This window comes from Anastrepha obliqua, chromosome 1 (genome assembly GCF_027943255.1).
Source record: "Anastrepha obliqua isolate idAnaObli1 chromosome 1, idAnaObli1_1.0, whole genome shotgun sequence".
Taxonomy (NCBI): Eukaryota; Metazoa; Arthropoda; class Insecta; order Diptera; family Tephritidae; genus Anastrepha; species Anastrepha obliqua.
In genome coordinates this window covers 137,571,567-137,643,655 of record NC_072892.1, presented here as the reverse complement: position 1 = coordinate 137,643,655, position 72,089 = coordinate 137,571,567, and the positions used below count along the sequence as shown (strand labels likewise).

The 72,089-nt window shown below is 37.5% G+C and overlaps 1 protein-coding gene across 1 annotated transcript; it reads right to left on the bottom strand.

Annotated features, from left to right (window-relative positions):
• Positions 1 to 33,653: 33,653 nt before the first annotated feature.
• LOC129237407 (uncharacterized) lies at positions 33,654 to 53,341 on the bottom strand. Its single transcript, XM_054872138.1, has 7 exons — positions 52,746 to 53,341; positions 49,627 to 49,787; positions 46,124 to 46,325; positions 43,780 to 44,031; positions 40,174 to 41,105; positions 36,272 to 36,586; positions 33,654 to 33,907 (listed from the first exon to the last, which is right to left on the bottom strand). The coding sequence occupies exons 1-7, from the start codon at positions 53,339 to 53,341 to the stop codon at positions 33,654 to 33,656; spliced, it is 2,712 nt and encodes a 903-aa protein (XP_054728113.1).
• Between the last annotated feature and the right edge of the window lie 18,748 nt (positions 53,342 to 72,089).

The following is a 72,089-nucleotide window of genomic DNA, read 5'->3' as shown; positions in this document are numbered from 1 at the left end:
CGAATCCTACGCTCCAATAAATCGCATGCATGCCCTATAGGATTGAAATCATGTGACTGTGGGGGTGTTTTAAGTTGTTCAGGGACGTTGCATAACAACCAAAGCTTCGTTCGAAGAGCAGTGTGCTTGAGGTCATTGTCTTGTTGGAATAAAAAATTGGCCCCCAATCCTTATTTATTCACACCTGACTTCAAATTATCTTTCAAGATGCCCAGATAAACTTTGTGATACATTTTTTTTTCTTTTTTTGACGGGACCATTAGCATGTGTAGCACTCAGACATTAATGAAGTCCATTGTACTACACTTGATTTCCCTTTTAATTTTGTTTAAATCTACCCGATATCCGAAGAAATCTGAGTAGATCTTGTGGTGCCAAGGAGCCAAGATGGTTGTTTCTTAACACATCAGTGCCAAAGACCTCAAGTCTGATTCGAGCAAAGACTGGACAGACGGACAGGAAATGGTCCGCCGTCTCATCCTCCCCTTCACAAGCTGGGCCGAGTACTCTGTCTGAGATGGCCACCCTTTCTATATGCTTCGCTCACAGAAAGTGGCCCGTCATCAGTCCAACCAGCTGTCTGCACTCCCTTCTTCACAGGAGGTTTTGCGACAGTCGATCGGACATGACAGGTAACATCAGTTTAGTCCATCTGCAGCCTCTTTCAGCCTGCCAAGCTCGCTTGTGGGTAGTAGTAACCCATTTGCTAATCGTGGCTTTGATGGCCGCAGAAGGGAGTGGCAAAACGAAGAAGTTGGCATCAGAGCCCATCTCAGCTAAGGAGTCAGAGGTCTCGTTTCCCACGATACCCACGTGTCCCGGGACCCATGTTAGCATCAAGCTGTTATGTCTACCGACATAGTTCACCCTAATTTACAGGACTCGACTACCCCTGATGTGGTTGGGGGGCTGTCTAAGGCCATGAGCGCAGCTTGGCTGTCGCTGCAAACACATAGAGATCTGCCTCTCCATAGATGCATGCATTCCAAGAGCAAAGTGCAGTTTTGTCCTGCTGGATTCCACGTAGACCCCAGAGCCGGACTGATACATAGTTCTCGGTATAAAGTCCAAGTTTCTCACTCATTTGGCCACATGCAACCGCAAACCATTACTTTGCCTGCGCCATTTATTTCACAATCGCTTTAAAATGTTGAAGATCAAGGGCGGCTCCTGGTATTCTCCGCATAAGTTATCCACCTTTAATGCCAAAAATACAGAACTTACTCTCATCCGTGAAAAACACCTTATTCCAGAACTCTTTGGGCTTATTGATATGTTCTTTGGTAAAGGCGAGTCGCTTCTGTCGATTTACTAGGGATACCACTGGCTTTATTCGTGCAATGCGGCTTTAAAATCCACAATTTTTCATAAATCTTCGCACAGTATCTTTGCTAAAGGATTTAGAAAACTGTAAATTGATGTTTTCTGCAATTGTTCTTGCCGTAACCCTAGGGTTATTTTGTATTTACTGCACGACATATCGTTCCTCCCGATTTGAAAGTTCGTGGACGGAAGACGTATTCTGTACTTTCTTTAAAGTTTTTAATGACTTTCTGAACTGAGGAATTCGTTCATCCTATTCGCAAAAAATTCTTCCCTCCTTCCCCAACCTTATAATAATTTTTCTTTCATCAACTTCAATTTCTTTTCTTTTGGCCTCCATAATCTTTTACGCTCTTGAACACTCTATAGATGCAATTAAAATTGATTACTTATGAATCATTTGGGAAAACGCATACGAATTACCAATGACGCACCCACGCTACTTCGGAAAAGTACCAAATTTGTTTGTACGCACACTTTTGTTGCGCAACAAATGGTAAGCGTTTCGATATTTGTCGATAGCTTAGAAGAAAAAGCAGTAAGTAAGTAAAGTAAAGATTGAGTTAATTTCGAAAAGGTATTTTGAAAAATTGTGTTCATTTTTCTGACATATATGAGCTAAGAAAAATAGTTTGTACGCAAAGTTTTGTTGCTAAGTGTATCTAGTAAATAAATAAAGTAATCATCAAATTTTGTTTTTAAATAACTTTTTGCTGAATAAATAAAAAAAATATTTTGAATGATGAAGCGCTCACTACTGTTTGTTTGTGTACCGCTGTTTTCTACTTCAAAAGTGTCAAATATCATTGACGTACGACGCCTTTTGCAAAATTTATAATTTATAATTTGGAGTCACTTTGTATCAGGTCAGTCCATAAGTTCATGCATTTTTTAAAGGTGGTTTTAAATTAATAAAAAAGATGTTAAGATTTATTAATCAATAATATATTTTTCTTCTTTATTTACAATGTCTTCCCAAAAAAAAATTTGTTGTCTTTGGAGCCAAAATACGCTTCGATATCCTTTTTTATAGCTTCTTTTGAGGGGTAGTTCTTGTTACTCATATGGGATTGAAGTCCACGAAAAAGGTGATAACCACAAGGTGCAATATCCGGAGAGTGTGGTGTATGCGGCATTAGCTCCCATCCGAGCTCGTTCAGCTTACCTAATGTTTGCCTTGCGGTATGAGGTCTTGCGTTGTCGTGGTGAAACAAAACATTGCGTCTATTCACTAAAGACGGTCGATTTTTGTTAGGTGCCTCATTCAGGTTTGATAGCTGATGGGAATATTAATCAGCAGTTATCGTCTGGTTTGGTTCCAGAAGTTCATAATAAACAATACCGGCCATATCCCACCATATAGACAGGAGAATCTTCTTGTGGTGAAGGCCATTTCTAGGGGTCGGTTTTGGTGTTTCATCTTTATCAATATTATTCAATAAACTTTCATTTTCAAGCCGTTGCAGGAGCTGAGAACACACATTCACTCTCTGCTGAAGGTTGGCGACGGAAAGTCTATGCGGAACCCATTTTCCCAGCTTTGAAACCTTTCCCAGCTGAACCAGGTGCCTATGAACTGTTCCATGCGATGAATTTAACCTCTGAGCTATCATATCGACTGCCAAATTTGGCTCAGTTTCCCCGAGTTCGAGCAATGCGTCGGAGTTAAACACTTCAGGACGACCAGGGCGCGGGGCATCCTTCACGTCGCAGTTACCACTTCGGAATTTTGTTACATTTTTACCACTTTTATGTAAAAAATACAAAATATGCCACTTATACGTGTTTGGTTGCTTATATCCGCTATTAAAATCACTTGTTGAATGCCCAATATATCAAAGCAAATATAAATAGTTCCGTTATATTCCGCGAATAATTTTTTGTATGCAAAAATCGTACAAAAGTGAAATTATGGGTAAAATACGCACGAACTTATGGACTGACCTGATATTAGCTCATTTTGATATGAAGTTGATGTGAAAACAGCATAGCAGTGGAAGAAATCTTTTAGTTTGGCTTAATTCGACTATAGGTCAAAGGTGTATGAATATTTTTCACTGAAACATTTTCGTTGCTTGAGAAGAGTAAGCTGTGGGTAGTCCACTTTTTGGTACATTTTCGCAAGTTTCAGCACCTTTCGCACTATTGGCAAATTAAACTTCATATTCTAACACTTGAATCCTTTCTATATACTTGGATATCAGCTTCTATGCGGTGAATAGACGGCTGATTAGATTACACTGGTTTATCTACAATTAATTAATAATTTTTTGTTACCCAAGAACCAGACCATCCAGTTCTTATAGTATGTAAAATTGGTGGTTGCGTCCAGGGTTGGGCATAGTGCACTAAATAATTAGCGTAATGAGGGGATTTAGCAATTTGAAGATTTAGTGATACTGAAACCTTTATTTAACTACATCTAAAAAATTAGTGGTCGTGCAAAATGCCCAACTTTGGTTGAGTTCAGATACCTGCATTCTTGCCATTCCTGAGGAAATGTTACTGATATGTAGCCCCAGAGCTATTTTGTGGCCTATTTTGTGTTCTCTTATTCAGAAAGTAGAGGAAAAGCCAAGAAAATTATAGAGGAACAGCCTACCGGGTTTATCGCAATCAAAATCAATGATAGGCAGCTTTAGCCCAATCCGATTTAAGAACTGGAATTAAACAAGAATAATTTTAGGATCACCACAAGAATTCTAAAAAGTCATTGTGGATTGAATTATCATTTTACTAAACGGGATTAGTCTTCTAAATATCGCCTATAAGGTTCTAGCGAGCGTATTGTGTGAAACGCTGAAGCCCACCATCAACCAACTGATTGGACCTTATCAGTGTAGCTTTAGACCTGGAAAGTCAACGAATATCGCAGGCGATGGAACGATGAGCTGTATGAGCTTTACGCCGACATGGACATAGCGAATAAAGATCCAGCGGCTACGTTGGCTGGGTCATGACGTCCGAATGGACACAAACGCTCCGGTTATGAAAGTATTCGATACGGTACCAGCGGTAGCAGGAAGAGGAGGGCCTCCTCTGCGTTGGAAAGATCAGGTGGAGAAGGACTTGGCTTGACTTGGTGTGTCCAACTGGCGCTGGTTAGCACGAAAAAGAACGACTGGCGCGCTTTGTTAAACTCGGCCAAAATCTCGTAAGCGGCTATCGCGCCAATTAAGAAGACGAAGAACCGGGAAATATACTCCAATAGAACTAGTAGGTTCTGTAGGGATGATAATGAAGCCGCCAAGTAGTTTTTGGAGCTTTTTCAAGTCAGAAATACACTCGGGGGCGTGCCTTTGCCTACCGAGAGGCAAACGCTGCCCCAGGTTTCGAACTTACGCACTTTCGAATCGTAGTCACGCATCATTACTACTACAGCGGTCTTTATAGCTAATGTAATACTAAGTGACGATTAAGCGTTAAAGTTTTCACTATTAAAAATAGCGATTGCTTAGAAGGCGCCCTTATTCTAATCAGAAGAGCTGCCGGAATGTGGAAGATATTACGGAGAAAAGTGCATAAAAATCAGTTGAGTAATATTAATGGTAGCAATCACTTAACCGCATAAATACTTGTGTACATATTTATGTGGTTAATGTGAAATCAATACGAATGCAATGAGAAGTGCTCAATCTTTACCGCAGACGTAGCCGGATTTCGCACATCTGAATGCTAAGCAGCTATTAATCATTGTATTTATCGCCGCGCCATATGAGTTGCATAATTATTTACTTTCGTTCATATCTGCCTTCAAAATCCTATTTTAAGGCAGTTATCGAAATAGATAACAGATGCATTAAAATGTGATATTACGAGAGCAGTTTGTGGTTGCTTTGTGCTTATAGACTCGCCTTAAAGCGATATATAAAGCCTCTTCTTTTCGCCAAAAGTTAGCAATAGGCGAATAGATGAAGCAACTGGAATAAATGAACAACGAACATAGGGAATAGAGATGCCAGTCTAATGAGCTATAGACATTCTCACTAGCGGCGAATTTTGCTCGATAACTTTGTTGTTGCTTTCGCATGGAAATTTTTCGTTAAGTTAATCGAGCTTAAAGATAGCGACCGGGGAAATGGTGAATAGAAGAGGCCTATAGTAAATATAAGGCAAAATAATATCATAACTGCTTAAATTGAAATCGATGTTGCCAAAATCACAGTTTTTTGGACAAGCGAGCAGTGCTGTTACGGGTTTAGGGGTAGTCAGAATTTTCAAAAAATTAGATTTTTTTGCGTTATAATATTACAGCATAATATCTTCGAAATATTCTCTGAAAATTTTAAGTGAATCCAACAAATACTTTTCGAATTATTCACGAATTAACAAACGGCGCTCGGGCGCTCCGGAGCGTTCGCGCTCACACTCGAGAAGGTAGAATGCTACATAGGCAACAGCAAATCAATATCTTGGAAACTGCTATGACGGCTGAAAAACAATTTTTTGGCCTAGGAATAGAAGACACAGTGGAAGTAATTAAATAATTCGTATAACTTTACATAAACCGATAGCAAAACTTTAAATGCGTTTTTCTCAAAACTATGTTTTTTGAACTGGTGATCGCTGTAACTTAAAAACCGCTTAGTAGATTTCAATAAAACTTACACTGCTTCTGAAAAATATAAAAAACTCGTGTCTGATGATTGTTTTCAAAAATTTCGATTTTTTTTAATTAATCGGTTTTTTTTCGAATATCTGAAAAATATTTCCTGAGGCCGCCATGTTGTTAGTTTTGAAAAAAAGGAAAAGCTTCGATCAGGCACAAGATTATCTATTAATAAAACTAATTTCTCTTGTCCGATTGATTCTAAATGAGTCTCCAAGGACTTGTGATGATCACCGCAAGGGACTTCTGGTGGAGCCCCCACACAAACACCGATAACTTTTACAATTATTATTATTATTATTTTTTTTTTTCTAAAGTAAAGTCGAGACATGATGTATTAATGTTATGTTTTTTTTTTTGTAAAATAAAACAATTGACTAGAAAAAAAAATTATTGAAAATCATATTTTTTTCGGGCCTCTGACTACCCCTAACACCTTATGTCACATAAAGATTTTACGCACAGCATCAATGTTTTCGCGCGCACCATCCGATTTTGGGTGACCTTCTCGAAATTTGTTTGGTAGCGCAAAGAGATCGCGAATGAACCCGATATGCTGCTGCTTAACACTAAAAGTCGGAGTTTTAGTTGATCTAAAAACGCATCGAAGGTCATAAGAAATCATCGCATGAAAATGTTCATGATTTAATTCCATTTTTTTACCAAGATGAATATTGCAAGTGTCTGTAATAAACATAAATCGTACTCGTATAGCAAAACGTTCTGAGTACGACTACCTCCGAAAACATCAAACTATAGAATAACAAAGTCAGATCTTTGCATTATTCCATTTTTTTTCATCGCTATAACTCAGAACTTGAATAGCAGCCTTTGTAATAATCTTTCTAATTTTATAGTAAACAGTTATTGACAATTCACTGAAAACATAACAGAATTTCTCCAAAATATGTGACATTGCAAAAAAAAAAGAGAATTAAGATGTGCACACTTGTTTCAATGTGCATGCAACTCGTTGTAGCTCATATTATTGTTGTTGATTTTGTGCAGCCATAGGGCACTCCTCTTCTAATAAAGTTCTCTGTTCTTTAGACCCGACTGACATGATTACTTAGCTGTTACTGTTAGGCAGCCCACACCAGAGAAGCTTAGTATGTATGGACATTTGTGTGTCTGCAGTTTTACACAACTTATTTATTATTATTTGTGTGTGTATTTATGTATGTCAGTTCCTTTACAGGTGTGCACAGTCTATGTAATTTATGTGGAGGCCAACTCTATAAAGGCATTTCCTTTAAATTCTAGTTTACGAGCCGTTCAACTAACTTTTATGGGTTTATCGTTGACATACCTAATTTTTACTTAATAGCAAAATAAGTACTTTCAAACTATACATTAGGGTCGCCATAATTTGTGCGAGGAACAAAAACTATATTAATTTTTCGACTAAATGAAATTTTATGTCGATGGGGAAAATTTAGAGGTTCCGACTGGAGTCTTTCAAACTTGTTTTTTTGGGGAATAAAATAAGCTTTTGGTAATTTTTGGAAAACACCCATCATACATATGTTTCTTAATTTTTTTTTTAATAATAGCTCAGAAAATATGACCAACCCTAGTATTGGCAAAGGTCTTCTTATAAAAATGTATGTATGTGATGACTGAGTATGGTCGACGTAATAGCCGCATAATGATTGAATACGCATTGCGCCTCACCCTTCTGCAGAGATATAAAATAAATTTAAATTACAGTTATTAGAAGTCAAAAGTGACCTATTAGCATGAAACAGCAACAATAGGTGATAGTAGTATTCGCCTTACAAATACACTAACAGACTAATACATCTACATACATTCTATTGTCTTAAATTTCCTTATGCTTCTTTTGTTGTATGACCAAATGCTTTTTCTGGTTAATAAATTTAGTGTGCACCGATTTTGATTGATATTTGACCGATTTTGACTACTTAGGCAATAAAAACTATTTTGTACAATAAAAACTAGACCATTGAATCATCAATTAAAAATTTAATATGAGTCTTTCAAAAAATATTTGAAATTAAGCTCCAAACTCTATATATTACATTATTTATTTATTTTTTATATAAATTACTTTTATAAAAATATAAAGTTCATTCTATAATAAGGACCGATTTCAAGCTTTGTACAAGATTTGTAAAAATTCGACAAGTTCTAAATTTTTAAAAAGAATTTAAAAAAGAAAATTGGGTATGCAGCCAATACAGCTCATTAACTTTTTGTATAAAAACTGGACGCGAAAAAAAGTCGAATGTGTTTACTCATCACTTGCGTAAAACTAACTGTAACTAAAAAATACTAAGTATATCTAATCATGGTGTTTGTTGTCATTATTACAATAATTTGGCGCATTCTCTTTTCGTAACTTCTACGTCAAAATGTGTTCGGTTAAGTGTGAGCTTGCGGAGAAAATTGTATGCAACAAGCAAGAAAATGATCAGCTGTCGCACAATGGCATAGCAAAAATTTTCAATTGTGTTGAAAAAGGCGACTCAAACCTTGTCGTTGGGTGGAAGGCCTGGAAGTGGGAGAAATAAAGGCAGTCAAAAGCCAAAGAAGTGGGGTCATTATTTCCAAAAAAGCCTTGCCTTTCACTTCGAGATTCTGCAATACGGGACTTTAGGTCGAAAGTTTACGTCCAAAAAGTGCGCAAAAGTGAAGGTTATCGGTCATATAAAAAGTTTGTAGCACCCAATCGAAATAATAAACCAAGTAAGAGTGCTAAAACATGAACGTCAGAATTATACAGTCAAGGCATCTACAAATATGGCTGGGTGGTTATGCACGGCGAAACATGCGCCAAAGCAGAATTTTAATACATAGATTCAGGACGTTGAGTTTTATACTGCAACGAAGAGAGGAGGATGTGCCTTTAAGCTAGAAATGTCGGTCAAGTTTCCTAAAACATATTTTGTTGTCAAGCCACCTGTCGGTGTGGTATGAATATGAATAGCAAAATGGACACTGTAAATCAACACATTTATCTAAAGGAGTGTTTGCAAAAACGTTTGCTGCCATTCATAAAACCGAATAAAGGCTCAGTTCTGTTCTGACCCGATCTAGCATTGTATCATTATAGCCAATTTGCTAAACTCAAGGTGTAAATATTCTTCAAAACTCACCAAACTGCCTACAATTGCGACCCATTGGAAAATATTGGGCAATTTCTAAAATTGAAAAACAATAAATTAAAAATAATCAGTTTAAAATGAATTGGCAGAAAGTGCCCAGTAAGAGGAGTAAAATCTAAATTGCGCCATTTTGTTCATAACATAGAGAATTCCTATGAGCCTTTTGTATAACTTAAGGGGTCTCGGTGGTCCAAAGCTCAAAAATTTAGGGTATTTTCAGAAATTTTTTTTACAAAAAAAAAAAAAATGAAAAGCGATATTTAAAATTTTAGGGCTTTTTATTTAACTTCTTTTACATACAAAAATGAAAAAAGAAATTTTTTTTCATTTTAAAATTGACGCTGAAGTTGAACCTCCCGAAAAATTGGGTCTGGACGGTGTTTTCCATTTTGGCTCTTCTATTTATCTAAAACACAAAAACTAAAAAATTATTAATCGTCGTGAGGTACAGGAGCACGCGGACCGCTCTCTACCTAGTTAATGGGCTGTAGAAGCTATAATACGGGTGGCTGATGAGTTTTGCTACATTAAGAAACTCAAATAACTTTTTTTTTAGTGTATGGAATTCATTTATTTTTTTTTCAAGTTGAAGGTCATTAAATTTTATTAAATGTAGCTTAACTAGTTTTAAAAATAATTGAATTTAAATGCCCCCCATGCTCGTTGACACAAGTGCGGCATCTTAGTAAAAAGTTGTTCATTGCTGCTTTGAGAGTTGCGACAGGAATAGCCGCAATTGTTGCCGGAATGGATTGTTTTAGTTCATCCAAATTTGTTGGCTTTGTTTTATAAACTTCTTGTTTACATAAACCCTACAAGAAAAAGTCAGGTGCAGTAAGGTCAGGCGACCTGGGGGGCCAACGAAATTCGGAGTTTCTTGAAATCAGTTTATTGGGAAATTTTCGTCGCAACTCTGTCATAACAGTCTGGGCTATGTGAGACGTTGCCCCATCTTGTTGAAACCACACAGAGTTGAAAGGAATTCTCTTTCGGCGTAGTTCTGGATAGAAAAATTCTTTCAGCATTTTCAAATAACGGTCTCCAGTAACTGTAACGGTGTGACCATTTTCTTCAAAGAAATAAGGCCCGAGAATACAGCGTGAAGAAACCGCACACCACACTGTCACGCGAAGAGGATGCAATTCCGTCTCGTGGAGGATCTGTGGGTTAGAAGTACTCCATATTCGACAATTTTGTTTGTTCACATTGCCGTTTAAATCGAAATGGGCCTCATCAGGCATGAAAAGGCAGTTTAACATGTTTTGGTCTTCTTCCACCATTTGCAGGATCTTCTGGCAAAATTCCAAGCGAATCGGCCAGTCTGCTGCATTCAGTTTGTTAACCATTTGAATTTTGTAGGGAAATAAGTCTAAATCTTTGTGCATTATTGTTTGCAAAGACTGTCGGCTGACACCAAGTTGAGCAGATAAGCTTCTTGTTGAAACCCTTGGATTGCTTTGTATAGCTGCAGCTACAGCAGCGATCGTTTCCTCCGTCCGAACTGGTGGGTTTCGATGATAAGGCCTTCTTGCGACTGTTCCTTGCTCAGCAAAATTATTCACCAGTCTCATTATGGTCCATCTGCTCGGGGGATCGCCGCCAAACATCCGCCTGTACTCTCTCTGTACCAAAACTACGGACTCCAGTGCGTGATAGCGGCGGACTATCCAAATTCTTGTTTGCGTGTCCCAGTTATCCATTTTAATAAATTTTAAAGATCAATCTGCAAATTAAAACAAAAATGGAACAGATAACTTAAAAAGAAAAAAAGTTATTCAATTTTTTTTTGGTAGCGGCTTTCATCAGCCACCCTGTATTGGGAATATCCGTATAAAAATTTCGCAATCATTTCAAAATCGATGTACAAAAGTAAGACCCATGAAATTTTTTTATAGTTTCATCTATTGTATTATTCAGAACTTCAAACAAAAACAATGGCGTGTTCAAAATATTGTCTATGGATCGGCCACTGTGAGCGGCTCTTTGCAACGTTGCAAATGGCACACAAAATGTTTTTGAAGTGAAGAGTATACCCATCTTTTCTCCTCTCACAGCTAAAATGGCCACTTTCGAATATCGCCTTTCTTGGGCATGACCTAACAACATATATGAAAGTATATAATTTTTTTTGGTGCCAATGGGTTGTACGTTTAATGTAATATGGTATATCACATTAGCCGAATTTAACTTTTTCAAATTGAATTTGTTTTTAAAAATTCCACTTCATTTTTATTGAAAACTTACCTGATCTATAGCTAAATAGACTCGTGTTAATGGAAAAGTAAACATTCTTTTAAAAAAAATTGAATTAAATTCTAAGCAATCGAATTCGATAACTTAGATTTAGTACAATCCGAACTATTTTTTTAAGACATATTTTGTTCTTAAATACCAGAAAATGCTGGATTTCGCAATTCATTATGTTTTTATTTTAATCAAAATGATTTAAATTTTTTCATTCTAATTAAAAAAAACTATGTTTTAAGTTATTCGTTCCATTCTATTAGATATTTGTAGTATGACATTATTTATGGGGTTAGGGATAGTCAGATATATTTTACAAAAACAAAAACCTAGCATTAATACATCATATTTCGACTTGACTTTGGCAAATTTTCAAAAAAAAAAAAATTTGTAATTGTAAAATTTATCCGTGTTTGTGTGGGGGCTCCACCAGAAGTCTCTTGCGGTGATCACCACAAGTCCTTGGAGACTCATCTCAATCGGACAAGAGAAATTAGTTTTATTAATAGATAATCTTGTGCCTGATCGATTTTTTTCTTTTTTTTCAAAATTAACAAATGGCGGCCTCAGGAAATATTATTCAGATTTTCGAAAGAAAAAAACCGATGAATTAATTGTTTAAAAACAATTGAAATTTTTGAAAACAAAAATCCGATGCGATCGGGAACGTTTGTTATGTTTTTTAAAAGCAAATAAATTTTATTCTTAATTGTTAAATAACTCGAAAAGTATTTGTTGGAAGCATTTAAAATTTCACACAATATTTTTAAGATATTATACCTTAAGAAAGTGCAAAAAAACAAAAAAAAAAAAGAATCAAATTTTTTGAAAATTCTGGCTATCCCTAACCCCATAGCCTAAGTTTCAGACAGCTCTGGCTTTAATTTCATTTGGACTTCAAAAATATCTATTTGCGCTAGATACCTCATAGTTATGTAGATTATGTGGAGGGCTTTAGAAATTGGTTCAAACACATGCAGAGGTGATAAATATTCATGGGCAACATATAAAAACAACCGTTAAACCTAATTGTTTATTCAGAGAAGAAGTGATTGAGAGTACATTCGCATATATGTAAATATAGGACGATTGTCTCGATTACTCGCTATTAGTAGGCGAGTAAACTTTCCAGTGAAGCTAGGTAGGTAGGTAGTTAGAAGTGGCAGTCGATCCATTGTGATACCATAGTAGCAGTTTATTTGCCACTCCTCGTCATCAGTATCATTCCAGAACGTATCTAAACCTACTGCCATGCCACGCGGGACAGTAGCAGATAATATGTTTCTGGCTTCCTCCTTCTCATTCTTGCAGCTTTTCCAGTAGCCGAAATGTGGTACGTTCAATCTTTGTGAATGCCGTCTTAGGAGACAGTGTCCTGTGACCAAAGCAACTAACATAGAGACATTTTTCCTTGCCCGATTAAGTAGTAACTTTCTGGCTAATCTGTCCGCCTTGCAATTTCTCTGGGATGGCCCATATCAAATGCATCTCCTTAAGGGATGCGCGGCATTTGCGAGCAAGGATAGAATTAGTGACAACCCCATCAAGATACTTAATCAATGATCGGCTATCAGAATAAATAAAGGTTTCTCTAAAGGTAGTCATATTTTTGCCTAACCAGTTAGCTACCTCGCAGGCGATGGAACAATGAGCAGTATGAGCTTTACGACGACGTAGACCAACCGCGGCGAATAAAGACGCAGCAGCAACAATGGCGGGGTCATGGATACGAAATCTGCGGCTTTGAAAGTGTACGACGCAGTACCAGCTGGGGGTAGTAGAGGAAGAGGAAGACCTCCTCTTCGTTGGAAAGATCAGGTGGAGGATGAGTTGGCTTCACTTGATGTGTCCAACTAGTGCCGGTGAGTAAGAGAGAGAAACGACTGGCGCACTTTGTTAATCATCGGTCGAAATCTCGTAAGCGGTTATCGCGCCAATCAAGAAGAATAAGAAGAATTAGGAAGACGAGCCATCAGTAAAGAGCTGGAAGCAATTTTTCCGACCAGGTATATTATCAACTCCCTCGAGTTCTAATACTAAAGAACCTACAGGTATTAAGATATGGTTGATTCAATCAAAAGTGAACGGGAGAGTTAGACCCAGACCGAGTGCAATAGCCGAGTGTTCAACACTTTTCAAGGAAATAGAAAATGCTATTTTGTAGGGAAATATATTAAAATAAAATATAAAATTATAATCCTTGATGTGATATTTGGCTCGAGGTTCTCTTTTCAAAGACATTTGCATCTCATCATTGCAAAGTCATATTCTATACTCGTACTTGTTTTTATTCGACGCTACAGTTCGGACTTTGTGTACTCGTGTGCTCTTAAACTAGTGTATACCGCTCTTGTGCATTCTAAGCTGGAATATGTTTTTCTTTTTTGTAGATTATATTATGTCACAGAGGCTTTGTGCGCTATGTTCTGCGTTCTTTGCATTTCACTGACCCAATTCCATTCTACAAAGGTCCATAAAAACTCATTAATCAAAAATCGCTATATAGTAGAAAGACTATTCTCTCCCTTCGTTTTTGATTGAGAGGTTGATATATTTTCAGAAGCAATAACTAGACTACATTTTCCCGAAAATTCTTGGCGTGCTGGACCTTCAGAATACTATCAGTACCTTAGGTTAGGTTAAATGGCTGCCCGTGCAAAAGGCCACTTGAACGAAAAATCAAATTCTCCCTGAACTGAAGGCGAAAAATGAAAGGCGACTCGCAGGTGTAGCAAACGGAAGAGAGCTACGATGTTTAAATCTGAGTCCGGCAAGAATGGGATAACTGAGGAGAAGGTGCTGAGATGATTCCACCTCATCCCCCAGGCAGCTGCTGGAGAAAGGGCGCGGAGAAATACAAAGTCCCACCGCAGAGACACCTGATGGGCAATGAACGGCAAGGATAGCAACACCAGAATGTCAGAGTTTCAAGATATTCCAGCTTAAAACTGCAAAAATCATGTTTTATGGCGATATTTGAGGTTATGTTAGATTGATTTAAGGTTATGTTACATGATGACATTTTTTAAGGGCAAAAAAGTATGTCAGGGCGCAGTATATTCCATTTTAAATGCAATTTGAAATGTAAAAAATCTGTATTTGTCTATGAGATATTTTTTTTATTTTTATTTTTTTTCTCGGGACAGGCTAGCAAGTACAGCACTCAGACACAATTAAATCCAGTGTACTGCACTCGGATTCCTTTGTTAATTTTCGATAAATCTACTCGACTTCCGAAGAAATCTGAGTAGATCTTGTGGTGCCAAGGAGCCAAGGTGGTCGCTTCTTAACACATCAGTGCCAAAGACCTCAAGCCCGATTCGAGCGAAGACCGGGCAGATGCACAGAAAGTGGTCCGCCGTCTCATTCTCCTCTCCACAAGCTGAGCAGATTAAACTGTCTGACATGCCCACCTTTTCCATGTGCTTTGCCCATAGAATGTGGCCCGTCTCAGTACAACTAGCTGCCTACAGTTCCTTCTGCTTAATGACAGGAGGATCTGCGACTGTCGGTCAGACATGACAAATCACCTCAGGCCTCTCTCAGCCTGCCAACCTCGCTTGTGGGTTGTATGTACTAACCCATTTGCTAATCGTGGCTTTGATGGCTGCAGAAGGGAGTGGCAGAACGGGCTCCGGGCCAAGAAGGTTGGCCTCAGAGCGCTATGAGATATAGTCTGTTGAATTTGCAGTCCAGATTCAGAATTTAGATGCGGACTCAGTACTTAGAAAAGTCTTGAGAAAAGGGTGGTCTGTTCCTTGATTAAAATTTTACGCCTGACTGTGTTATTTAAAAAACTTCAATTCAGTCATATAAAAACATGTTTTCAAACCAAAACGATGATGGCCGAGAAGGACAGAGAGACAAACAACGAAAGCACCTTTACGACTATCAGACAACAGAAAATTTTTGTTTATTTAGATATGGCTTCTCTTACCGTTGACCTAGCAAAAGAATTTTACAACAACGCATCAACTGAATTATGTGCGAAAAGTGTCTGTATTTGTTTGGACAAATGTTTTATGCTGTGCGATGTCGCATTGAACAAGCAACATGTGTCTTCATACATATGTATGCATTTTCACACACACATACATACACACAAGCATATGTACACACATTTCAGTTGGATCTATTATCCCGGAAGTTCATAACTAAAGATCCAACATGTAAAATTCAAATTGACATTTTGCGTTGGCATCCGAATTGAAAGCCTACAATCGGTGGCATCCGTCGCAGTATTGTTGTTAGTTCAGGCAAGCAACAAGCCGAATGCCAGCCTGTCAATTGGCCAATTGACGTTGAGCGTACTTGCAACCAGCGGCTTGTATTTATTCAGTGTGGCATTGGAATGTTGATGACGATGCGGCAACGCAGTGATTCACATGTTTGTACTTACACATAAACACATACACAAATACATATGCATACAAATGTGTGGCTGTTATTCTTATCACATGCGAATAGTTGCTTAATGGCGAATGAACACACACACTCACACACATGCGAACAAAATTTCTATTATAATGGAAGTATGTAAATTTTTTCATATCTTGAACATCCATTACTTTGCTGTTATGCCTCGTAAGCATTTGCAATTAATTAAAAATAGAATTCTAAATTAGCGGCCCATTTCTCAGATAAATTTCTTGGATGGTTTTTTATGTTTATCTCAAGTATTTTTTGGACATTTATAGGTTACAGATTTCGATTATGAATCAATCTTTTTTATGTTCTAATTTTCCTTAGTGCTGATTATAAAGTTAAGTCACAAAATTATTTTTTTGTTTATTTTTAAATAAAGTCTTTGAGTGAATAGATTCTTACTTTTATATAGGATTTTCCAAACAGAGGTGTTATTTTGATATTCAAAGAAGAATGCAATTTTTTAATATAAATCATCGGATGTTTATTTCATTTCCTCCCCGTTAATAGTGGGAAATAACATCAGGTAAATGAGCACCACGACCACGCTTACAGGACAATATCCTTTTCATGAAATTTTCCATAACCGAATTAAAAAGTGGCTGCACCATGTCCTCGATAGCCTCACGGATTCCAGCTTTGAGGTCTTGAATCGACCCTGGCTTGTTGGCGTAGACCATCTCTTCCACGTGGCCCCGAAGAAAAAAGTCACAAGGTTATAAATCACAACATCTCGGTGGCCAATTGTGATCACCTCTTCGAGAGGTAACATGGTCCGAAAACTTTTCCCGTAAAAGATCAATGGTTTCGTTGCTTGTGTGGCACGTAGCGCCGTCTTGTTGAAAATAAACGTTTGCCAGATCAATACCATCCAATTCCGGCCATAAAAAATTGTTAATCATCTCTCGATAGTGCAACCCATTCACCAATAACCCTTTACTACACTCGTGCATTCTGTCAAAAAAATACCGGGAATTGTATATTTAAAAAGCCTGCGTTACACAAATGTCTAAAGTTTGTTGCTGGAATAGTCTCGCAGAGTTTGAGCGTGATTTGTCAATTAGCTAGTTTTTGGCATTTAATTATATCAATCAAACGCAGCTGTTGAGGCAGGCTTCGCATCCATACACCAGACAAGCATTCACATTTGATACCGGTTTAGATGTCATATCTATTTAGCTATAGCAAAATTTTGGGTTGAAGTACATATAAGTTTATTAAACAATAAATAAAAAACAATAACTACATTATTAAGCTAATCAATTATATATTCGCCGTTGCAGCTTGCAACATATTCCCTTTACATGGTTCCACAGTGAGCGGAAAAGATAGTAATCAATCTGTGCAAAGACCGGAAAATACGACAGATGCTGAAGAACTTTCGATTCAAGCTCTTGAAGTGCGGCTTTGAGACTTGTGCAACATGGGGCCTGGCGTTGTCGTGAAGGAATAGGATTTGATCATGTCGATCAGGTATTTTCAGTCCAATAGCCTTCTTCACGCGGTGGAGCTGGGCAATGTAGAGCTGTTTGTTGACGGTGGTATTCTTTTCGAGCATTTCTCAGTGCACCATGCCCTCCCAGTCCCACAAAACACATAACATGATGTTCTTTGGATGAAGATCCGGCTTGACTCTCAGCTTTGGCGTACCTCCTGGAGCCATCCACTCCTTTATTTGCTTCATATTGATGAATAGGCACCATTTCTCATCTCCCGAGACAATTCAGTATAAAAAGCACTGTTTATGAGCGCGTGTTGCTCGATCGCGAGCGGGATGACGAGAAGCAATATGAAGGCGACGACCAGGCTGGCAATTTTTCGATAAATCCCATTGAATGAAGGTGAGTGAGAAGCGCTTTATTATCGCAGTTCATTTCTTCCGTCAATTCACGACTGGTTTGACGACCGTCCCCTTTCAGAAGTGATTTGAGACGGTCTTCATCGAATTCAGAAGGCCTTCCGCTGCGGAACGTGTCAACGACGTCAAAGTCGCCATTTTTTTAATTTTAAAAATCATTTCCATGTTGTAGACTCGCCTATGAGACCTTCTCCACACACGTTGCAAATGTCCTGAACAGTTTCGGCAAGAAGAGCAAGTGCCGAAAATGCTGATTTTTGCCTCCTGTGTATTCCATTTCCAAGCCTCAAAACTAATAAGATATTAAATAACTCAAAACTACAATTAACATAGTTTTGTAGAGCAGAAAGTTGCTATAAAATGAATACTTACGATTCGCTAAATATCAAACAAATCCTTGTAAAATAAAAGAAAACATAAAAACACTGTGAGCTTATTCTCCAACCCAATAATATTATTTCTTACGCGTTATGACCGTGTTACGAAATTTATTAAAGAATATTTTATAATACTTGGAACAAAGAAAGAAAATTCGTAGCGATTTTAAGAAAATCATAACAAAAGTTGACCTCCTTCTTTATGTGGCCATGAAATACTTGAAGCCCAACTAAGCAAATAATGAAATTATATACATTTGCAGGTATTTGAGCTCCTCCCACTCACTAAAGTGTCGATGAACTGCCGCAGTGACGCGACGACGACGCATTGGCCGGGGGCAATGAAATGAAACAGAGGTGGCGTTGATTACTTTTAATTTCGCAATCACTGTAACTACCCTGCAGGGAAAAATATTCGTTGTGAATGTGGTTTTATTGGGTTGTAGAATGCCTCCAGTTCACTTTTCAGCTCAACTATTAACCCCGATTTTTCGCGCAATTTTTTATGTTAAATTTTTCGTCTTCTATTAACACTTTATTAAATTAGGAGTGTTAATAAAAAAATTCCACAAAAAGAATTATAATTATGGCGAAAAAAATATTCATACATATAATATATACAGGGTGCACCAGCTTTTATGTCGGTATGAAAACATTGAATAACTTTGAAAAAAAAAACTGATTTGAATAAGTGAGGTATTTTTATTTGGTTTGGTTATGTGCAATTTATTAAAACTATTTTTTGAATAAAATATCAATCAAGTGGCCACCTTTATTAACAATCACAAACTGCCATCTTTTTTCTGCGTTTGCCATTACCTTGTCAAGCATTTCGGGTTTTTTAGCGCCGATTTCGGCAAGAATGTTTGCCTTCAGCTGGTCAATAGTCTGCGGCTTGTTGACTTAAACCTTACTTTTTAGATAACCCTACAAAAAGAGGTCCGGGAATGTTAAGCTAGGTGATCTGGGCGCCAGTCGATGTCGCGTCTTTTTGACACTAGACGTCCCGGGAATTTTCGTTGTAGAAATTCAATTTTTGCATTCGCAGTGTGGCATGGCGCACCGTCTTGTTAAAACCGGTAAACGCCTAAACCTTTCTCACGCATTTGCGGGCAGACATAATGAGCCAACATCCATCGTTATCGGTTTCTATCGACCGTTTCGTTTTCTCGGTAAAAATATAACCCAATGATGGTTTTGGCGCAAATGCCGACCCAAACGTTTCATGGATCTCGTGTGGATTCCCATTTCCCCAAAATGCGACAACTTTGTTTATTCACGCTGCCAGAGAGGTTAAAATGTGCCTCGTCAGTCATTAAAATTTGCTTCCAAAAATTGGGTTCAGTGTTAAGCATTTAAGTGAATATTTGGCCGTATTCCCAGCGAAGTGAATGGTCTGTCATGAATATGATTTGTGTCAGTTGCACTTTATACGGAAACAAATTTAAATCATCCTTTAAAATGCGCCGCATTGTGGTTTCACTGAAGCCAAAATGCTGAGCGCGACGACGATACGACACTGTTGGCTCCTGGGCAATGCTGTTCCTCACTGCTTCAACGGCATGCTGACGATCTCCTACTGTCCCGTGCTCAAAAAAATTCGACACCAAACGACGAATAGTTTGGTCAGACGGTGCCTGTTTGCCGTGATACTTTTTGCGATATGCGCGTTGAGTTAGAACAGTAGAACGACTATTTTCGATCTATAGCGCCATTTCATCGCGTTGTTTCGGTGTAAGGCGATCCATGGTTGAAATTGTACTGCATTGACGTATCGAAAACATGTATGTTGAAGGTCGTCGGCTGGTAAATGACGAAGTTATTCAGAGTTTACATACCGACATAAATTACCCTATATAATTGGCGCGCACACCCGTTTTGGGTGTATGACCGAGCTCCTCCTCCTATTTGTGGTGTGCGTCTTGATGTTATTCCACAAATGGAGGGACCTACAGTTTCAAACCGACTCCGAACGGCAGATATTTTATGGCAGAAATACATTCGGAGGCTTGGCTTAGCCTGCCGAGGGGCGACCGCTTTTTAAAAAAACTTTTTCTTAATTTTGGTGCAAAAAGCGAAAAAACAAGTAAAAAGAGGTAACAAGTAACTTTTGATTCTTAATTTAATTTAATTATGTATCTTTGTACACATAATTTATGACTTCTATTTACTTCGTTGAAAAAACTTCTTTACTACCTTGCACCATGATAATACATCCATCGAATTCATCTCCTTATGGCTCCCTGATGGAGTCAATAAATTTCTACGTGGAAGGTGTTTTAACAGCTGTAAGAAAGTAATGGATAAATGGAAAGCGGGCCTGATGGTTTTACCGGAAATAGAGCTCCAGAAATGTTTCAAGAGCTGGATAAAACGCTGTCATATCTGCGTTGCAGTTGATGGGGACTACTTTAAAGGAGATAATATCACTTTTTAAAACTTTGACATGTCCGGTGCTTACTTAAGGTGTTGAAATCTGGAGACTGAAAGTTAATGATATAAACCAGCTATTGCGATTTGAAAGAACCATAAAGAGAAAAATCTACGGTCCTATTCGGCTTGAAAGCGGCACGTATCGCATCCGTTACAACAACGAAAATGAAAACCTTATTGATGGTGAAAATGTAATACGTTTTATTAAAGCGAAGCGGATTAGATGGATTGGCCACATCACAGGAACGCCCAATGAAAGAATCTAAAAACAGGTGTTTACTTTGCGTCCAATTGAAGGAAGAAGTCGAACAAGAAAGAGATGGCTTGATGGCGTCGAAGCAGACTTAAAAGCGAAGAACATTCGTCATTGGAGAAATGAGGCGAGAGAGAGACTGAATTAAGGGAGGATTTTTGATGATGCAATGGTCCACCACAGACTGTAAGGGTAAGAGAGAGAGAGAGAATATCACTTTTTAAACTTGTATTTAGAATTTTCTGTTTATATCATGGGAAATTTTCGACCAAGGTGTCTTGTGCGCCAGAAACGCAGACACTTCAGCCACAATTATCAGTGCATTCTTCAAGGCGTAAATCCTCATTGTCAACCTCTATCATCCTGCCTGAAAGTGGAAAACGAATAATTAAAACCATCAACCGTGAACAATAAAGTTAAATTACTTTTATTGGATTTTCCTTTTCCAAATTAGTTCTTGTCAATCTAGGCTACCTTCCCGGGACTACCAACTTTTCAGCTGACTCTTTGTGGTTCAAGTGGTATATTATCACGGCTTCCTTGCAATAGCTATACCAGTAAGTGATAGTAGAAGATGAGCGGGATTTGCCAGCTTTTGCGTATAATTTATTCGATAGCGGAGTTTATCTAACTGGTTATTTTAAGTATATTTATATAAGAAAAATTATAGACGACAAATTGTCATGCCTTATATAACACCATTGCCTGCCGAGGGGCGACCGATATTAGAAAAATGTTTTTTCTTAATTTTGGTTTATCACCGAGATTCCAACCTACGTTCTCTCTGTGAATTCCGAATAGTAGTCACGCATCAACCCATTCGGCGACGGCGGCCGCCGAATATACTTAGTCTTGCCATAAATTCTGTGACAAATTTTACAATACATACGGCGAGAAGAAATTCGCAGAAATTCCCTTAGAAAGCAGAAAATCAAGTCCAGGGAAATGAATGTATGGACGCAATCCATGTCAAGACCAATTAGAGATGATCTTCATATGAAAGCCTTCCGTCGCTTAACTGGCGGGCTCTAAAAATGTCGTTCCAAGGGTTCAGCGTGGACATCATACGGCCTTCGTAATAGTTTGGTCGGGAGTGTCCTGTAAATTCGTTACATTTCCTCATTTGTGCGAAAAAGAGGTTAAGCCTAGGCCAAAAGTGTACCAGGAGGATGTCTTAGAAGGCGTTGTAAAGCAGTTGAGCAGTACTCTCTTCAAAGAGGAGCGTCGGATCTTCCAGCAAGATTCCATTTCAGCCCATAATACAAAAACCACCCAACAGTGGCTTCTAAAAATCAATATTCCTGGGTTTATAGCCACAGAAGATTGATCGTCTGGAACTACAGGTCTGAATCAATGGGACTGCAGTTTGTTATCAGAATTGGAGAACATGGCCTGTCGAATGCCTCTCAGAAATTCGGAGAGCCTTAAGCAATCTTTGGTTCGAGCTACGATGCCAATATCCATGGAAACTGTGAGCGCTGCAAGAGCTAAATGGCCTAATCGTTTCAAGGCTTGTGGAAAAGCAAATGGTGACAATTTCGAATGAAAATTAAAATGTTCTTTTAATATTTACATAATTAAATAAAACTTATTTCATTAAAAAAAGTATTATAATTTCTTATCTATAAAGGACTTAACTTGTAACAGGACTTATGGCAGAACGAAAATTTTTAACCCGAAAATATCCACACACGACAGAAAAAATGGAAAATTCTGGAATATATTAAAATATATTGTTTTATAAAAACCAAGAAGAGAAGAAAAACAAAAAAAAAATGGTTTTAAATAATCTTTGGTCTTTTGACTACTTTAACATTTTGACTCTTGTGTATTAAAATTTCGTGGATCGAGTCACCATTTGAACCGAATCACCCGAAATGAATTAACTAAACCGTACCAGAAAGTCAACTAATTTTATCATTTTGCCACTGGCATTATTCTAGTCCATCACGACCTTTCATTAAATACCGGCATCTGAACAGGAATGCTCCCACACTATCCTGGCCTTTCCCTGCAGGGTAGCAACTGTATGAAGGCGTTCAAATGTAAGTGTGATTAAAGTTCATTTTCTTCAGATGCATATATACATGTTTGTGCATGTGTGTGTGTATTGGAAAAATTCCATCAATTCATTGTCATTTGCAGTTTGCAGTTGATGGAAATTCTATACTTGCACTGAATGCTGATCACTTTTATAAGTTTTCCATACTCTCACTGCAAGTGTCATGCGTTTCCAACGCGCAACTTGCAACTGCAACTTCCTACTTTCTCTCTTTCGTTTCTCGGCATTATCCGTTAACTATTCGCTGAAGCGAATGGACCTGTTTGCTTTGTAGATTTCCCTTTTTTGTACGTAGAATGATGCAGCTGTTTCATTTTTTTTTTTCAGTTTTCAGTTTTTAGTTTTATTTCACATATTTCACTTTTTTCTTAGCTGCTTGCTGTCTTAGAATCTTTTGCAATTACCTATTATGCTGCATGAGGTGGCAACAGCTGCCTCATCGCACTTGACGCGGTTACTTGGAGGAAGCCAAGGCCAATTGCTCAACGGTGAGTGTCGTTTTTCACAGCAAATTCTTATTGCAGTCGCTGAGTTGTTGTTGTTGTTGGCATAGGTGTAGTCAAGCGCATTCGATGGTAGTGGCCAAGTCACGCCAACTTACAATAATAGTTATTCTACCAACACACACACACACACATGTACATAGTATAATTCTTTCAAATGGCAGTCCAGGTGTCATTCCTATGGTCGGTTTCCTGCTGCCGCAACGCGTATTGCTGTGTCATCGGTATGCCCGAATGCCGTTGGCATCATCGTTGTCATCATCTGCGCAAAGTGCTGAAGCGTGGTCATTGCCATTAAATCTTGCCATAGTTCCACACGTGTTGCACGTTTTACATTTGCGTCACCTTGCAACATATTTGGACTGTGCAACGACAATTGCTGCAACTCAATTAAAATCTGTTACGGTAAATATTGCAACACAGCACGGCCTTAGATACCACGCCTCCTGCTCTAGACTATAGACAAATGCCCACTAAAGATGCACTGATTTGCATACACACGAACACATACATACATACACACGAGTAGTAGCGCTGATTGTTATAATGAAAAACCCAGCTTGTGGTATGAAAATATTTTAGGCCGGATTTTAATTGTTGTGATGTTAGTGTTGCATGCAACATGCAATTTTTATTTCATTTATCTGTTTTTGGCATTCAAAGTGCAGCTTATTAAAGAAGGTGGCGCACAATTATTGATCCTATCGGAAGACTTTTAATTTTTGCAATCGTATTTGGCACTTCTGAACTATACAGCTACAGTATGCAAACAGACAAGGAGTGGTCCGAATAAAGACTTCCTTTACTAAGAATTATGTTTTTATTATTTTATTAAAAAAAAAAGTTATTAAAAAAACGTGGATGAAAAAATTTACATCACCTTGCAAACGGGAAAATTTAAATTTTCATCACACAAAGTAATTTTTTTTATTTAGTCAAAAATTTATTTAAAAAAAAAATGGATGATTAATTTTGCGCCACTTTGCAAGTGAAAAACTAAAGATTTCCTTTACTCAGATTTATTTTTTATTTAGTAAAAAAATTATTAAAAAAAAAACGTGGATGATTAATTTTGCGCCACCCTGCAAACGTGAAAATAAAGATTTCCATCACTCAAAGTAATTTTTTTTATTTAGTCAAAAATTTATTTCAAAAAAACTGGGATGATTAATTTTGCGCCACCTTGCAAAGATTTCTATTATTCAGGATTATTTTTTTATTGTTGATTTAAAAAAAAATTTATTAAAAAAAAAACTTGGATGAATAATTTTGCGCCACCTTGCAAAGGGTGGAAAATAAAGATTTCCATTATTCAGAATTATTTTTTTATTGTTTATTAAAAAAAAAAACAAAAATGTGGATGAATAATTTTGCGCCACCTTGCAAACGGAAAAATAAATATTTCCTTCACTCAATGTAATATTTTTTATTTAGTGAAAAATTTATTTAAAAAAACTTGGATGAACAATTTTGCGCCACCTTGCAAATGGCGGAAAATAAAGATTTCTATTATACAGAACTATTTTTTTATAGTTTATTTAAAAAAATAATTAATAAAAAATTGGATGAATAATTTTGCGCCACTTTAGGTAATATTTTTATTTATTAAAAAAAAAAAACTTGGACGATTGAGTTTGCATTACCTTGCAAATGGATAAAATAAAGATTTCCATTACTCAAATACATTTTTTTATTTAGTAGAAAAGTTATTCAAAAACAAAATTGGATGATTAATTTTACGTACCTATCTACATATGCATTTGGTTAAATATTTAGAAAATGTATTTGTACTTCTCTTTGTAGTCACAAAGCGCATTTCACCTTAAATGTTTTTGTATGCATTTATCCGCTCGAGTCCACAAGGCAATATGCCACATCATCACCCAGTTTTCGCCAATTTTCACCAACTTTTTCGCTCTTGCCACAATCGCCAATTTTATGTAGGTGCACACATGCACACTACTAACGAGCACTTATTCAACATATAAGAATGCAGTTATTTTTAGCATTTAGTGGTACAGAAATATTCCAATTAAGTTTGGCTTTTGGCTTTTGTGGAATCACCGCTTTATAAAAAAGTGGAATGAAGCAGTTTCTCCTTGCTGAGGTGAAGTGAAAAGGAAGTGGTAGTAGAGTCGTCAAATGTCGTCGTTAAAACTTTTATAACCTCAGAGAAAAATATGTTTTGCCCCTGCCATTTATTCCTTCTCCCCTTTTACTTCCGCCTCTTCTTCTTTCTTTCTTCTAAAGAGGCTTTGTAAATTTAAGCCATTTGCGAATTTCATACCAGCAGTTATTTCCTTGCTTGCAAATTGACGTTTCTAATGGACACTAAATGAGTCTAAGTTTTGCCACACATGGCCCTCTCGAGTAAGGGGTGGACTCGGTTTTTCTATGGTACCATCAGATGTTACTGTGCAGAATACAAATTGGCTTACAGCATCAGTAATTTATTGGGAAAGTTGGGTTCAGAGAAATACACTGAAGGGGGCACAATAGATTTTTCAGGTCATGGAATGGCTGGATCTTACTTACTTCACTGATCTGTGGATTTGCCTTTGTGAAGTCCACAACCCTTTATCTTTATAATTCCACTGTCTGGAGTATTTGTCGTTGCCAATGTTGAAAGTTTCAAATGCCTTCTTTCTCCCGAGTACCCTTGAACTCGAAGCGGTAGAAATTGGTAGTCCCGCTATTCTCGCTATTCCAGAAGCAGATCTTTGACAGATGGACTAACACGGGTACAATTTCAACAAATAAAGAACTGAGGAGTTGTTACGAAACCCACGAGACATATTCAGACTACTTCATCAATAAGCGGGCACTGGCCTTTGGGAGACCATGCCAGGAAGATGGGGTGGCCGTACACCCATAAATGTAGAAGCTGCAATCAAGAAGAATCTAAAGAAACAGTCTTTCACTATCTACGTAGGTAAGTGCCCAAGTGGGGGCGTTCTACTACATAGAATGCTGCAGGAATTTTCGATGGCTAACTTGAGAGAAATTGCAGAAAAAAAAATAGGCGACGTAGGCGGATTCATAGTCAAATCAGGTTGATTCTACTAATCAAAAGTAGTGGTTATAAAAGTGGTTTATCAAAATGGCATCTTTTGTTCTAATTGGTCTGGGTTGATTCACTCAGACAACCCCTCCACCATCACCATCGCCATTGCTGGTTCATCTGGCGTTGTGTGCAATAGAATAGGAGTTAAATGATAGACGTTTACTGAAATGATACTCTCAATGGGGAATCCTTTAGTTTTACCAACTTAGAATTACATAGAATTTTTGAGAAAAGATTTTTCACGGAACAAACGCTCTTGGACATTTGCGACTGTCTGCCGCTTTTAGAAAAACCTGTTCCCTGCTTTTATACGCAGGGGGAATAGGAGGCAAACCAAGTAGTAATCTCGCATAAGACTACTCGATTAAGACGACGATTGTGGTTTTAGTTTATCCAAGAGGACTCTACTACTCACCTGCTTAGTAAACCCAAAGCCACATCTTTTTCGAACATCACCGGGTGTTCCAAGTGTTTTTCTACATTTAAAGAGCAACCGCCAACAGTAATATTTGAACCTAATTACTTTCAAGCAGATACTTCGCCCCACCTTCGTTTAGCATCACTACTAACTACTACCAACTACTTTGCTGATTTATTCAATTTGAAATACCTAGAACAAATAGTGAGATTGTTGAGACCGCATATGTCGATGCCATCAGCATAAGCCAGCAATTTTATTGTATGTTCTTGTAGCCTAAGATGGTATCTGATCTATTTAGCTCGCAGCCAGACTATCTTTTCCAATAATAAATCGCTCGGAGCGGTTCTTAAATCTGACCGACCTGATAGTTTCCATGTGGTTCTTGCTCGAATAGACAGTTTTTTTGCTTACTATTCCTATGTATATATTTCTAGTTAAATCCAGTAGTAATTCAGATCCCTATCAGAATAGGGATACTCTTTAACCGCGATTCGGCCAATTGGACTTGTCAGATAATGGAATTGTATATGCTTGTATTTTCTGTCGTATTTCAATTAATTCCCAATTAGATTTTATGGATATCAGCCCACATGTACATGGCAAAGAAGTGCTTGTTTGATAGCCCCGGTAAATATTTAGCATACCCTTGAAGTATCATAGTTTCTTCACACAAAGAGAATGGTATCTTCTCATGCGAAAAAATCAATAAGTCGGTTTAGCAAACGCAGGTAGAGAACAGTAACTTTTAAAACTGTAAGTACTGTAAAGAACTTTCGAAAGCTGCTGATTCGGAGCCATTCAGGGAAGCTTCTAAAGTTAACACAACCTCAATTCCCGTTTTTTGGAAGAGGGGGTTTTAACGGGATACTATATAATTTGCTGCTTTTGCATGGCTGAAATTCAGAAATCTTGGTTCTAGTCATTTAACCAAAATAAAACCTATAGAACTTTCTTATGAACACTTAAACAACACACGAAATCAAATTCACTGAAAGCGGAATAATGTTTCCAGATGGACGTCACCTCTCTATTCTGTATATCGTGATATATGTGTATATATATTCCATTTCTTCCATACCTTCTTTTCTACTCTTCCAAGTGGTTCGCTTCCTTATAGTCTAACCTGCTACCTATGAAAGCAATGACAAAGTTATCGAACAAGATAGGATTGAGTTGGTAACAACAACAAGGTAATCGCAGACTTTTTTTTAGAAAATCAAAGACAATTTTTTCATGGAACTAAATAACTTTATTCTGTAATGCATTGCCCATTTTCATTAATGATTTTTTGCCGTCTTTCAGGCAGCATCATTATCCCAACATCATAAAACTTCTGGTTTTTATTAGCAAAAAACTGAATCAGTTACGATTTGACATCATCATCATTATTGACATTTTTACCATTCAAGGAGTTTTGCAAAGATCGAAGCAAAAAGTAATCAGATGGTGCAAGGTCAGGACTATATGGTGGATGTGGCAAAACATCCCAACCAAGCTTCAATAATTTTTGCCGAGTGGTCAAAGATGTGTGTGGCCTTGCATTGTCCTGACCTTACAATTCCTTTTCGATTTGTGAATTCGGACCGCTTTTCTTCAACTGCATTGTATAATTTCGTTAATTGTTTAATGTAGACATCAGATTTGATCGTTCGGTTGGGTGGTAAGAGTTCAAAGTACACAATTCCTTTGTAATCCCACCAAACTGATAACAAAACCTTCTTTTGATGAACATCAGCTTTTGATGTTGTTTGAGTTGGTTCACCTGGGCTGCTCCACGATCTTTTCCGCTTGATGTTGTTGTAAACAACCCATTTTTCATCGCCAGTTATCAGTCGTTTTAAAAACGGATCATTTCCAATACGTTTCTTTAGCAAATCGCAGCTGTTAATGCGTTGCGTTAAATGTGTTTCTTTCAGTTCGTGAGGAACCCATGTATCGAGTTTTTGAACATAGCCAAGTTGGTTTAAGTGATTTTCAATGTCTGTATGTGATATAGAAGCTTCTCTGCAATCTCATGTGCTGTACTGTGACGATCCGAATCGATTATTGCTTTGATTAGGGCGTCATCAACTTCAACTGGACGACCAGAGCGTTTTTCATCTTTGAGTGAAAAATCACCAGAACGAAATTTGGCAAACCAATTTTGACACCACCGTTCTTTTAAGGCTTCGTCACCATAAACAGCACATAACATTTATGAGCTTGTGATGAGGTTTTCCCTTTGCGGAAATAAAAAAGCCAACTATGACGAAAATGCTCCTTTTCATTTTCCATTTTTCAACGAAGGCCAAACCAAAACTACGCAACCGATCAAACAACTTTTTTACTGATTGACAGCTCAATTGCCAACTATCAAACAGCAAAATGTGTTTAACATTTGTACTACGTCTGCAAGCCTAAAAATTCCACTGAAGTCATCTATGAGTGAAATCCGCAATTGCTTAGTTGCCAACCCATACTTCCGTAAATAGAGTTTAGCGTGTGCTGGGATCAATCGCCACCGCAGACAGTAAAATACGCGCTAGGTGTCTGATGCCATCAGCATTAGATTTTATCAGTCCAAGATAAGATTTTTTTTGTGGGGAGAGGAACATGACACATCAAAGAACTACTCGGTAGTTTAAAATTTACGTCTACTGTACATCAAGTACCCGAAGTTTCAGGGAAGAACTCAAAAAATATCGTTGGTTTTATTTTTGCGCCTTTTTCTTTGTACAGTTTTCAGCTATACTTTGATCAGAGAAGCAATAACAATTAAAGTTTGTGACGAAGACGACGTTCCTAATATTTATTAGGATTTTTCCTAGACAATATCCATTCGAGGATCATTCCAAGAAAAATATTCTGCTATGCGCGCTAGTATTTTCAACTTTATAAATAGGAATAAATGTTAATAATTACATGATTTTAATCCTGTTCAGCTAAAGGAAAGTCTTTCTTAAAATGAACTCTACATTATACAAATAATATAAGATGGCACAAAATTAATCATCCTATAGGAAGATTTATGAATTGTGCAAATGTTGTTGTACATCAATCATATTTGGCCCTTGCGAACAGACGGCTCTTAACAATGATATGTGAATGGGGTCCTGGTTGTCTAGAGCTCGAAAATTTTGGGTATTTTCAATAAAAAAATTAAAAACTTTATTTAAATTTTTAAGGCTCTTTATTTAACTTCTTTTACATACAAAATTGGAAATTTTTTTTTTTTAATTTTAATTAAATCATTATGGCGCTGATGCTGACCCTCCCGTTGTTGTCCATTTTGGCTCTTCTATTTTTTTTTTTATGGAATACAAAAATCAAAAAAATTATTAATCAGTATGACTGGAGCTATGTTCATCTATACTAATATTATAAAGAGGAAAACTTTGTTTGTTTGTTTGTTACGAATAGGCTCAAAAACTACTGGACCGATTTTAAAAATTCTTTCACCATTCGAAAGCTACATCATCCACGAGTAACATGGATTATATTTTATTTTGGAAATAGGGCTCGAGATATAGGTCAAAACGTGGACCCGGGTAACCTTCGGATGTGTATGTACAATATGGGTATCAAATGGAAGCTGTTGGTGAATGCTTTAGTCCAGAGTATTTTTCATGCCGCTCTGTGACTGGGGTCTCGAGATATAGGTCAAAACGTGGACCCGAGTAACCTTTGGTTGTGTATGTACAATATGGGTATCAAATGGAAGCTGTTGGTGAATGCTTTAGTCCAGAGTATTTTTCATGCCGCTCTGTGACTGGGGTCTCGAGATATAGGTCAAAACGTGGACCCGGGTAACCTTTGGTTGTATATGTACAATATGGGTATCAAATGAAAGCTGTTGATAAGTGCTTTAATACGAGGTAATTTTCATACCTATTGATGACTAGGGTCTCGAAATATATGCCAAAACGTGGACTCCCCGTGTCTTTGAACCGAATTAAACCAAACTTACACACATTGTTAAGTAGGTATTGAAGATGATTTCCGTATAGTTTGAATACCTATTGGTAGATAGGGTCCCGAGATATAGGTCAAAACGTGGACCCGGGTAACCTTCGGACGTGTATGTACAATATGGGTATCAAATGAAAGCTGTTGGTGACTACTTTAGTACAAAGTATTTTTCATGCCGCTACGTGACTGGGGACTCGAGATATAGGTCAAAACGTGGACCCGGGTAACCTTTGGTTGTGTATGTACAATATGCGTATCAAATGAAAGCTGTTGATAAGTGCTTTAATACGGGGTAATTTTCATACCTATTGATGACTAGGGTCTCGAAATATATGCCAAAACGTGGACTCGCCGTGTCTTTGAACCGAATTAAACCAAACTTACACACATTGTTAAGTAGGTATTGAAGATGATTTCCGTATAGTTTGAATACCTATTGGTAGATAGGGTCCCGAGATATAGGTCAAAACGTGGACCCGGGTAACCTTCGGACGTGTATGTACAATATGGGTATCAAATGAAAGCTGTTGGTGACTACTTTAGTACAAAGTATTTTTCATGCCGCTACGTGACTGGGGACTCGAGATATAGGTCAAAACGTGGACCCGGGTAACCTTTGGTTGTGTATGTACAATATGGGTATCAAATGAAAGCTGTTGATAAGTGCTTTAATACGGGGTAATTTTCATACCTATTGATGACTAGGGTCTCGAAATATATGCCAAAACGTGGACCCGCCGTGTCTTTGCACCGAATTAAACCAAACTTACGCACATTGTTAAGTAAGTATTGAAAATGGGTTTCGTAAAATGTGGTTGTAATTCGGAGCACTGGCAACGGGTACATCGTTCTTTTGAACCAGCCATAATGTCGCTTACTTTTTTAACGCTTGGGGCGGAACTGAACTGTCAAATTGACAGTGTGAGTTACAATGTGTCAATATTTCTTTCTGATTTGGATGCCATAAGGAAAAAGTAAGTGCAACATGTAAAAATTGTTTGTGAATTTTTTTGGAGTGGATTTTGGAACAGTGAATAATTTCTTACGAAATTTGAGAATTTAATGTGAAATCCGAATGAAATTATGTGTTCGTGGAAAAAAAATTTTTTTCGTTTTTTTTTTTTGAAAAATATAAATGGATAATGGTTAAAAAACTCCAATGCTTAATAAAACATATAAATTGAAACGAAAAATTCATGGATGATCATATGCGTTGATTTGAAATTTAAAAACAATCTTCTTTTTTCCTGATTTTCAATTTATATTTTATATTTACTCAAAAACAAATAGAAAAACAAAAAATATTGTTAATGCCAAAGCGCTTGAATAAAGAATAAAGAAATAAATAATATGAAAAGCATATATTTTCTGTTCTAAACCATATCTATTCTATTTTAGTGTGCCCAGCGAAGGGGGCCGGGTTTGCTAGTACTAGAATAAAAAGAATGTTTGCAAAATGGCGTGGTTTTGAATTTGACACTCTAAAACTCGGGGTTTTCTTCAGTTTTTTATCAAAATACATTTATCAAAAAAATACGTAATAAATGAAATAAAAATATGATTCTAGTACGGGCGATAGCCATTGATGTTGTGAACAACATATTATTATTTCAGACGCTTCGGTTGTATAGTTTTTGTTTTTTTTTTTTTGTTTGACAACACCAGACCGAAAAAAGTACGTTTGAGATAATTGAGTTTAAAGTTTTGAGATGACCGCGTGATGAATCTGACTCTGAATATCCCTAAAAAAATTTTACAATATATTCTTAAAAGCCTATACTTACGAAATAAAAAAAAACGATTTTTGAAAGTTCTAGACCACTTCTAGAATGCCAAATTGTTGAGACCGTGAGGTATCGATGTTGATGGGTGTAGGTCGTTCAGCAGCACTTTGTGCTACAGCATTAATACACTCAACAGAACAACAGAACGTCCAGTTTTCTTTCTTCCATTCATCTGCCCTTTTTCTATCCTCGACAGAACCAGTTTCTTGCAATTTATTCACCAACTATTGAATTGTCAACTCTTTCGTATGATTACTTCGATCAAAAATTCGCGAATTTCGCGATATGTTTCTCTTAAAGATCGACCAGTTTCATGATAAGTTTTAATATTTTTAACGCATTGTTCTATCGTAAACTTGTACAACTGTCCACTTGGCAACTATCAAAGACGACATAAAAAAGATACCGTCTACGAATTATTTACTACTGGCATCTCTGCGCCACTTTCGAAAGACCCTTTACTTTTCTTTTGTACTTTGCTAGAATTATCCTACCTGCGATTTTGTGAGTTATTTGGCAAAATAATATTTTCCATATTAATAATCAGAAAAAATGCAAATTTATTGTCTAACTCATATTCGTATTTATTTAACTCATTCACATATATAAATTATTAACTAAATTAAAAATATATACACTACACATACATCTACATATATTTTAATATATTTTGTTTTTTGTTTTTTATTAACGGTTCTTATTCATTAAAGGCGCCTGGATGCGATTCAGGGGAGTTGGGGCTGTAAATGCATCACTGAAACTTCTTCATATTTATGTTGTACGAAAATAATGATTGCAGTTGTAGTTTTCGTTGTAAGGTGGCGCGTAAAATATACGAAATAATATCATGATATATTTTTATACTAAAAATGTATTACTTTTCATTCTACGTCAGTCATTAGCATAAAGTATTCAACATGCAAATTTTGTGACAATGACGTCAGCAGTTCGAAATCATCTGTATTAGGCACTTCTATTCAGCTGATTTATTTAAATTTAATTGTTAGTTTTTTTTTTGTTGCAATATTAATAGCGTGCACATTTCTAGCTTATTTTATTCTTATTATTAAAAATATTACTTTTTTTCTAATCAAAATTTTAACTATTTCGTATTCACTTTTACTTTAATCTTTCTTTCAACACAACTACTTCTGCTTATGTATTTTTTATATTTTATCATTTATTTCACTTCTTCACATTTAGTGCAATTCTGTTGCTCCTTTAAAATTGGCGCCCATGTCGTCCATCGAAAGCTCTATCATAAACCTTACTCAGCGATTCTGTTCTCGTTTTTGGCACGCTTTTAGGCATTAACGTTGAATTATTTGACGAAGGGCTTTTGCGTGTGACGTAAGTTGATGAGCTGCTGAGAGTTTCACTGGTGTAAGGTTGCCGATGTTGCTGGCGCAGATGGCTCCAAACGGCGATAACAGCAAGTTGTGTGAGCAAGAAAACCGTAATAGTTAGTATAAGACCTGAAATGGAGAGAGAGGAAGAGAGAGAGAGAGAAAGAGTGACGTAGAATTATATGATATGGAAACATTTGTTAAGTACTTAAATGTTTTAAATGCAAAGTTCGACCAAATTTCGGTTTCGGCTTTGGCTACGTTCGACCACTAAAACGCGGTTCGACTTCGTTCGCACATTTCCCCTACCTTTTTTTGTAAAAAAAAAACGAAACAACTCTAGCATGGCATTTTCATGAACTCAAGAAATAGATGGCCTCTCTAGTTGGCTTCTCACAATCACACATGGGGAGTTCTATGTGGTAAGCGAAGCATAAATTTACTATATCATCATCATCATCATCGTCAAAACATCACAGTACGAGGTGAACCATTGCTTCTGTTGCAATTCACCTTCACGTCACTCGGTCATCAGCTTTTCGTTTGATATCAGATAGGACAATAACCCAAAGTCGCCTTCAATGTCATCTGACCATCGCTTTCTTAACCAGCCTCTGCTTCTGTCGCCTTGTGGATTTGTTTCGAAGATCTTTTTTATAGCTATATCGTTGCTTATTCGTAGAATATGACCGTACCTTCGAACCCTTTGCGCTTTGATGTACCAAATTACACTTTCAACTCTGATAAGTGCATCTAACTCGTCATACTGGTCCATATATTTTTCTTACAATCTTTCTTTCAGCACAATTTAACTGATCGGTTTCATTGAATTTCAGCACCCAGACTTCGCACACGTATGTGCGGGTAGGTCTTATCACAGTTTTGTATATTCGTTTCTGGTTTCTAGAAAGAAATCTCGACTTCATCAGTTTTGCGCGAAGTAAATTTTATTTACAGGTTGCGACCTTTCTTGTATGTCAATAGATGTATCTTTCTGTGCACAGCTCCTGCACAACTCCAAGGTTCCTAAATTCATTGACAATTTCGGAGCTATAGCCGCAGACTTGTAAGTTATGTGTTGCGTTGCGCGCTGCACCTTCCATACATTTGGTTTTTTCTTAGTTGATGAGAAGTCCTACCATCCTAGAATCACTAGACGCATAAATGTTTCTTGCAGATCCTTATTACCAGGTTAAAAGCAGGGATGCAAGCGCATCTCCTGAGATCCTGGTCGGTGACATTATGACATTATCTTCGATCCTCAGCTTTGCCCAAATGTTTGCTAAAGTTATGCCAATCAGACGTACTAGTTTTCAAGGTATGCCCAACAACTTTCTATAAATTTATCATTTCGATATCATTAAAACTGTCTGACAAAGAGGCTTGAATAGGATGAGCACAGGGAGATCCTATGCAGGCGTATCTGTTTACCATTTAATATACTACTAAGTGCAGGGGTTCGGTATTAGAATTAGGAAATAAAAGCTAAATTAAAAAAGGGATACTAGCTGTAGAAGTTGTTTTCAATTACTATTAGAAAGAATGCAAGTGCGGATATTATTATTATTTTTTAATTATTGTTTCTAAATGTTGACGGTTACATTGGATACCCTCTTGTAATCTGGCCGCGGCACTCCGTGTCACTCGCTGAAAGAAGTGATGTCGGTATGCCATTAACCTTGCGACCGATATTTTCACTTAGAGTTGAGATGGCCACTGGATTTGTTTAATAAACTTTACTTTTGAGGTAACCCACAAAAAAAACTCGATAGGTGTAAGATCGGGCGACCGGAATGGCCATGATATGTCACCGAAACGACTTACCACTTTGTTAAGGAAGAAATCACGCCATGGCCTCGCTGGCTGTATGAGGCCTGATGTGATCTTGCTGAAACCATTTATGTGCACAGAGGGAAGGATATTCGCTCATTATTGGCAGAAAATGATCGTTCAGTATGCGCTGATAAGAGACACCGTCCACAAATATTGCTTGCTCTCAACGATTTTCAAACAAATGTGGTTCAATTCTTCCACTGCTTGACAATGTTGGGGCCCGATCGTGGACTGCTTGCCACTGAACTTGTTGCGCGGCACCTTCGCACCCATGAACGCATCAAATCTTCACTTGCGGCATTACGCAAACGTTGAATATTGTAACGTAAAAAAAATCTACGACGAGCAGTTATATACAAATCACGAGAAACTTCAAATATAAAACCTATCCGACACCCTGCACTTCTTCTTGTTGTCGATTTCTATTCAATTCTATTTCAAGCCCGGTAGATCGCATGTGAGTGTTGCAATCGCTTAAAAAACCTGTCACTCTCTTACAAGTGGTTTTCTGTTTATTTTCTTCTCGCTGTTAAGGGAAATGTGCTACATACATATGTATTAGTGGTGCTTGGTGTTTACACGTCTTCCCGGTTCTGTTTACAATACATTCATGCACCTATTTAGCCAACTGTTTGACCGCCGACATTGTGCATTACTTACCGATCGCATTAACACAGTGGCCCTGCTCTGCTTCATCATCATTGCGCTCGCTAACGTTACGAGCATTTGGTGCTAACTTGGTCTGCTTTTGTTGTTGTTGTAGTTTGTCGAAGCCAAATTTGTCAGTGATCTGAATTGATTGCACCAACAGCATATCGTCTTGGCTAGGCTGGCTTTTGGTGATCGAGACAGCTGCTGCACGTCTACTTCGCAAGTGTAAATGTTGTTGTCGCGCGAAGCGTTTTTGCTGTTGCACCGGTTTTAGCTGCTGTTGGTTCTGTGCGTTGCTACTGTGTACAGTGCCGGCAAATGTACCTGCATGAAGAGGAGTAAAAGAGGGGAGAAAAAAGGAAATAAATGGTAGGAAATAATCAATGGATGTTAAATTAGGAAAAAATTGAAATTAAATTTTTTTTAATACTTTTGTAGAAAAATACTTCTTTCTTAGAAATGCAATGAATAAGCCCAAAAAAAAGGAGAGAAATATTATATTTTTAAGAAGAAAAACAAAAGCTTGGAGAAAAAAAATTCACGACCTAAAAAAATGATTTTTATATGTTCTTGAATTCACAAATTTCCCTTTTGGGTCACGAGAAAGAGAAAGTCTACGCCAACAGCCCAGGGTCGATTTAAGGCCTCAAAGATGGACTTCGTGAGGCAATCGAGGACTATTAACGGCAAACCTTCTTCTTTATAATGAAATAAACACCCGATCATTTATATTAAAAATTACATTTTTCTTTGAATATCGAAATATCAGGCCAGTCCATAAGTTCGTGCGTATTTTACCCATGATTTCACTTTTGTACGATTTTTGCATACAACAAATTATTCGCGGAATATAACGGAACTATTTATATTTTCTTTCATAAATTGTGCATTCAAGAAGTGATTTCAATCCCGGATAGAAGCACGTGTTGTTAAAAAATAAAATGGAATCTTCGAACTCGTATAAGAGGCATATTTTGTACTTTTTTAAAGAAATAAACACTGTTCACGGAGAAGATACCGTGAGTGTAAGGACTGCGCAAAAGTGGGTTTCAGAATTCCGAAGTGGTGACTGCGACGTGGAGGATGCCCCGCGCGCTGGTCGTCCTGAAGTCTTTAACACCGACGCCTTGCTCGAACTCGTGGAAGCTGAGCCAAATTTGACCGTCGATATGATAGCTCAGAGGTTAAATTCATCGCATGGAACAGTTCACAGGCACCTGGTTCAGTTGGGAAAGGTTTCAAAGCTGTGAAAATGGGTTCCGCATACCAACCTTCAGCAGCGAGTGAATGTGTGTTCTCAGCTGCTGCAACGGCTAGAAAATGAAAGTTTTTTGAACCGTATCATTACTGGTGATGAAAAATGGGTCCTTTACAATAATCCTGTTCGCAAACGCCAATGGTTAGATAAAGATGAAACACCAGAACCGACCCCTAGATGGCCTTCACTCCAAGAAGATTCTCGTGTCTATTTGGTGGGATATGACCGGTATTGTTTATTATGATCATCCGGAACCAAACCATACGATAACTGCTGATTATTATTCCCATCAGCTTTCAAACCTGAATGAGGAACTTAAAAAATCTTTAGTGAATAGACGCAAAGTTTTGTTTCAACACAACAACGGAAGACCTCATACCGCAAGGCAAACATTAGGCAAGCTGAACGAGCTCGGATGGGAGCTAATGCCGCATCCACCATACTCTCCGGATATTGCACCTTGTGATTATCACCTTTTCCGTGGACTTCAATCCCATATGAGTAACAAGAACAACTCCTCAAAAGAAGCTATATAAAGGGATATCGAAGCGTATTTTGGCTCCAAGGACAAACAATTTTTGGAGCAGGTAATTAAAAATTTGCTTAAACATTGTAAATAATGAAGGAAAATATATTATTGATTAATAAATACTTTAAACATCTTTTTTATTAATTTTAAAACCACCTTTAAAAAACGCACGAACTTATGGACTGGCCGGATAACACCTCTTGTTTTAAAACCGTTTACAATAAAACTGTTTAAAATAGATCTTAAATTCCCGTAATAAAAATTTAAATTAAGAAATATCAAAATTTTATTTTAAATAATAATCATAAGAATCGAAAAAATACCAAAAAACAAAAATTTAAATAAGCAAAATAAGCTCAAGCGAAATTTTTGATTTTTTATGTTAGTTTTATAAACTTTAATTTAATTAAAAAAAATTGTATTTAATCTATAAGAAAGTCATTTAGATCTACAGTTAAATTATTAAAAAAAATAAAATAAACGAAATTAAGTCTTTCAAAATTTATGATATTATATATCATTAAAAACAGTTGCATATAATTTTTGTATTTAACATCTTTTTTAATTAATCATTAAAAATGACATTTGGATCTACTGTTAAAACAATGCATTATCCCCCAAAAGTATGTTAAAATAATAAAATAATACTTAAAATTCTCAGAATTTTTGATTGTAAAATTATTCGAACTCTCACTTACTGTGGGCAAAAAGTAAGGTGAATTTATTTGTCAAACTTCGCAGGATTAAAATTTCGCTCGAGTTATTTTTTTCATGAGTTGGCAGCACTGTTAATAACATCGGGGCCAACTTTCATGTGAATGTCATTATCAGTAATATATTTACGCTTGTGTTCACCAAGCGACCAAGAGTGCATTTTTCGATTTTTACAACGTATGATTTGAATCAGCAAAGAAGTGCCATCAAATTTTGTTTGCGGAATGAAATTTCGGCTGCGGAAACGTTTAGCATGTTGCAGAAGGCATTTGGTGATTCGACCATGTCACAGAAAACTGTTTATAAGTTTTACAAAGACTTCAAAGAGGGTCGAGAACGTGTTGATGACTTGGAGCGCTCCGGACGACCATCGGCGTCAACAGATGACCAACACGTCAATAAAGTGAAGGACTTAGTGCTCAAAAATCGTCGGTTGACTGTTAAAGACCTTCTGATATGATCGGAATATCAGAAGGATCTGTGAAAACCATTTTGAAAGACCATTTGGGCCTACGAAAAGTCAAATCTCGTTTGGTACCGAAAACTCTCAATTTCTTGGAAAAAAGTCGTCGCGTTGATGTGTGTGAAACAATGCTTTCAGACTATCAGGATAAGCTCAAATGCATCATTACGGGAGATGAGACTTGGACTTATGCTTACGACCCTGAAACAACCGACCAATCAAGCGAATATAGTGCTAAAGGCGAAGCCTGACCGAAAAGAGCACGCCAAAGTCGTTCAAAAATAAAGGTCATGATGACAGTTTTTTTCGATTTTCGTGGTGTGGTGCACTATGAATTCCTTCCACCTGGCCAAACTGTTAATAAGGAATTTTTTTGAGCGTTATGCGTCGTTTACGTGAAGCAATTCATCTAAAAAGACCAGAATTATGGGCCAACAACTCTTGGTTTTTGCATCACGATAATGCACCGTCTCACACTGCACTCGTTCTTCGTGACCATTTCGCCAAAAATTCCACGCATATCGTTCCGCAACCACCGTATTCGCCTGATTTGGCTCCGTGTGACTTCTGGCTATTCCCAAAACTCAAGAGACCACTCCGGGGAACGCGTTTTGAGTCAATTGAGGAGATAAAAGCTGAATCGAAGAAGGTGCTGATGGCTATACCGGAAATGGACTATTTGGCATGTTTCGGGGATTGGAAAAATCGTTGGCATAAGTGTATTTCATCGAGAGGGGATTATTTTGAAGGGGATGAAATTGATTTACAAGAATAAATAAAGATTTTTCATTTTACAACCAAATTCACCTTACTTTTTGCCCTACTTCGAAGGTTTTTAAAAACCGAGTTACCCAGCATATGTCGCATTCAAATTCAAAAACGTATTATAGCAACTTGCAACTTTTCTTACAAAAACCACTCGCCACTCACACACCCAGCCTACTCACCTGTCACATTCAGTGAACGCCTTCTACGCCCATACGAAACCATCGACTTGTATTCGCCGCCATTTTCATTCTGATCGCACTGCACCGGTTCGCATGTTGGCATACAGGGTGTGACAAGAGCGCGGAATTGTACCAACTCAGATGTGGGAAATTTAAATGCATCAAAGTGTGAGAGTAAAATTTTTCCCGACGTCGAGCTCTTGTAGATTGGTCCCATTATAAAATGATCTGTTGGGCAACCATTCGAATCGATGAGGGTAATCTCCGCATTATCATTACCGTCCATGGCAACAAGTTCACGCACAAATATTTCATATGGACTTTGAGCGTCAAGTATCTCGAACTTCAACGCCAACGGATCACCAACCTCAGCCGTACGCATCACATCGGTACCATCACGTGAGGTGATCTTCATAAGCACATTCGGTGAATCGACAATTACTTCCTCACTCAACGCTGGTTCGTAATCATCCTTGACATCTAGCAACACTTCGTTCGTAATCGATTTGTTCGTTAAATCGTATTGACAGGTAACAGCTAGGCCCAAATCGGAGGAAGTAACAATTTTGTCATGATGTTGTATCACCACATCGTTCATGTAACGCCCAGAGCTGCTTTGGTGTACATTGCATTCGAGATTTTGATAGCCCATTCGTATTTCAAAGTCTAGTGCGTTCTTCACATCGACCGCGCAGGATTTGGGCGAGCCTTTAGCGTAGACTTTGCCATCGAAGAGTTTTGAAGTGCGTATGCGCGCAATCATATCGGCTGCACCGCATTCGATGGTCACATTGTAACAAGATGAGAGTTCGTAGGTTGTTGCTTCGGGCACATCCAGGTAGGGATCTTGTATGTCAGTGAGCGTGATGCGGCTGTGATGTGAAAGGCGGCACACCATATCGCCAGTGTCACCATAGTCGTAGGAGTGGCATCTGTGAGGAGCACATAAAAAGAGACGTGAGGATTAGAGGAGTGATAGAAAGAAAATGGCGTCATAGTGACATTTTAAAAAAGTTTGTTTATTAGCATTACTTCAGCTGCATCTTTTAACAAACTCGCTAACCGATTCTTCTTACGATAATCCCCCAGGAGTGAACATAGCAATATAATACGTCCATAAAAGTACGTACAGCGCGAACAACCTTTATTAGATGCTTGACCAAGCTCGACGTCATCCTAAAAATAGGGGCACTAAGAACTTATGCCATTTCCCAAGGTTCGAGGATAAACTGTCGGCTAAGATTTTATTCAGGCTAAATGAAGCATGTGATAGCCACCCTGCAATTGTGCCTCGACGGATTGAATATAGTTTACTGGGGTAAACTTTTACTAAACTCACACCTTTTTGTTTCAAGATTGATATTCTAAGGTCAACATACCGCGATTTGATGTGCTGTTCAAAAGATATCTAGTGTTCTGCGATGAAGAGTTGATGGAAGTGCCATTGCAGACTGCGAGGTCTTTGCAACCTGAGCTAGCCCTCTTATTTAAGTAGGAGGGCATATACATAGATGTTAAGGGCAATGAAAAAGCTGTCTCACCTACTTACTGGTTCTGTTTAGAAATTCATTGGCTCACGACCGGCTGTCGGATGTAACTGAGCCACGTACAAAGCTGTACTATTGGCAATTTGGAAAGTCTCGATTCCTGGCGATAGTTTTGAATGTCCCGTCACGCCCCACACAACGAAATTTCTACTGATATTGAGCAAACGCCATTTGAGAAATATTTTTGGCGCAGGTACCTCAGAACAGTTGGGGTAAGAAATCCGGATTTATGAGAAATATGCTTAGAAGATGATGAGACCCTGTTCTATGAGATATGCATATGTCTAGTTTTTGGTCTGATGACCTGCATTTGCTTCGGCAGGATGATCTTCCTGGAAGCACACTTGATGAAGCTCAATCTTAAGGTCCAAACCCATTTTACAAAAGCGACGCTCCACCTGGTTGCGCTTCAGATGCATTAAGAACTTTAGGAATAGTAGTTTCTGCGGCAAAGAAAAAAATCTGCAGGTGCTTTTCCCATTTCATACGCGTGATCTAGTTGATCAGCTCACGAGCTTCGGACACGGTTTGGAGGATCAGGTTTATTATCGCGCTGTAAATTTGGGCTCTCAGGCAAAGGGATATATTGTAATCGAGGTAATTAAGATGCCCAAAGAGCTGTCATAGAGCTCGCAGAAATTTTACTTAATTTCTTTATACAATTTAAGGAAGAAAATAATGTCACTAATGCGAGCCATAATGCGAAGAGCTGGGCAGAGTATCCGAGAAAGGTGAAAAATGCCCCCAACTCTGTGTTTGCAGAATTCTACTCTGAGTCTGGGCGAATGTTCGATAGAATGTCCGATAGTTAATAAAGACTATTATTTGGGCGTTATGAGAAGTTTACTTGAAACCATTCGCCGAAAAAGAAAGAATTACTTGAAAACACCAGTGCCATTATTATCCATGAATTTTTGACCTAGAACGAAACGAATACCACCCCACAGTCATCGAACTCACCTGACATGCCAAAAAACTACTACGGGGAATGCGTTTTAACAGCTGAAAGAAATGAAAGGAAAAAATTGAAAGCGGCTCTGATGGTTAAACTGAAAATAGAGTTCCAGAAATGTTTCGAGAGCTGGATCAAATACTGGCATAGGCGCGTTGCAGTTGATGGGGAGTACTTTAAAGGCGACAATATCACTTCTAAAGAATAAAATTGTACAAGTATTTTAAATTTTCTGAATATATTTCAGGAACTCTTTGATCAAGGTGATGTCGTATTTCATGGGAAAAAAGTTTAACTATTGTATTATTTTCGCAGGGAAAAGGAAGTTGAAAAGGGAACAAACATATTTTTATGGTTATTTTTTTATGAAGTACCCTAAATTTTTCATAAAAAAATGGTATTTAATAAAAAAAAACCACAACATTTTTGGTATTTTTTTAACAAATCACAAAAGAAACTAAAAATTTGGAAAAAAAGAAAAATTATAAAAAAATGTTGATCAGTTTTTTTTAATTTATTGGAAAAAGTGTTTTTAATTAAAAAAAAATTATATATTATATCAGAAAAATCCTACGCACTTTTACAGCTATTCATGTAAAAACAAAAAAAAGCATTTTTTCACCATTAATTAAAAATTTCGGATACAGCTCGGCAGTTCCGTCAGCCGCCCTTCAAAAAAGGCTTTGTCGAAAAAAAGCTGCGCAGCTACCTCCATTTTATATTACACTCCTTTGAAAAAAATTAGTGTTACTGTCTACAACATAAACAATAACTGGCCTTTTCAGAATTTTGAACTATTTCATTGCCGCGCTGAAAAAAAAATGCGCAAAGTGCACTTTTTTTGCCGTGGTCTAACTCCAAAATGAATTGCCTTTAAATATTTAGTAACAGTAGAATTTTCGCATACCCGTACATGTAAGAATTTCCCAAATAAATATTTTTGTTTATGCTGTTATGCGACAGACTGTATGGTTTGTGGTTTTATCCAATGTTTGGTAGTTTTTTTTATTGTTTGTGTTTTTTTATTATTTTCTCAATGAAGCTGCCTTGGTGTCTACTTGTTTGCCCTGTTACTGTTATTGTCATGTCAGCCACTGACTTACTCACCTGTACGGCGCATTCAAACATAAATCGCGGCACTCATCGATGGTGCCAATATCCTGAAACACTGAATCTACCGTCTTCAATATGCGTCCAGGCAGGCGCTTAAACTCGCACAATTTATTCGGCTCATCGGCGCAGTTATTCTCCAGATAATCGACAGCAGCGAGCGATTGAAATGCACTGCTGCCTGATAGAGTAATGCGATCCATTTCGGAGAGTTCGCAGCTTTTTGTGTGGCGATAATAGTTGGCCGATCTGTAGCGAAAGAAAAAGCAATACAACAAATCAAGATAAAAAAATATGAAGAGTATAGTTGATAAAAGAAAAATAAGAAAAATATGTAAGTTACAATAATAAAAAAGTACTAAAAAGGTAGTAAAAAAACGATACGGCTTAGCCGTGGCTGAGAAAAGCGCCGCATACTCCACTTAAAGCAAAGTCATGGTGCGATATTTTTTCCCAAATGTTGTTCTTCATTCTACCTGCCCCCTTTTCTTTCAGTGAGTGCTATTATTATTATTATTATTTGCTATTAAAGGCATCAACACGATCGTTGAGTAGACAGAAGAGTGTCGAAACGCTTGAAACGATTGGTGGTGAGTGAGTGTGTGGCATAGTTGCGCGCTTGTGGCAAACTATAAACTCCCTTTGTTATCTTGATGTCAGACAGCAAAATTAAAAAATAAGCCATCCTTTGTTTGGCTGGCAATTTGCTTGTTATTGAGGCTGCTAGTGGAGTTGCAGATAAGTTGAAATAAATATGTTGAGTAAATAAATATTAGGTATTAGTGGCGATTATTTTGTCGTTAAGTGAAAAAGTGTAGATAATTAATTGACAATTTTTTGGTTTTATTTTAATTATTTGTACTTTGTGAGAATAATACTGAGCAGCATACAAAGGGGGGCAGATTTCGGGCCTGGTTTTTGTTGAATTTTGTAGCGTGCCCTCCAAAAAGTAGATGGACTTAGAGTTATATTCACTATTTCATATTTAGAAATGCGCTCAAGAGTTTTTCTTGGCCCCTAGAGAACAACACAATAATATCGGATGCTTTTATAACTGCAAAAAAACTATCGATATCGAAAACTTTGGTTTGAAAGCTCAGAATGGCTGAGAATGTGTTGACATTTCTGTTCAATAAGGTTTGGTATCGTGAATCGTTTAACGCCAAAACAACGCTTCTAAATTGCTGAGATTTACTTAAAAAAAAACATCTGTTCACAAAGTTCATAGAGCGAAGCAATGAAGAATGTGCGTCGATTCGACGTCGATCTCACCTTGTTGGTGTTTGTTTATAAACAAAACTTTGCAAACACATGAAAAACTTGTTCAAACCCAATAAAAAAAATTGGGTAAGCAGTTTTATAGTCCATTAAGTTTGAGCATCACAAAGAGAAAGTTTCAAGTAACACCAAATTTTCGTTGACTTTTGATAACATTTTCCACCACCGACGTTGCCTATTTTTCCGATATAAAAAAATGTCGAGCATTCCTCATACGGAGAAAAAAGGGCAAACACAAAGTTTAAAAAATCAACCATATTTCTGGCAGTTTAAGCTAAAACAATAAGATAAAATAAAAAAATTATTAATTTTTTTTTAATTTTGATTAAAAAGTTTGAAATTTTGATGAAAATATGTGCAATTTTTCTGGTATTTGTATAAAGTTCGAATTATTATATTTATAATTCTTATGTTTATAATTTTTCAAGTTAAATTTTTATATATTTTTGGTTAGATACTGATACACTTTTATAATAAAGATAGTGAACAAAAAAAAAAAAAACAAAATAGTCAAAATGGATTAAAATGATTAAGTGCTATATTTTTTTCGTGGGCTGTATGAATTTGATTCAAAAATTAACGGCCAGCCCAAATTAAATGTTATAAAAATGTGCGGGTTATATGAAGCTCGGTCGGGACCGAATTTAGTATTTCCTTACTTATTGTTTTTTTCCTTATATTGATAAATATGCCAAAACGGACTATAAGGATTCTAAGAAGTGGGCTGACGTTGCATTTAGCCGAACGCAGCTTGGATTAGGACAACAATCGCAAGTAAATACAAATTTTAGTAAAGGCACCTATGTTCTGATGTTCCTCCAATATTGCAACCCATTCTTAAGCTTCGAAATGTGAAAGTCATAGCTACGCTTGCAAAGTTGCGTGATTATTGATTAAACATCGTGGAAAATAGTTAGAGAAACAACGAAATCATTTTCAACCAGCAATTTTCATTTCGCCTTAGTAAAGAAGCCAGCAATATAAATAGCAACCCTCGTATAAAATTTCAAACCTTACGATCATTAGGCGCCTTGGTAGTTTTTTTCTTATTCGTTTATCTTACCTGCATGTGAACTCCGCCTCGCCCAAACACAACTCGAAGCAATCTTGTCGTGACAGCACTGGAATTGTACGCTTCACATAGCCATTCAATTTATAGCTCTGGACGCGATCAATACTCCAGTCTCGTGCACAGGGGCGTATTCTGAGACATGATTTTTGGGCATAAAGTGTGAAGACAGGAAATTGCGACTTGGCAAGGGCACCTAGTAAGAATATAAAAAAATAACAAAGAAAAAAAGGAAAAATTAACAAAATCTGTAAACACGAAATATCGATCATCAGCTGTAAACAAAATACTAAATAAAATACTGGGTTAAGTTAGGTTATAATGGTTGCCCAGAAAGTGGGTCCACTTGGACGAAAGTTTTAGTTCATCATTTGTGAAACTACTGCAGGGGGAAAAGAGGTGAAGGAAACCGATAGGAGGAAAGGAGAGAGGTGGAGGGGAAGGAGGAGGGGGTTGAGTATTTGGGATTATGAACGGTCACTAATTTTCGTTTGCGTTAGCCGCTTTATACCGCTGATTAAGTGCATCAGATTTTTGAAAGCTAAGCCGGCTATATAAGCAGGCGTAGGGAAAAATTGAGAACCAAGATGTTTAAATCTTAGTCCCGCGAGAGTTGTGCAGCTAAGGAGAAGGTGCTGAGATGGTCCACCTCATCTTCCATACAGCTCACGCAAAAAGGACTCGAAGTAATTCCGAGTCACACGGCATGTATACCTCGCGATAGTGCCCCGTGAGGCCGCCCACGAAATTTGGGAGCTGAGATTTTGTCATGCTCAGAATATCCTTAGAACGCATCTGATCCACATGACCAGAAGGATTTCGCGACCTTACATGTTTGTGTACTTGCTCAGCGCTGGCTGAGTTGAGGCGAAGCACATCTTTCCAGGAGTATATCGCAGGTTGTCAAGGAGATTCCGATCGTCTACTTTCGCGGGGACGCTGCCTCACATGTCCCTTGTGGGGACAGCTCGTCCACTTCGCAGTTTCTTGCAATGTCACTATGACTAGGTACCCAGATTAGCCTTATGTCAAAGAATTCTGATGCAGCCGAAAGTGAAACCGAAAGAGTGCCCCATAATTGCCCCTTGGCTTTCTACTTTAAAAAATTGTTACCTTCCTAACTGTAGCAGCTACCTCTACTTAGAACACAATGTAGTGATCCGGTAACCTGAGTTTGAGTCTGATGGGACTTCCTTGTTTTAAAATACTCCTCCTCCGACTTTACCGCCCAACTTCGAGCCATCCGTGAACAGGTTCGCCCAGCGCTGTCCCCAAATTTTGCACCCAACTCACTGCTCCCTTGATGGGATATGAGTGGGGAAAGTTTCGCTTGTAGTAAACGAGGGTACATACTGATCCAAAGCTTCTCAGGCCGTAAGTGAGGTTGAACCTGAAGCCCGCATCTCTCAGTCTGATTGCTGTACATGCAGCGGCAGTTTTGCTTACGATGTCTACAGGTACCACATTTAACATTACATTAGGCGCTAGAATAGGAGTAGCTCGAAACACCCCACTGATCCCAATGAATGCTGACCGATGTTATCCTCTCCAGTGAGTTCCACCAGACAATGACTGCATAATTGACTTTATTATGGTATTATGGAGCCAAAATACAACCCTAGGCGATCTTTTGCCAATGGCGCCCTTGTATCCATGCAGGCCAATGTTGCCTTCCTTACTCTCTCCTCAGTGTTGCTTACTTGAATGCACTGCTATAGGGCAAATAAGGTTGAGACATCTCGGCCATTTGCAGCCAGAAGAAAGGCTTTGGATCAAGTACTGTGAGGAGTAGAAGGCACAAAATATCAAGAGGTCGAAGTACAAAGCCTCAAATAACGGGTGATTTTTTAGCTATTATCTTTTTAAACAGTTGGTTTAAACAGCTGACGCACGTTTCGAGTTTTGTTTCACTGTCAAACATCTTCAATTTGGTCTATAATTTATCAATGAATCGTCTTAAAAACGAACCACGCTTGCAAATCATTGAATTTTATTATAAAGATGAGTGTTCTGTTAAGAAAGTTTATCACCCGCTTCTTCCATTTTATGGTCAGTTTAATCGACCCACTGAGGCGGCTATTCGAGCTATTGTGACTAAATTTACAACCAAATTTACATTATTGGACATCAAACCACCAACACGCTTACGTAGAGTGCGAACTGAAGAAAATATCGCAGCTGTATCGGCCAGTGTTAATGATGACCATCAATTATCGATTCGTCGCCGTTCGCAGCAATTGGGCCTCTGTTACTCAACAACGTGGACAATTTTGCGAAACTAGGAGTGGATTTAGGTGTGAAGCCTTTCGAAATACACCTGGTGCAAGAATTGAAGCCGAACGACCTACCACAACGCAGAATTTTTGCTGAATGGGCTCTTGGAAAGTTGGCCGAAGATCCACTTTTTTATCGAAAAACTGTTTTCAGCTACGAAGCTCATTTTTGGATCAATGGATACGTAAATAAGCAGAATTGTCTATTTTGGAGTGAAGGTCAGCCAGAAGAATTGCAGAGCTACCAATGTATCCAGAAAAGGTCACAGTTTGGTGCGGTTTATGGGCTGGAGGTATCATTGGACCGTACTTCTTCAAAGATGCTGCGAATCGTAACGTAACTGTGAATAGTGAGCGCTACCGTGAAATGATATCCAACTTTTTTTTCCCGAAAATGCAAGAGCTTGACTTGCATGACATGTGGTTTCAGCAAGACGGTGCCACATGCCACACAGCACGCGTAACAATGGACTTGTTGAGAGGCGAGTTCGGTGAACATTGGGACCTGTCAATTGGCCACCCAGATCGTGCGATATAACGCCTTTAGATTATTTTTTGTGGGGCTATGTTAAAGCTGATGTCTGTTCAGACAAACCTGCTTCAATTAACGCATTGGAAGACAACATTAAAGAATTTATATGTGAGATACCGGCCGAAACATTGGAAAGAGTATGCCAAAATTGGACTAAGCGGATGGATCCTTGGAAGCGCCGTCGCGGTCAACATTTGCATGAAATAATCTTCAAACATTAAATTATATGGACTGTACGATTTCTAAATTTTACGTGTGTTTTTTTGAAAAACTTTCCTATAGCTGTTAAAAAATCACCCCTTAAATATAAAATCTAAAAAAACTAAACGTAACCCTGTCTACATTATGGAAAGATATAGACAGACATGCACTTGGAAGGTCCCTAATTTAATAAAGTTATTAGACATTATTACAAACCTCCGAGTGCACTTCTGTCCTGAAATATATATATAATTGGCCTTTTGGGAGTTTGGCCTATTGGGGTATGCGTCTTGATGTTGTCCCACAAATGGAGGGACCTACAGTTTCAAGCCGAACCTACGTTCTCTCTGAACTCCGAATGGTAGTTACGCGCCAACCCACTCGGCTATGACGGCCGCTCATTATTTATTTAACAATTTTCCTATTTTCTCAATGTGTGATATAAAATTATCTTTCATGGAAATACCGTAACTGGTATTTTGCCCACTAACCTGGCAGTTTGTCAGCATTTGCCGAGAAGAGTACGCATAATCCAGTCTCGTAGTTCACTGCACGGCAAGCAACATCCTTCCGACAGGCAGACAAGCAATCGGTCAGCATCAGAGTGCCTGGCAATGATTTCAACATTTTTCCGGGAGCGGAGAAGACAAAGCTGTGGACGAAAAAATTGATGCAACATAGAAATTCATAGATTTAGTTAAGTCAGCACATGAAATGATAAGTCAGCAAATATGTATGTATGTAAATGTATATGTAAATAGTTGAAATATGAAATTGTTAGGTAGGGTAAGGTTAAGATGGAGACGAAGCGCTCAACGCGTAGGAAGCAGCTAAGTGCGATAGCAGCTGGTAGGAGATAATAAAACCAGAGAGCGCAGTTGATAAAGTTGCGAATGTTGTGGAGTTTATGATTGGCCACTAAGAAACTCTACCTGGCTAACTCAGTTGCAGTCTCATTCACGAGAATGCTTCCATGATCAGTAATCCAAATAAAGTTAACCGATGTTTATTCAAAGCTTGGATGATAGCAATACCTCCATCCTTTGGGGTGTTTGATAGAAAGACGCTGCGAAAGATTTGCAGGTTGGCTTTATTGAACACGGCCAAAATCGCGTAATCGGTTATCGCAAAAAGAAGAAGAAGATATATACATCAATATGAATATCAATAAAGGCCTACATTGCTTAAAAAATTTCGATTTGGCTGTGAAATACATCAGAGCCTAAGAGGCGATCTGACTAATTAAATGAGATGGTTATCAGCTCTTCTTAATGTGCGGGGGCATACTAAGGGCGTTAACATATGATTACTACTCCTATTTATGTGGATCACTTCACAGACTATACTTTTTACTTCGACTAAAAGGTGTACACTTTATATCACTTTTAGTTACTACTTATTTTTCGAATATAATCCATGCGCACCTCATAGGTTGGGGCGTAGGTAGAAGTGGCAGTCGATCTCTAAGTTAACTTACTTAGACTGTTGCCGAGCCATTGTGATACCACAGTAGCCGTTTACCTACTACTCCTCGTTAAACCTCGTTAAGTACAAAACCATTGATCTGACTGACACTTATATCCCTAAGGTCAGCAATATCATTCAAGAACGATAAGCTAAAGTATCTAAACTTAGTGTCATGCCGCGCGGGGCAGTGACAAAACAGTGACAAAAAAGATGTCTTATAGACTCTTCCTCATTCTTGCAGCTTCTCCAATAGTCGAAATGAGGTACGTTCTGTCTTCGAGCATGTCGACCTAGGAGTCGGTGGTCTGTGATTAAAGCAACCAACATAGAGACGTTTTTCCTTGGCCGATTAAGTAGCACCTTTTAGCGCCCAACGTCCCATTCTGGCTATTTCTTTTAGTAGTGTTACATGTTAGACTATCAACTCATCTCGTATTGGCTGAAGTTTCAATGGTACTTGTAACACGCAGTTTGTAGGTTGAGTGGGGTATACCTACAATCTCCGTACCAAGAGAGGATAGAGCTCTCTCTCGTTAATTTGTCTGCCTTACTATTCCCTGATATGTCACTATGCCCTGTCACACACTTCAAGTGGATGGGAAAATATTCCGCCATCTCGTTAAGAGATGCCCAGCACTTGCGAGCAGATAGAATTAGTGATCCCCACCAAGGGATCTAATCGATGCTCGGCTATCAGAATAAATACAGATTTCTCTAAAGGTGGGTACATTTTTGCCTAACCAGACAGCTACCACATTAATCGCTAAAATTGTAGCCTAAAATACGTTACAGTGATTAGGGAGACAAACCAAAACGTCTACTTTTGGCTTCTTATAGTAGACACCAGAGCCAACTTTAACGTGAAGCTTTGAGTAATCGTAAGCAGTTTAATCGACCAGTTTTATTATCTACCAACTCACGTCTAGCTGGAATTCTAGTACTAAATAACCTATTAAAGTATAGTTCATTCGAACAATAGTCAACAGGATTAGTTCGACCCAAGCCGAGTGTCATGACTGAGTGTCCAACACCTGAATCGCGCCATTGATTAGTTGCGACAAGACGAGCAGCAGTGTTCCCTGCATTCCGTTTACCAACTAAATCTAAGCGAGATTAAAAGAAAAGATCACTCAGAGCATCAAAGGGTGTGGTTCTAAGAGAACTGCTGATACATACAAACGCCACACGCTTAATCTTCTGAAGCCTGTATCCAATGGTAGCCTTGCCAAGAGTCGCCCACCAGACTAAAGTTCCGTAATGAAGGATAGGTGTGATAACGGTCTTATACAGCTAGTGAGTGTTCTTCGGAGAAAGACTAATCAGAGGTGGTGCATGTTTTACCTACCGATGAGAAATACTTAGGACGAAATTCGCGGTCTTTATTATTTTTTAATTAATTTATCAAAATTTTTTAAGAAAACTCAGTTATACATACATGGAGTGAACGGGTGTTCATTCGAAACTCGGATTTGGCAAGTGGAGAAGAATTCTCTATTAGAATAAAATTTAGACTTCCAAGTCAGTGCAGTATTTGCATCCGGAAGGAGCCGCCATCAAAGAAATTACTTTAAGTAGCCCACATTTATTCTGCACGGTAAAACACTGAGCTAACTTGGTAATGCAATCGAATAAAGTCAGGGAACACCTGACTCACCTATCAAACTAATACCAACTGAGGGGTAACAAGGACTTCACAAGAGACGGTAAGACTAGCTTTATATAAAGCCCATTAGATGGTTTGCCCATAAAAGAGTTTCCTTTGGTCACACATTGTTGTTTTTTTACATAGGTTGGCCTCTAGCCAGCGCAATTAAGGCCGGGTGAAAATATTGCTTTATCACGGATAATCCATCCGTGGTGCGCAAGGGAGCTTTTTAAAAATCCACACTATTCGTTAAGAGCAATGATTTTAACCGGGATCTACTTCGCATCTCTTCTGTAGTAGCTACTCTTCGGTAGAGCTATCAGATTGGGTATTAGCCGCCTCCAGAAGACTTTTCTTATCACCAAATAGTCACTGTTCGAATATATCTTCTTTACTTCCTTACCTTTCAATCTTAATGCGCTGCCCACACCTGGCTTGGGGCGAGCCATTTAATCTAACTTAGCCTAACCCAAATCGGGTTTCTTCTAATTTACTCACCCAGTTGTAATTTCGAAACCTATAAAATCAGCATTACAGTCTTGCATATTATTCTCAAGATTCTCTTCACTATTCGCGAGGCTATTGTCAAAAAATTCGATTTCCTCATCAACGGTCTCGTTTGCCAATTCCTTTGTTTTCTGCAATGTCTCTTCATCTTCCCTCATACTTTCGTTGGCCGCAGGAGCATCCAACTTATCAATGCTCTCTAGGTGCGGTGTTGTCTTCGCGTCTTTCATAGAAACACTTTGAATGCTTTTAGCTCCGTTGGTTATGCCCACAGGTTTCGCATCTGCTTGCGTCTTTGCAAGATCGTTCGGTGCTGTGTCTGCAAACGCTATCGCTGCTGCTGTTGCTTCTGATGTTACCTTATCGTCTGCTAATGTTGCTGCTGCTGCTGCTTGTTGTCGTTTTGCAGTAGGCAAATTGCCAGCCGTTGAGTTGGCTGCCGCAGCAGCTTCTTGTGCATTTTGAGATAAATCCAAACGCGAATGTCTGGCGGCAGTCAAAGCTGCAGGTGAAGCAACCAGCAGGGATATCAGCAATAAACACGATGTACTAGTGTATGTGTGCAGGAATCGGTTATTGTGTCGCATTGTTAGTGTTGGTAACTGAAATTGAAATAGAGGAAAGTGTGATTTTTTGCACAACTAACAGACTAATGAATACTAAAAATGGAAATGAATAAAAGGAGAAGAGGAAGGCATGCCCGTCAAGTTGGGCGTTTTATTGCCGTCTATATTTACATTTGGCGGCCTCCTTTACAATACACGCACCTTGCTGTTCGACACATTTTTATTTGGCAGAATTATTATTATTATATTTTTTGTTTTCTTGGAGACCACATTACAAAATTTTCAAGTCTGGTAGGACATAGAAAAAGTTCCAGTTATCCGATTTTGAAGATAAAATAATGACTTAGAAAAGAACATAATTTGATAGATAGTAGATGCTTTCCATTTCAATTCAACCGGGCTATTCGGGTCATGCTCTTCGATTTTGATATAACTTCAATATGTTGCTCTCTGGTCAAAATAATGAGACACGTATTTTTTTGTTCGCCCGAAAAAATTTTTTTTCAAGAGTTATCGGCAATTTTGTTTTTCGGCTCAAACTCGATTTTTTTTAATTATAATATAAGAATTTTTTTTTTTAAATGCTCATAACTTAGTCAAAAATGAACCGATCTTAATAATTCTTGGTTCAAAATGATCGTAATTACTTACACGAGCGACTTCATGTAGAAATAATTGCAAAAAAGTAGTTGAAAATTTTTTATTTAGCAAAAAAGAAAAAAAATTGAAATTTTTTCGAAATTCAATATTTCAAAAAGTGTATTTTTTTTTTTTTTATAACTTTTTCCAAATCAAAACGACATCTCAAACTTTAATTGAGCTGAATGCCTAGTAGCTAAAATGAGTTGTTTTTGAGTAATGAATTTTTGAGTAAAAACCATGTTTCGCACTTTTTGTTTTTTGCAAAATAAAACATTTTCAACTACTTTTTTGCAACTGTTTCTACATGAAATCGCTAGTGTAAGTAATGGCGATCATTTTGAATCCAAAATTATTAAAATCGGTTCATTTTTGACTATGAGCATTTAAAAAAAAAATTCTTAAATAATTAAAAAAAATCGAGTTTGAGCCGAAAAACTAAATTGCCGATAACTCTTGAAAAAAAAATTTTTCGGGCAAACAAAAAAATACGTGTCTCATTATTTTGACCAGAGAGCAACATATTTGAGTTACATCGAAATCGAAGAACATGACCCGAATAGCCCGGTTGAATTGAAATGGAAAGCATCAGTAGCTTAAATGACAGGCAATCTTAGATAAAAAATATGGGGAAAACGCTTAACGCCGTCAAGGAAAATAATTATGAAAAATCAGGTAGAATTAAGGGGTACTTCAAACTTGTGCCTTATTTTAAGAATTAAACAGACTATAAAACTGCATATCCAGAATTTTTCTAAAAAATTAGTTATGCAATTTTGATCTAAATTGGATGAATGCTTAAAAATTTTGCACAAAGTTTGAAACTAGAATTTATGTCGCATTTATTATAAAACAAAATTAAAAAAAAAAGATTATAAAAAGAATTATAAAAAAATAACGAAAATTAATTTTAAAAAAATGTAGCTAACAACTATCAATATTTGATGACATTATCACTAAGTCACTCACTGTATAATACAATGTGGCGCAAAATTAATCACCCTATTTGGAGATTTATAATTGTTGCTAAACAGCTGCAGTATACAAGCGGACAAGCGATGGATCGCGTAGAGGTTAAAATAAATATTTCGTTCACACAAAGTCATTTTTTTTTTTGTTTAGTAAAAAACTTATTCAAAATGCAGTTTGGCTGATTAATATTGCACCACCCGTTTGAGGTGAGTATATTTTACGAAAAATCAGTTTAAACATTTAAATCTCTTAAAACAATAGGAGTTTGTCAATAATATTGATTCATATAATAATTTTCTTAGTTTTAAAATAAAATAAAACAGAACTTTTTAAATTTCTAGTTCGAGTTCTAGCCCCAGAGGCATGAACTGTTTTAGAATGAGTCTGCAGACCAAAAATTACGAAATTCTCAAAATTTTGACTTCCTATGTTTTGCTAAATATAAAAATAAAGAATTGCTCAAACACTAATCTCCTTATTGTGCCATGTCACCGGTAAATCGTTTCATAATTTCAAAATTTCAGTCAAAAATTCTCGCCGAACTCCGCCCAAGTACTAGATTTTCTCCTTTCTTGATATTCCAGTTACCCAAAGTAGCAAAACTATGTTACACACTTTCATTATAGCGGCAACCTCTCAGGCACATGATACGTAATAACTTTTTACAAGGTGGCGCAAAATTAATCATCTTACCAGAAGATTTATACTTTTTGCTAATAGCGTCGTGCGTCAATCATATTTGACACTTGTGAATTAGATTTCCATGGACGCCGTAGCCGAATGACTTGATGCGTGACTATCATTCTGAGGTACGTAGGTTCGAATGTCTGTGGATGAAACAGCAAATGATAGACAAGGTTTTCCTAATGGCGGTCGCCTCTCGGCAGACATTGGCAAACCTCCAATTGTATTTCTGCTATGAAAAAGCTACTCATAAACAAAAAAAAATTATCTGGCATTCAGGGTTGGTAAAAACTGTAGGTCCCTCCATTTGTGGAACAATATGAAGACGCATGCGCACAGAAGTCTACGTGCCAATTATTTATTATTATTTTTTTTTAATTAGATTTCCATCACTCGAAATAAATTTTTTTTATTTTTATATTTGTTTCTGTGCTTTAGTTAAGTTTTTTATTTCTGTTTTTATTTATTTTTATTTAGTGAAACAAAATTGAATGACTAATTTTGCGCCAATTTAAACAAGCACTTTTATTCCTTCAACTTTTTAATATCAACTTTTGTTTGATTTGTTTTTTAATGCAGTGAAACTTTAATGAAACGAATTTCAAAACAATGGTTAAATACTTCGCTACATAAATAATTTCGTGTATCCACAATCGTCAAAAACACAATATAACTTAATCTGTATGAATTTGAGGAAAAATCGTTATAGTCATTGATTTATTGTTTTTTTTATTTCCTAGGCTGTATATACACTGTAGCGCTCTGGCCTGCCGGTCTACATTTGTTAAACCAACAGCTCTTAAATAACTGGAAAATGTTTAAAGAAATGCAGCGCTAAATGCGAGTGGAGCACTTGGTTTAACATCCCAAGTCCGGGATGAAAACTTCAAGACACTCCCGTATTTATGGCGTTGTATACACGAGGTGTGATTATTAAATAACGAGACTCACACATATTTCCGGTTTCTTATCTATGTAAGAGACCGTACAATATCTGTATTAAAAAGCGAAGAAGGAAATACGGACTTTTATTTTCCCTGGCAGTGAAGAATCCTTTAAAGCTGCGGTTTCTTATAGCCATTTAAACGAAATGATTTGGTGTGGATAGTCTGAGATGGTTTTAAATGAAATATTGAGTGCAAAACCGGCGGATTAGCTTTAAGTTTAATGGATGCGCACTTTAGCTCAAACCATTTTGTTGTTGAATAACTTTTTTACTAAATAAAAAAAACGATTTTGAGTGAGGAAAATCTTTACTTTGACTTTGGCGAGCTCCATTGCTTGTCTATTTGTATACTCCAGCTATCTGCCTCACAAGTGCTGGAATCAGCTTGCTTTGCTCGCTGAACAAGATGTTGCAAATAATGGATCTGTTTGGCAAGAAATACAAGCAGGTGGCACACCTGGAATACACCACTTCAAAACATTTTCAGGCAAGAAGTAAGCCCAACACGATATGCAAAACTTCATATAATGAAAAGTAAAGTTAGCACAGTATTTTCATCGATAATTGACCACCGTATTATGAGCCATATAAAGGGTCCGGCACTCGCAATGTAACCAATTAAAAAGTCCATAAATTTAGTTTGGGGAAAGTGCAAAAAATACTCATAACAGAGCGCTAATATTGAGTAAAAATGTACAATAAGTCTCTTAATACACCAAACTCAAAACTCAACCTGTATGTCAGAAAATTTTCTAAAGAGAAAATGTGTAATTAGACTTATCGAACTTTTTTTGAATTTGAGGAAAGGGTGTCTGAACCAGTTTCCGGAATTAATAGTGAGTACAGATCGGTGTATATGCTTAAGTTTTTGTTTGAACACTGAGGTACATATTAAGAATAATTGGATAATGTCCAAGAATGATAGAATACTGGGTTGTGCCTTCCGAATTCGCTGTGTCTGAATTACTAGTTTGTCAGAGGAAGAGTTGGCGAAAGCAATTGAAACTACCAGAAACAAGATTTTAGACGTATAACACATTCTTGCCAAAAAAAAACAAAAATGCTATCTGAAAAAATTAAAAAATCTGCATTTTGAGGTATATTTATAATTTGGTAATTGTCAATGGTTGTCAAAATCGTAAAAAAAAATAACGGTTTCCGGAAGGCGCTACCTTTAGTACTCAATTTGAATTGAATAATGTACGAATTGGAAAAAAAAAATATTTATATGACATTCTACATTCATTCTTCATTCAGTAAGTATACCATGGCATATATATACCACATGATACCAGAGACGTATTTTAAGCCCTTTTAAATACCATGAATCAGGCCACTCGTATAGCTAAAGAGCATCATCTCCCATTCTCCCATCTCTTAAATTGCACACAAACCTATTCTGTCACAGTATTTGAGGAGCGAATCATTTATTCGACTTTTATTTTTTGCTTAATTTCAAAAAGAATTTTAGTTTTTAATAACTATTCTTATGAATTTTTTGGAAGAAAAAGATAAGAATTGTATGTCATTAAAAAAAAATGGATGCCCGTTATTAATGAAGTCTGTTAGCCGACAGTACCACAGCTACTGTAATTAATTTCGTTGTTAAACTTTGAAAAAAAAAAAAACAATTATATATAGTTGCAAATATACTAAAAAATAATTTAATTCTCATAAGTCACAGGAAGTTAAAAATACCTACTGAAATAAGCCACCGAAAGATGTTCTCTTCATTGCAGCCCAACGGGAATATCAACCACATCTGGAACATCTGTTAAGGTAGCGCGGAGCACATGCGCTAATAACAGAGTGGTCTTACATAACTTGCACTGCCGCACAAAGCACAATAAAATAAAACAATAACAAAGTTTAAAGAGCAGCAACTATAAACCTCTAGCGGATAGCGCAGCTACTCATTACTCAAAAATTGTTTGTTGGTGCGGCCAGTACGTGAGTGCATTTTTAGTCAGCATCCAGCCGCTCACTCAGTGCAAATGTTTCCCAGAATTTCTGCAACTGTTATTTCAATTTTATGACTGCTGGTAAAAGAGCAAAAAAAAACAACAAATACTTTTTGTGTTGTTTTGTGAAGAAATAATGTCTTTAGTTTTATTTTCAGCATAACTCGTTCTAAGTTTTTTTAAATCATTATCAAAACACTTCTTAAATTTCCTCTCAGTCAGCCTCCTGAGAAATTTACTAAGAAATACGGGTTTTTTCACTTATAAAAAGGTCTAATTAATTCAACAATTAAACGTGAATGGACATCCGCTTTGTTATTGCAACTCGGCTATGGCCTTAGAGCAGCTCGCATTAAATGATGAATTTGCTTGAAAATTGTGGCTGGAAAAATGTCTAGCGAGACGCAGTTCAGTTCAGTTCATTTAGAAATCTTGGACAAAGAAGAAGCATTACGCCAACCATCGAGTAAAATATGAAGATGCATCGCAGTTAAGTGTTTCAATAATTTTGCTGTTAAATTACTTTATTTTCATAATTGCATATATTTCATCAAACAAAATAGATATATACAAGGTGAAGTCCAAAATAAACAAGTCTGGCGTCATAAAAATGTTTTTGATGGCGCCATCTTTTTAATGAGTCAGTGCTTTGGAGTTACATCACTAGCTGACTTCCAGTGAAAGTTTGGTGACATTCGGTTCAGTGGAACTGAAGTTATTGCGTCTAAAGTGTCAGTATGTTTGTGTCATCGGTACAAAAATGAATTTAGCTAATATCAAATTTGGTTTTAAAATCGGTAAAACCTTTACCGGTTCATTTACAGTTCATGGGTGGTTTACAAGTTTTAGAGATGGTTGTGAGGACATAAATGGGTAATCACCGAAAACTCCATCGCAATTTCTCGTAAATTTATCAAAAATGAACCGAAATCATTATTGAAATTCATGGAATCGGAGTTGAATATCTCCAAAATATCGATATATTGCATTTTTACTGATCATTTGGGCTTACGAAAGGTCCGTGCACGTTTCATTTCGCACAATTAAACTGAGGACCAAAAATTGTGCAAAATTCAACATTCGAAAGACCTCATTAAAGAGGCGAGAAAAGACGAGAACTTCCTTTACAACATTGTAACTGGTGATGAAACGTGGAGTTTCCAACATGAAGTTGAATCTAAGCGCCAAAGTGCCGAATGGAAGGCCCAAGACGAGCCTACACCCAAAAAAATGGGTTTGTAGAAGTCAAAAATCAAGTCGATGCTCATTTGTTTTTACGATTCCAAGGGAATTGTCCACAAGGACAAGCAGTCAATGCAATTTTCTATCTCGGCATTTTGAAGCGCTTGTTGCATCGCGTTCGTCGAATTCGCGCTGAATACCACGAAGGAGGAAGCTGGCACTTTTTGCATGATAATGCACCATCTCGTTGATCCACTCGTGTGACTGATTGTTTGACTAGAAATAGCAATCACTCACCGTATTCACCGGATATGGCTCCCTGTGGCTTCTAACTATTCGGAAAACTGCACTTTGCCTGTAAAAGAAAACGTTTTGCGTCCAAAGAGGTCATCCAAAAGGCTTTTATCGACATTCTGAAGGACATTCCGGTCACTGAAAGCTTTCGAAAAGCTTTTAGACAGCGCAAAACAGTGTATCGGGGCCAGAGGGTACAATTTTGAATGAATAATCTCGAAGTTATCAGAACAAAGTTCCTGTCGTTTCTATTTTAGCTCAGTCTTGTTTAGTTTGGACTTCGCCTTTTATATCTGCATGAGAACTATCGATATCGACACAGCTGAGAATGTCCAACTGCGTTGACATTTCTGCTTACGTGCCTATAAAATTCAGCTCGGGCAAGAATTCAAACCAAATAACCATCGTTCACGTCGCACTTTTCCTGATGGGGTTCATTTGGATTTATTATTCAGATTTGTTGGAAAAAGTAGTCAAACAGAAAATGAAAAGTGTATTCAAAAGCACTCAATTAAAAAGAATGTGCAATATTAAAGTACAGAAAGTGTTTGCTAAAAAATGCAAAATTGATCTACAAATACTCAACACTGGCTCTCTCAAATGTACGAGTATACTTTGTTCTAATGAAGGCACTCAGAAGGAGTTGCTGCAGCATAACACTTGCCGCTCTTTCCAGCAGATAATTAGCTTTCCTGCTACTTCGCTGGGCACTTGATGTAGCCCACAGCTGACCCATTTCGCAGTGACGGATTGGCTTTACTAGCGGCTGTCTGTCTACCACAGTCACTGAGTAGGAAGTGGAGATGTGGTGTGCATCTCAAATGAAAGGCATGCCCCGCATATGATGCATATTACAGATTTGAATTGATGGCAATGCTCCAATGCTTGTGAAGAAAAAACTGGAACTGTGGCAAAATTTTAAACAAAAACTTTTCCAATGACTATTTGTAAGTACCTTTAATGCCGGCTTCTCATATTTTTATTGCATTGACGCCTTTGTGTGGTGCTTTGTGTGTGTGCCTATTCTTTGTCTTGTGGAATTTTGAATGAAATGTCTCTGTTATGTGTACTTTTAACTTGCAATCATCAACCTTTTTCTCCATTCTAACTGCACGTGCGCGCATACGCACCACAATACCTGCTTTGAAGTCTTTTAATTTTAGTAGAAAGTGGAAGTGTAAAATTTACGCCTCGTTGCGTGCCAGTGTACATTTGGGTGGCATTATCTTTTTTCCTGTTTTTTTTTTTTTTTTGTTTCTTGTTAAAATTGTTTAGAATTTTTCGTTTGACGAATTCACTTTCCAAACGCGATCGTAATTTGGATAGCCAAATTTCTTTTTTTTATACTTTTTATTTTACATTTCCGCTTATTTATTCGTTTTCAGGCGTGTGCGGTCTTTCACTTCTGAAATGTTTGCCGTGGTATGATATGATCGCTTCCTACTTTCGCTGGTGTAATTTTCGGAAAATGACAAAATAATAAAAAAGCCATATAAAATTTACTTAATTTAGAAATTCGCTTTATTGTATTCAACATCATAGGAAAATAGACATAAGGGAATTCCAGGTACAAAGAGTTAATTGAAATACAAGCTGGTCTATCTACCAGGTGGCGCAAAATTAATCATAAATTTTGTTCTTGAATATTTTTGGTGCTAAATAAAAAAAATGAGTTTGAGTGCAGAAAACTTTTATTTGGAGCTTCACACACTTGTATGCAGCGATATAACTCACAAGTGTAGATATTGATTCAGATTACTATCAATTGTAATAATTGAATATAATTCTTCCGATAGCGTGCTTCCAATTTTGCGCCACCTTGTAGCATTTGGAATATGAACAATTGACTTTTTTACTGTGACAGCTAAAATAGATACAGAAAACTTAGTTTTTCTAAGGTATTTATGAAATGAGTGACTCTTTGCTTGAAAAAAGTTAAGTGGTTAAGTTTCAAGGGCCGGTGTTGATTTTGAATAAAATACAATTTTTTAGCAAATTAGTGTAATTTCTCCTTATTATGATAATATTGGTATGGCTGAATTACGTATGGAACAAACTATAGGCCAAATGGCCGCCGCGGCCTCGGCCGCACACCTCCTGCCGATGGTTCAAGTTTTCGATGACGCTGAGGCATAATTGAGGTTCTATGCCGTTAATGTGCCGAATTAACTCATCCTTCAGCTCTTGAATTGTTGCTGGCTTATTGACGTATACCTTTTCTTGCAACTAACCCCAGAAAGAAGTCCAACGGTGTCAAATCACATGATCTTGGCGGCCAATTGACATCGCCGCGACGTGAGATTATTCGGCCATCAAATTTTTCGCGCAAAAGAGCCATTGTTTCGTTAGCTGTGCGACAGGTGGCACCGTCCTGTTGAAACCACATATCGTCGACATTCATATCTTCCAATTCGGGTCATAAAAAGTTCGTTATCATTTCACGATAGTGAACACTATTCACAGTAACTGCCTAACCGGCCTCATTTTGGAAAAAATACGGCCCAATGATGCCGCCGGCCCATAAACCGCGCCAAACAGTCACTCTTTGTGAGTGCATTGGTTTTTCGGCAATCACTCTTGGATTGTCATTCGCCCAAATGCGGCAATTCTGCTTATTGGCGAACCCACTGAGATGAAAATGTGCCTCATCACTGAAGATAATTTTCTTCGAACGCCCGTTTTGATTTGAACGCCCGTTTTTCATAATAAACCTGCATAACATTAACGCGTTGCTCGATTATGTATATTTCCATGGTTCAAATTGAATTAGTCTGGAATTGAAAAATGTCAAATGAAATGTAGAAAAAACTTGACGTTTAGGTGTGGTTCACATTCAACATCGGCTCTTGAAATCTAACCACCCACTGAGAGTGGCATCGCTGTCAAATTAAATATCAAAATGAGCGAATAACACAAAGACGAATAGTGAAAACGACTAACATAGAGAAAACAACTATTTATTTAAAACTAAGGTTTACTGATACTTTTTGTACATTGTTTGTGTTAGGATGTCATCGACAGCTCCTAAAGATAGCCGGACCGCAGCCAGTCAACTCAATCAACAATTTTTTTGCAGCTTGCCGCTCTACTTAGGCCATAGGAAACCTTCTTATTTTTCTTGATAGGGGCGATAACCGCTTAAGCAAATTTGACCGAGTTTAACAAAGCCAGCCTGTCGTTTCTTTTTCGTGCTAACCGGCGCCAGATGAACACACCAAGTGAAGCCATTTTCTTCTCCACCTGATCTTTCCAACGCATATGAAGCATTCTCCTTCCTCTGCTACCACCAACTGATACCGCATCGAATACTTTTGTATCCATTTGAACGACATGAAACCACTTGATTTTTATTGGCTGCGCTATGTCTATGTCCTCGTAAAGCTCATACAGCTCATTGTTCCATCGCCTACGATACTTGCCGTCAGTAAAGTGCAAAGTTCCAATAGTCTACCGCAGAATTTTTCTCTTAAAGACTCCAAGGGACGCCTTATCGGGTGTTGTCATCGTCCAAACTTCTGCGCCAAACGTTAAGACGGGCATGATGAGAGCCTTATAGAGTATTAGTTTTGCTCGTCGAGAGAGAAACTTGTGGCCCGGTGAGTTCTCCGTTGGACACGTTAATACTGGTTTCTAAATAAACCAAGTCTCTTGCCTCAAAATCATAACTGTCAAGAGTGACGTGGGTGCCGCTACGCGTGTACTCCAACTGTTTGTTTGAGGCCGATGATGTCAATATTATCGGCATACACCCACAACATAGGAAGCCTTACCTTTGCGCAAACATGGAATGGTTGATTGGATCTGCTATTGCTAACGAACCACTGGCCCTTGGATATTCCCCATTGCTCGCTTATTGGTCGTTAATAACATCTGATCTTGTGGAACCTCTAAAATGACTGTCAGGCTGAGAAATAAAGTATTCAGTGAAATCAGGAGTTAACCGGTATAAAAGAGAATTTAGGATTTCGCGGTAGACAGATGGAAAGATGGCACCCACATCCACTGTTTGAAGGTTCACTACCTATTCTCCACGCGGTTAATCATAAACCAAATACTCGAATGACATATTATGTTTTTTTTTAAATAGCACTTTGGCAACGTAATTGCACCATTTTGAATAAAATTAGTAGTTTTTTCTCGATTGAGTTAACCGCGCCAAAATTGTTGTCGTCTAGTTTGTGATAATCGACTAGTTAACTAAAGCAGCTGATTTCGTCTTACCGATTTTTGTTATGAAACGAGTTACCGAATAGCAAAATCGTTAAAATTGTAGTTAAAGAAAGTTAACAATGCAAATATTGTTAAAATATGTTAGAGAATTCCACTACAGGTCCGGTTGCTATACGAGTACAAGCTTGACAGATGTGTGGCGTAGAGCAGAAGAGCAAGCGGTGCACTACTGTGGGAACGTTAATGAAAGCTCTATGTATCTGGAATGGAGTATGAATCAGCTGAATATAAAAGAATCAACGAGTTTTAACTCGAATTTTCCATCAAGTTTTTCATTTGAATTTTTTGCAAATTTTTGAAGTGATTTTTCGATTTTTGTTTTTTTTTTTTTAAGTCTGTATGTGCTATAACTCACCATCAACCAATTGATGGACTAATCGTTTTGAAATTCTTAATAATTATTACTTTTAAAATTATAAATTCACATCACATTGTTTAACGAAAATCCAGTTTTTGGCTTCTCAGTGTTAGAAAAATGAAAAAATCTAAAAAAAATTATCTGAGAATACCTCAGTAAAGCAGAAAAGTAGTGCGAATTTGTTGCATAAATTGTTGGAATTATTATAATTTTGAATATTTGCTCCAATTTTTAAAAATGTTAAATATTCTTGGCGGTATTTGAGCAATGACAACATCCGATAAGGCGTCCCTTGTAGGGTATGAGAGAAAGATTCTGGGAAGATTTTTGGACCTTTGCACATTGACAACAGCGAGTATCGCAGGCGATGGAACGATGAGCTGTATGAGCTTTACGACGACATAGACACAGCTCAGCGAATAAAGATCCAGCGGCTAAGTTGGCTGGGTCATGTCGTTCGAATGAATACAAACGCTCCGGCTCTGAAAGTATTTGATGCGGCACCAGCTGGTGGTAGCAGAGGGAGAAGAAGGCCTCTATTGCTTTTGAAAGATCAGAAAACGAGAAGAAAAAAAAAAAACGACTGGCGCGCTTTGTAGATAGGTACCTATGAATGAGACTTTCAGCCATTAGTCCATAGATGTCGTTAGGAGTATTTTTAAACCTTCCCAAATGTCTTGTTTTTTTCGTCTGTGAATTGTCAACAATATTCAGTTCATTGTTTGTTACGTTTCATACAACAATGCATTTTTGTCGTAAAAATGTCGAATTTCGTGCCTTCAAACTACTATTTGCGGACATCGAAAAACCACTTGTGAAAAGCTGCTCTCCCGGCTCAAAAGGAAGTCTTTCTTTCATGGAATTGTTCCGGGTGATGAAAAATGGGAAAATGGAAATGGCCGCAAGGCAATGCTGTGTGTTTTCTGGGATCAGCGCGGTATGATTTGGTACGAGCTATTAAAACCAGGTCAAACAGTTGACCGTGCACGCTACCAACGACAATTGGCCCTTTGAACAGCGCTATACACCGAAAACGCCCAGAATATGCCGATCGGCATTGATGACAATGCACCGCCACATCGAAAAAGAGCGACCCGAGAATTGGTGGAGACGTACGATTGGGAACCGCTGCTGCATGCGGTTTACTCACCAAACTTGGCGCCTTCCGATTATCATTTGTTTGCATCGATGGGCCACGCACTTTCCGAGCAGCGCTTCAATTCTCACGAAGAAGCCAAAAAATGGCTCGATGATTGGTTTGCAGTCAAAGACGGCCAATTTTTCGGCGCGGCATCCACAAATTGCCTAAGAGATGGGAAAAATGTGTCGCTAGCGATGGCTATTATTTTGAAGATTAAATTTGTAACCATTATAATAAACGTTTGAAATTGAAAAAAAGTCTCATTTTATAGGTATCTACCTGTAAATTCAGCTAAAAGGGAGTAACCGATTCTCGCGCCCATTAAGAAGAAGAAGAATTTTCTTATATGAAAAATATGTTTACTTATTGCGTGTTTTCGATTTAATGAAACCGGAATTGTAAAAATTATTCCGTTTACAGAGTTTGGTTGAATCCTGAGGGCATAGGACCTTCGCCCAATTATCATCCCCCTCACATGCAATAAATAAGCCGTATTCTCTATTTGATTTTGAAGCAGAAAATATGGGCATAGTTGCTGATATTCCACTAATAGCAACCTAATTCTTTATAACACTTTGCTGTAACCACCTTACAACAACAAAACAAGTAAACAGTGAGCTAACCAGAATGCAAACAATGAAAATACATCAGTAAATGTCGCAGCAAACAACAACAACAATGACTCTAATGTGTGCAACATAGGTAAAATAATTTTGCATCATCTTATGCCTGCTCATGGCACCCACGCGCCTTGTCTTGGGCCCCTCCATAACTACTCTACTGCCCTGCTGTCCTGCCTTGTGCGGCATTGTTCGAATTTGTGCAACTTTTCTGCGATTACACCAGCTAAACACAACTCTGCCAATAGCAACGTCCAATACGAATAGCTTTTGTCACACTATGCTGCAGTGTGCGTGTATCGCAGTACGCATATGCGTGCAGTAAGCAGGTATCAGCGCTTTGGCGTTGTTACTAGTTGACATTGCACCTCTTTACACCCTCAAATCAACAGGTTTGATTATTCTCTGCACCCACAGCGTTTGTTCGAGTGCCTTATGTGGCATGAACAGCAACAAGCCAATCATACGAATATATGAGCAAGTTGGCTGTTTACTTACTTTGGTTATTGTTGTTGTTGCTCTTAAATATTATATAGGTACCACCAAGTAATGGTTGTTGTTGCTGGCTATGCTCAGTTCTCGCATCACCAGCAGTGCAACTGCACTGCATAACTGTTCCGATGGTTAAGCCAGTTACGCCTTTGTTTATGTTTTCTTATTTTTCTCTACCTTTTCATTCATTCTATAGGAACTGACATTTCTTTTGTTTTATTTATTTCTTCCGCCCTTCTTGGTTATGTGTGTAGATGACCGCTTCTAAGTTTTGTATAATAAAATTAAAATTACCAGCGTTTTTTTCTTTTAATTTTATTGGCTATAAAATTTACCAAAAAAAAAAAAAACGAACAAAACAGCAAATCAAAAAAGAAAGGAGAAAAACGATCTATTCAATTTAGTGTTAGATAACTACTCGCCAGCACAAATCTGGAATCATGATCTAGGCTACACTTTTCCCATGTCTCATAGGAGGCTATGTTTCTATTATTATTTCCACTCTCTCGTATGTAATTCTAATTATTTTAATTTTCCTTCTAGGCCCTTACTAGGGCAGTTATTGTATATGCATTTGATCCTTTCATTCCTATATGGAAATAGGGCCTTAAGGTAGCCGAAAATGAAATGAAAAATAAAAGGCTTTTATAACTTTTCTAAAACTTAATAATACTCGTGAAATTCTACTCCAGAATATTAACCAAAATTATTCTATCAGAAATTAACTTTAGCACTTTTTACACACAGGCGGCCACAGTGGCCGAATGGGTTGGTGCGTGACTACCATTCAGAATTCAGAAAAAACGTAGGTTTAAGTCTCGGTGAAAGAGCAAAAATTAAGAAAAAAGTGTTTTCTAATAGCGGTCGCCCCTCGGCAGGCAATCTCAAACCTCCGAATGTATTTCTCATAAAAATATTTCCCCTTCGGAGTCGGCTTAAAAATTACGCTCGCCACAAATACGAGGAGGAGCTCGGCCAAACACCCAAAAAGGGTATACGCCCCACACACAATTCAAAGATTTCTTTGACTAAAATTTAGATACAAACAGATGAAAAACTGCAAAAAAAACAAAAGAGTATGTAAAATTCTGGATTACAACTGTGTTCTCTCGGGCTATTGGTGATTTACTTTCAGGTCACTTTTCTATCCCAATCAAAATATTTGAATTTGTTGCACTGTGTAATTCAAAGTATATTAGTTTATTTTTGAGTATATAAAGATGTTGTGTGGATTTTATATTCTTTTTCTAACTATCTTTTTGAAACTACACATTTTCTTTCTTTACTTTTCGCACTTTCTCTTTCAGCGCTTTTTATTGACTTTTCTGTTACTTTACGTTTTTTTATTTCTGCTTTGCCATCTCTTTTCGATGCTGCTTCTAATGAATGACCTTAAAATGTAAACCTAAGAATGTTTTTTGTGGTTGTACTTTGAGAGTTAAAGTGGGTTTTAATTAATTTTACTTTTTATTATGTCAAGTCTGTCAATATTAAGTATTTCATTGTCTTTGAAGTCATTGGCATATTTAAAAATGAGTTTCTTTCTAGTCAGTGAAAGTGCAGTGTAGGAGTATGCGAGCCGGATCTATGGCATTAGGTGAAGCAGATAAAATAGTAATGAGACAATATTAGGGAAATATATAAATTATACTAAGAGGTTTACTTATAGAGGCGAGTGGATGGTGATAAATTGCGGCTGTGATGATATTTAGAGGCGTCTCTCGAATCTGATTTCTAGATCGAATCTAGATTCTATGTAAATACAGGGTGGCTGATGAAAGCCGTTACCAAAAAAAAATTGAATAACTTTTTTTCTTTTTAAGTTATCTGTTCCATTTTTGTTTTAATTTGCAGATTGATCTTTAAAATTTATTAAAATGGATAACTGGGACACGCAAACAAGAATTTGGATAGTCCGCCGCTATCACGCACTGGAGTCCGTAGTTTTGGTACAAAGAGAGTACAGGCGGATGTTTGGCGGCGATCCCCCGAGCAGATGGACCATAATGAGACTGGTGAATAATTTTGTTGAGCAAGGAACAGTCGCAAGAAGGCCTTATCATCGAAACCGACCAGTTCGGGCGGAGGAAACGATCGCTGCTGTAGCTGCAGCTATACAAAGCAATCCAAGGGTTTCAACAAGAAGCTTATCTGCTCAACTTGGTGTCAGCCGACAGTCTTTGCAAACAATAATGCACAAAGATTTAGACTTACTTCCCTACAAAATTCAAATGGTTAACAAACTGAATGCAGCAGACTTGCCGATTCGCTTGGAATTTTGCCAGAAGATCCTGCAAATGGTGGAAGAAGACCAAGACATGCCTTTTCATGTCTGATGAGGCCCATTTCGATTTAAACGGCAATGTGAACAAACAAAATTGTCGAATATGTAGTACTTCTAACCCACAGATATTCCAAGAGACGGAATTGTATCCTCTTCGCGTGACAGTGTGGTGTGCGGTTTCTTCACGCTGTATTGTCGGGCCTTATTTTTTTGAAGAAAATGGTCACACCGTTACGGTTACTGGAGACCGTTATTTAAAAATGCTGAAAGAATTTTTCTATCCAGAACTACGCCGAAAGATAATTCCTTTCAACTCTGTGTGGTTTCAACAAGATGGGGCAACGTCTCACATAGCCCAGACTGTTATGACAGAGTTGCGACGAAAATTTCCCAATAAACTGATTTCAAGAAACTCCGAATTTCGTTGGCCCCCCAGGTCGCCTGCCCTTACTGCACCTGACTTTTTCTTGTGGGGTTTATGTAAACAAGAAGTTTATAAAACAAAGCCAACAAATTTGGATGAACTAAAACAATCCATTCGGGCAACAATTGCGGCTATTCCTGTCGCAACTCTCAAAGCAGCAATGAACAACTTTTTACTAAGATGCCGCACTTATGTCAACAAGCATGGGGGGGGGGGGGGGGGGGGGGGCATTTAAATTCAATTATTTTTAAAACTAGTTAAGCTACATTTAATAAAATTTAATGACCTTCAACTTGAAAAAAAAAATAAATGAATTCCATACACTAAAAAAAAGTTATTTGAGTTTCTTAATGTAGCAAAATTCATCAGCCACCCTGTATATAGGTGTTTGGCCGAGCTCCTCCTCCTATTTGTGGTGTGCGTTTTGATATTGTTCCACCAAATGGAGGGACCTACAGTTTCAAGCCTACTCCGAACGGCAGATATTTTTTTATGAGTAGCTTTTTCATCGCAGAAATGCACCTAGAGGTTAGTCATTGCCTGCCGAGGGACGAACACTTTGAAAAATTATTAAAAACTAGAAAAACCTTTTATTCATTTTCGTGTTTCACGAACCTACGTCTTCGGAATGGGTGTCACGCACCAACCATTCGGCGACGGCGGCCGTTACGAAAAGCCAATATTCCCATTAAATCCATCTCATAAATATTTCTGCCGATGCGTCTCCAGGTGTCGCAATACCTTTGATTATCCGCAACGACACTCCTCGTCAATATTTAATACTTTTTTAAATCGGTGCTTCTGTGGCACACAGTAATTACAAAACAATTATCGCAACGAGAAAAGAAAACAATTGAACTGAGTTAGGTGCACGAGTTTAGAAATAAAGAAATAGGAAGAATACGCGAAAGTTACTTTCTAAAGTGAATTGTAAAAGTCCGAACGACGCTTTATAATTTCGTCTCTCTCTTTCTATTTTAGACCTATTTGCCATTATTTATTCATATACTTCGGCTAATAACCTTGACTAAATTTATTTGTAAGAGATTCGCCTCAGTTTTTCATTATCAATAATTTCATTGTGAGCCTCTTACAAATGATAAAAAGAAGTCAAAGCAAAATAATGAACAAAATTTTGAACAAAGAAAAGAGGAAGCGAAAATAATTGTAAGTAATCATTGATAGAGCATAAAATACCTAAAAAGTATACAAAATAAATTTTGCTAAATATTTCTATGCGAAAATAATAAGAACAAAAACAACATTGAGTGCTTCGAAATTATTTACGTTACTTTGTAAAAAATTTGGGTTAAATATTCTCATTATACTTTTTGGGCTAATAAAAGTGCAACACGAAATATCAAAAGGTTGTCAACTTTCAAAGCAAAAAAAAAACTTTCGTTTCACGCACTATGCTTTCAAAAAGTTCAATTGCCTGTGAGTGCTTTGTACGAATATTGTAAAAAGAAAATAATTGTTTACTCACTTTAAATTAGTTGCGCTTAAGTAATTGAATCAGCTTTGAAATGAGCATAACCTCACTTCCTAATACTCCCCTTTGCGCCATATTTTGGAAGCCAAATGTCAAAGCAACGAATGGTAGTTTGTTTGATATTTGAGAATTTTTGAAGGTTTTGAATTTTTAATAAGGGTTTTCCAATCAGAGGTGATATTTTGATATTCAAAGAAAAATGCTCTTTTTTTCATATCAATGATCGGATGTTTATTTCATTACAAAGTGGAAGGTATGCCGTTAATAGTGGAAAATAACATCAGGCAAATCACCACCACAACCACGCTTACAGGACAATATCCTTTTCATGAAATTTTCCATAATCGAATTGCAAAGTGGCTGCCCTATGTCCTCGATAGCCTCACAAATTCCATCTTTGAGGTCTTGAATCGACCCTGGGCTGTTGGCGTAGACCTTCTCTTTCACGCGGCCCCAAACAAAAAAGTCACAAGGTGTTGAAAAAAAAAATTGAAATTTTGAAAAAGTCGAGCCAAGGAGCAGCAGGAGATTTGGTAGCTCCTAAAACATTAAAGCTAAAAGGCTCATTGTATTTAAAGCTCTGGAAAGAGGGTAGATAGCCAAGGACGGAAGGAGAAAAGTATAAGAGAAAGAGATAGGAAAGAATAGAGACAGAGATAGAGATAGTTAGTCCTCTGAGAATTTTCCAGATTCTTTGGCAAATCTGTAAATATTCTCCAGTTTTAGAAAACGAATATTACTCATTCTCACGACATCGGAACCCAAAACTCGTAGCCGTGCTCTAGCAAAGGCAGGGGACTCACAGAGAAAGTGCTCAGTGCTATCCGCCACCTCCAAGCACAACACGCATATTGGGTCCTCCATGATTCCAATGGTGGTCATATGCTGACCCCATGGGCTGTGTCCTGTAATGATACCGACCATCAACCGAACGTCGTTTCTTCCAAGTTTTAGTAGAAAGTTTGACAGTTTTCTGTTCGGACTTGTCACAAAACACTTTGCAGTTTTGCAGCGTTCTAGACCAGACCACCGGTCTTTATGTAAATTGCC

Bases quoted from the DNA above. Each gene is read 5' to 3' on its own strand.
- LOC129237407 (XM_054872138.1), bottom strand. From the start codon at position 53,341: ATGCGACACAATAACCGATTCCTGCACACATACACTAGTACATCGTGT. The intron at 46,326-49,626 runs GTTAGTGGGCAA...TATTCTTACTAG, and splicing joins AAATGCTGACAAACTGCCAG to GTGCCCTTGCCAAGTCGCAA. The intron at 44,032-46,123 runs GTAAGATAAACG...CTTTCGCTACAG, and splicing joins GAGGCGGAGTTCACATGCAG to ATCGGCCAACTATTATCGCC.